The 72089-nt window shown below is 40.6% G+C and overlaps 2 protein-coding genes and 1 long non-coding RNA gene across 6 annotated transcripts; all 3 read left to right on the top strand.

Moving 5' to 3' along the window:
* Nucleotides 1-16706: 16706 nt before the first annotated feature.
* On the top strand, nucleotides 16707-44326 carry tnfaip3.S (TNF alpha induced protein 3 S homeolog). Of its 3 annotated transcripts, XM_041564028.1 has the most exons (10): nucleotides 16707-16798; nucleotides 16895-16980; nucleotides 22931-23232; nucleotides 27109-27299; nucleotides 28018-28165; nucleotides 36652-36822; nucleotides 37624-37804; nucleotides 39462-40333; nucleotides 41734-41921; nucleotides 43048-44326. In XM_041564028.1, the coding sequence occupies exons 3-10, from the start codon at nucleotides 22935-22937 to the stop codon at nucleotides 43342-43344; spliced, it is 2346 nt and encodes a 781-aa protein (XP_041419962.1). In that variant the 5' UTR covers nucleotides 16707-16798; nucleotides 16895-16980; nucleotides 22931-22934; the 3' UTR covers nucleotides 43345-44326.
* Nucleotides 44327-46650: 2324 nt separating this feature from the next.
* LOC108704098 (piggyBac transposable element-derived protein 4-like) lies at nucleotides 46651-48435 on the top strand. Its single transcript, XM_041564098.1, has one exon. It carries the CDS (start codon nucleotides 46651-46653, stop codon nucleotides 48433-48435), a length of 1785 nt encoding a protein of 594 aa, XP_041420032.1.
* Nucleotides 48436-49656: 1221 nt separating this feature from the next.
* Nucleotides 49657-51497, top strand: LOC121394065. Of its 2 annotated transcripts, none has more exons than XR_005961481.1 (3): nucleotides 49657-49933; nucleotides 50341-50420; nucleotides 51457-51497. It is a non-coding gene; the product is annotated as an uncharacterized LOC121394065 (long non-coding RNA). The 2 variants fall into 2 exon arrangements; XR_005961480.1 differs by lacking the exon at nucleotides 51457-51497 and adding an exon at nucleotides 51072-51122.
* The last annotated feature ends 20592 nt before the right edge of the window (nucleotides 51498-72089 follow it).

Here is a 72089-nt window from a genome sequence, read left to right as displayed (position 1 = left end):
TCTTTTTTTTAAATGATTATTCAATTTATATTTTATATGAATGTATCTAGATGATTGCCAGGTATTCCACAAGTAAAACTAAGTTTTTATACAAGAAGTAGTCTTTTAATTACTTTATATAACACGTAAAATACAGGAAATACTTTGGTACATAAAAAAGTTGTCTGGCCTATTATCTTATGAAGCCTGATGCTGAAGGGTCCTGTGGCCTTGATGTCTCTTCCAGCCATCTCTCCTCTCTCCACGATTTCTCCTGGAAGTGTCTCTTTGATCTTCATTCAAATAAGACTTATTTTATACGATTTTAGCATACAGTAGATCATGTTCCACTTAAGCCCACACATTTGTCAGATATATATATATATATATATATATATATATATATATATATATTCATTGGAATCACTTATGGGTATTGATGTGTAATAGCTTATTTGTAGCAGGTATAAGTGAATCTTCATAGGCTTCTTGAAACACTGTCTGCACGGAATGCTGTCCACTTGCCATTTTTTATGCCTATGAAATTTATCAAGCTGAAAAGACCGAATTCTATATATATTTGTCAAGTAACATAAAAAACGCTCCGACAGAATTACCAATATAACATATACGGTATATATATATATATATATATATATATATATATATATATATATATATATACCGTATATGTGAAAACATTCATTATAAACACTGTCCTGCAGGGATAACAAAATTATCAGTAGTCCCCAAATGCCACCTGACACATCTAGAAGTTATATTGGTAAACGTGGTTAATTGACTCTTATGATGTCTAACACTCCCCTCTCCATTGCTAACAACTTCACACTTTTTTTTGTCCCAAGGGTATTCGTTTGTAAAAAAAAACATATTTTATGGATAAAACTAAAGAAAAAGTGTGATCACATGAGAGTAGCTCAACCCAACATACAATATAGATTAAATTGGTTGAATTTACTATTTGCATCTTTTTGTATTTTTTTTGTGCACAGTTTAAATTTGTACCTTATTTTTTTTAACAGTTCATACAAGAAATAATCAGTTTATAATAGAGTGTAATTTACCATCACCTAAAACTGATAACTATGTTTCCTTCCTTCCAGAAAGTGTCTTTCTAAGTGCACAGTTTAAATTATGGAACCCCAATAAATCATTTAACTACAGTATAAATAAAATGATTTAAAATACAATACCCAATCACATGTTCAATCAGAACTGTTCTTCCAATTTCTTTCTATTTGTGTTTGCTAAACTATAGCTGCTCTTGGGTACTACAACTGCAGAATTTAAAATGTAAAGACAAGGCACAGATGGACAGTTTCTTCCAAAAAAAAAAAAAAAGGTTTATTGTAGAGCACGTTAAGATCCACTATTTATTTTCTGTTCCCTTAGCTACTATAGATTATGCTTGGCATTGACAATGAGAAGAGAGTGTCTTGGTGCTTATAAAATATACATATAGTGGAGCTGCACATCTTCTAAGTCAGCTCTGCATTATTAATATTTCATAGGTGTACTGCACTGAGTGAAATCATTGGTCTTTTTAATTACACTTAAGCAACGCGTTGTGCATAGATGTGATTCCAAAAAATGAATATAAAAATAAGAGTTAAATGGGCTGCCTAAAAATAGATAAGTTCAATTAGTAGACTTCCTATTCTGCTCTTAATGGTCTGCAGTTGAAAATGCTATCTGGATGCAAGGTCACTGACCACAGCAACTAAATATACTGACTAATTTGCATTTTTATATTTTTATATTTATAGAGTCCATCTGCTAAATGCAATGATGCTTGAAAGTTTTCTGAACCCTTTAAGATTTTCTATATTTTTATATGTGACTTAAAAAATCACCTCATGTGATTTTCCTAAAAGTAGATGAAGAAAACTTAGTTAAACAAATTAAGCAAGAATTGTATTTGACCATGTATTTATTGAAAAAAAAATGTGATCCAATAATATATGTGCGTGGCAAAAGTAAGTAAATCTTTAGGATTATCATATAATTTGAAGGTAAAATTAGAGTCTGCCGTTTTCAGTCAATTGGATGACAATCAGGTGCAAAATCCACATTTGTGGATATGTTTCATGGCTTGGACATAGGTGGTGTCTGAAGACCACACAAAAAGAGTTGTTAATGCCCATAAAGCTGGAAAACGTTACAAGACTATTTCTAAAGAGTTTGGACTCCACCAATCAACAGTCAGAAACATTGTGTACAAATTGTTACCCTATCCAGAAGTGGTGGACCATAAAAGATAACTCCAACTTCAAGGCGTCTAATAGTCCAAGAGGTTACTAAAGAACCCCGGGTAACTTATGAGCAACTGAAGGCCTGTCTCACATTGGTGAATGTTGAAGTTCATGAGTCCACCATCAGGAGAACACTGAACAGCAATGGTGTGTATGGCTAGGTAGCAAGGAGAAAGTCATTGCTCTCCCCCCAAAAGATTGCTGGTTGTCTACAATTTGCTAAAGATCTTGTGGACAAACCAGAAGGATACTGGAAGAATGTTTTGTGGACTGATAAAGCCAAAATAGAACATTACATGTGGATAAAGAAAAGCACTGTATTCCAGCATAAGAATGTAAAGTTTACCATAGACGTTAAGATCTTTCTTCCTTAACGGCTAATTTTAGTGTGATCGAACAAATCCGTCAAATTATTGTGAGATTAATGGGCACAGAACGATCGTGCATCTATCGATTTTTCTTCCGACATTGGTCAGAAAATTGATTGGGCAGGTTAGAAGATTTTCATCGTTCACAGTGAAATGTATCCATTGTCCAATAGTTTGCAAGGCCAAGCAGGCAGCTACCCACAGTTTTCCTGGCTTCAATTAGACAATATCACTTGAAATTGTCTTTTTAATCAATGGACAATGGACAAATCATACATACTTACAATAATGAAAAGATTTTTTAAAAATACAGTATGTCCACCTTTATTCCATTTGTGAAAGAAGTGTTAGAAGTGCCAGATTGCACTCCCATCTCCAGCGGCGCTGCATCCAAGGTGACGGAGCCCATGACCCACGTGGGGTGTGCCGGCGCAATGACTTTGCGCACTTGGCACGAAAATATAAGGACTTTGAGGTCTTGGGTTCAATGGCTGATTATAGTAATTGGTTCCTGGGTGTTCCTAAATTGTTCCTGATTGTATTCCTGGATTCTTGCCTAAACCTGTTCCAATGGTTCTTTTGCTGCTTGCCAATTGAACTACTGCCTGGAATTGACTATGATTACTCTTGAATACTCTTTAATTACTGTGAACTTGAACTTTGTCCTGAATCTTCCTCATTGGTCCGGACTTCTCCGTTAGGAGTCGATAGGCCCCTGACATTGTAATCTCTCCCATATGCCTTCTGTGTCTCCAGTCTCTGGAAATCCTTCAGCAGCTGTTACTCCTCCTTCAGTGGTTTCATCGCCTGGTGAGCCTCGCATTCCTCCTCTGCCTCACTATAATGGGGATCCTCAAGCCTATGTGCTTCATCCAGTTTGTGTTTCAACCCTCACAGTACTCCTGTGGGCAACACCTCTCTGGGAGAAGAATTCTCCTCTGACCTTCGATGCCAAAGCTTTCCTTCAGGCTTTACGAACTGTGTTTGATCCCCCGGGTCATGTTGCTAATGACCCATCCCGTCTCCTACAAATCCGGCAGGGAAATTTGCAGTGCCATTGAGTTTAAAACCTTGATGGTCGAAACCAACTGGAATAAAGAGGCTTATGGAGCCATCTTCTATCAAGGGTTATCGAGTAGAGATGACCTAGTTTCCAGGGATCTCCCTGAGCAATTGGAAGACCTGATTGCCCTTGCCATCAAGGTAGACACCCGATTCCGGGAGCACCAATCCAATAAGGAGCGTAATAGAAAATTCCTGCCTGTCCTGTCACCACGCTTCCAGAGAGCGCTCCTTCCTGGTCATGTTTCTACTCCTCCTGTCACCTCCCCAGATGAACCTGTGCAGATTGGTCGGATGCACCTCTCCGAACAAGAGAAACTCAGGAGATGGCTGGCTGGACTGTGCCTATATTGTTGTGGTAAACCCCATTTTGCCAAGACTGTCCTGCGAAGCTGGGAAGATCTCCACGCTCAGGTAGAACTGATGAATGTTACCTGGGTTGCATCGAACCTGTTCCCCAAAAGAACTGTCATCGATTTCTTCTGCCTTTTCTTGCTGCAGGAAATTTCATGGATGCCACTTTTGCCAAGTTCCTGAGGATTGATGATTGACTGCTAACTTCTGAGATATTCTCGGAGACTACTGGAGAACTCATTACATCGAGAGAAATCATCCTTTCTTTAATTAAACTGTCCATCAACTCCTGTAGTGCTGGGTCTACCCTGGCTCCATCTACATAACCCTTCTAATGACTGGTCAGCCAACCAGATATCTCATTGGAGCAGTTTTTGCCAGAAGAACTGTCTGCCTGCTAAAAGAAGTGAAAGAAGTTCTCTCCCGTCTGAGAGAAAACTCCCTTTTTGCCAGGCTGGAGAAGTGTGTCTTCGAAGTGCCTAAGACTCTCTTCCTGGGTTACATTATCTCTTGTGAGGGATTTGAGATTGCAATCCAAAACTGGCCTCTCCCCACAAGCACCAAAGCCTTACAAAGATTTGTCAGTTTCGCTAACTACTACCGACAATTTATTCTTCATTCGGAAGGGAGGAAAACCTAATGCCCAGCCCCCTCATGCTTTGGAGGCCTTTCAGTCCCTGAAAGACTATTTTGCCTCTGCTCCTGTCCTTCGACATCCTGACCTTCTACAACCCTTCTTCATTGAAATAGATTCTTCTGACGTCAGGGCTGGAGCTGCCCTCTCTCAAAGATAAGTTGCAGATGGAAAACTACACCCTTGTGCGTACTTCTTGAAGAAGTTTTCTTCTGCTGAGCAAAATTATGACGTTGTGAGCTTCTGGCAATTAAACTTGCACTCAAGGAGTGGCGACACTTCCTGGAGGGAGTCAATCATCCTGTCACCATTTACACCGATCATAAAAACTTGGAATTTATCCAGACTCTCAAGAGACTAAATCCTCGTCAGGCTCGGTGGGCGCTCTTATTGACAAGATTCAATTTTGTCCTTACATATTGCCCCGGCTCCAGAAACCGAAAGGCAGATGCCCTATCCAGAAGCATCGTTCCCGAGGGGTGTATCAGAGAAGATCAAGAACCAATTGTTCCACAATGATTGTTGCTTCCTTGTTCCCTCAACTGGCCAGCCAGATCCTATCTGTCCAGTCCTCCGCTCCTGCTGATACCCCCATAGGCATGGTATACATGTCATCTGAGTTCTGCACAGGCCCGGACTGGAAATCTGTGGGTTCTGGCAAAAGCCAGAGGGGCTGCTATAAGGTGCCATAGAAAGTCAGTATTTAGTGGGCTGGTGGGGGCTGTTTGGTCCTCTATGTGGTCTGATTGGGCCTCTGTGTACCTGAAATGCCAGGGCCTATTTTAATTTTCAGTCCGGACCTGGTTCCGCATACCTATCCTTCAACAAAGCCACTGTTCCAAGCAAGCCGGATATCTGGGTACCCAAAAGACCACAAGCAGATATGTTATTGAATCATTTTTTTTTTTTTTTCAATAAATACATGACCAAATAATAATTTAATAATAATAATAATAATTTAATAATAATAATTTTTATTTCATTTAGTTAACTAGGTTTTCTTCAACGACTTTTAGGACTTGTTCAAAAATCACATCATGTTCATCTAAGAATATATAAAATTTTGAAGTCACAAGCTTTCACACACTGGGGATGTGTGTGTGGGGACTGAGGACTTGTTTGAAGGTGGCCAAGAGGAAGGAGTGGAGCGAGCTCAAGTAAGCTTGGAGTCCTAGGGGCAGGTGGTACGTAGGGGGTACTAAAGGTAAGGAAGTTGGTGGGGGGGTTAGGATGGGGAGGGAGAAGCATCTGGGACCACAACCAGAAGAGGTGGAGGGTGTGGATGTCAAGGGTCCTTGAGAAATTGAAGGAGGATTCCTCAGAGGCCTTGCATGAGATCACCTGGCCTGGCAGTGGGTGGGGCAGCGAGCTGGAAGGCAAATACCTGGACTAAAATACAATGTAAAACAGTTTACATTTGTTATAAAAATATTTTAAATATAATAATAACTTATAAATGTATATGCTTGTTTATTTTGCTGAACAGCCCTATTTATAATTGCTTGAGTCTTCATCTGCAACAGCCATATACATTTTCTTATAAAAAAAAAAAATGCACCACAATATAGTTCTTATTTCAAGTTCTAATTATCTTTAACTAAAATCCAATAGTGTTAAATTATTAGTCTTTCTAGTAGGTGTCCCCCCACATGCCACTCCAATTCATTCGACAAACTACAGCTGTTAATCAGCATTTTTGTAGTTGCATCAGAACACATTAATTAATACTAATTTCTGTATGCCAGTTTTTTTTAAAAGCACTATGTAGTCTGGACTGCTGTTCACATGTTTGGTTTTATCCATTTTTAAAAACCTTGTTAAGCATTCTTTTTCCTTTTGTTAACTTGTATCTTAAGCAGGCAGCACCACGGTCCCACAGACAGGGACAGGAGACAGGCCTCACATCAAACACCTGCAGAGACAGAAGCACGGGCCTATGTAGAAGGGACACATTATGCCAGGATGAATTTACCATGTGGGTTCCCCACTGCAGGGTTTATATTGTTGCAATTGCTTTTACTATTTATTTATTTATTTTCTTGCTATATAAAGTTTCTTTGTTACTAAAAAGTTGAGTATTTTATTTTCCTGGTTAAATTCCCCTGTGGTGTATTCTTCAGTGTCCACTAGGTGGAAGTACTGTGCTGAATACCCAGTTCCCAGTATCTTCACATAGCATAGTTGGCCAGGTGATGTGCGGGCCAGCCTGATACCCAGGGGATCCGACCTCTGAACTGTTGTTTTTCATCTGTCTACACAAATGAGGGACCAGTTAATGAAGGTTTTCTTCTTAATATTCTTAATTCTAGTAATACAATTAATGATGCATGGTTCACACATGAGAAAATTCAAAAGACACCAGAACATGTTAAGATAAACAAAGAACTGGATGGTATTCATCCCAGGGTAGTTAGCAAGCTTATTTCTGTGATTGCCAAACCTCTTACTTAATTTTTCAGGATTCATTGAGGTCTGACATGGTGCAGAGAGACTGGTGAATTGCTAATGTGGTGGCGATATTCAAAAAGGGATCCTGTTCTCAGCCTCAAAACTATAGGACAGTTAGTCTGACATCAGCGGTAGGAAAGCTTTTTGAAGGGTTAATAAAGGATAAGATACTGGACTTCATAGCAAATCTTAATACTTTGAGTTTGTCATATTTGCCAGACTAACTTAATTTCCTTTTATGAAAAGGTGAACATGGACCTCAATTCTGGGATGGCAATGGAAGTGATCTTCTCAGACTTTGCTAAAGCTTTTGATACAGTGCCACAAAAAAGGTTACTGGTTTAATTAAGGAATGTTGGCCTGGAACATAGATACCTGGATAGAGAACTGGCTAAAAGATTAGATTACAAAGATTGTGGTAAATGGAACATTTTCCAATTGGACCAGTGTTGTTAGTGGATTACCGCAGGGCTCTGTACTAGGTCCCTTGCTTTTCAACTTGTTTATTAATGACCTGGAGGTGGGCATTGAAAGTAATGTTTCTATTTTTGCTGATGATACAAAATTGTGCAGAACTAAAGGTTCTATGCAGGATGCTGCCACTTTGCAGAGTGATTTGACTAAGTTGGAAAACTGGGCAGCAAACTGGAAAATGAGGTTTAATGTTGATAAATGCAAGGTTATGCGCTTTGGCAAAAATAATATAAATGCAAGTTATACACTAGATGGCAGTGTTGGGAGTTTCCTTAACTGAAAAGGATCTAGGCATTTTTGTAAATAACAAGTTGTCTAATTCAGGGCAGTGCCATTCTGTGACCACTAAAGCAAATAAAGTACTGACTTGCATTAAAAAAAGGCATCAACTCAAGGGATGAAAACATAATTATGCCTCTTTATAGCACCATGTTAAGGCCTCACCTATAGTATGCAGTGCAGTTTTGGGCTCCAGTCCTTAAGAGGGATATGAATGAGCTAGAGAGAGTACCCTCATAATTTAAGTCTTCCATCCCTCTAACCAGTTTAGTTGCACGTCTCTGCACTCTCTCCAGCTCATTTATATCCCTCCTAACTCTCTCCAGCTCATTTATATCCCTCCTAAGGACTGGAGTCCAAAACTGTTCTCTGGAAAAAAGGCACTTGTGAGGGGACATGGTTACACTTTACAAGTATATTAGAGGACATTATAGACAAATAGTATTCAACCTTTTTTACCAATAAAGAGGATCACCGCACTAGAGGCCACTCCTTCAGGAAAGGCCACCCCCTAAGCTACGTAGGTGGTTCTTCACTCTTGTATTCTACTGTTTAATTTATCATATTTAGATGTCAATTAGTGTTGAACCAATTTGTAGGTTCTAATTGAGCAACCATTGGCTTTTCCTTCCAATAAATTCTTTCCATGGCAACCAAACTGCTAAAAAAATGAATGAACCACACAGACATGTCAAGGAGACAGCACTGGACTGTAGTCACACGTATACCTCACTGTTTATAAGTAGAAAGCTCATACAAAAACTTATGAATTGAACAAGTCTTACCTGGAATAACATGCTGCTATGCAATACAAGTAGGGTTACCCTTTCTCCTTATCTGCAAATATAGATGGGAGAAGACCACTATATGCAATCCCATGGTCACATAATTTAGTCAAAAAAACTCCACCTCCCCCAAGTAGACCTTCTAGGCTGGAAATGAGAACATCCTAAATTTGCTGATCTCAACTTCAATTTACAAGGAGAATGGACCCAAGCACATATTCCTAAACAAATACCTTGCACTCCTGCAACTATGCTGCTGTAAATGTCTAGGAAAGAGACACTCCAATTAGACAAACTTGGGAGGAACCCCAGTGAAATCCCACTAGTTACCACAATTTCTAGCTTTTTTTTTATTATGTTTATTACATTTATGTTTTGAATGCGTGTTATAGGCATTGACATAGCAATACTCATTAAAAGGAGAAAGAATAGCATTTTATACTTGGGGGTGCCAAAAGTTAGGCACCCCCAAGTGACTACGTTTTAATTACTGCTTTTGTAAATAATTGTTACTTACGCTATTGAGAAGCTGAAAAGTATGTAAAACGTGGCATTTTTAGCCCTATTCATTTAGGGGTTATTTTTCGTTTAAGACAAGCTTTACATCATCCCAAAATCTTGTTTATGTGGCATAATGTGGGGCCTGGATGAACATGCCTATGCTACACAATTAGATGGTAAGAAGGGAGGGGGTATGTGAGACCTCTAGGGGGCCCCCAATACCATTGTAGTCTACACCACTGTGGTAAGTGCAGTTCCAGGGTAGGTACAATATAATTCACATGCAAATGTTGAGCCACCAAGGACTAATAGCAAGATATGCTTAAACCAATGTTAACAAACTATGAGTGTATAATCCCGAAAGATACACCAGGGGGCCTATATACCATGCTGTGTAAAAAGAGTTAAACATTACTGGTGATGTTGCTCACGAAAACCATTCAGATCTTTGGTTTTATGAGCAACATTAGCAGTAATGTTTTATTCCACTTTTTATACAGAATGATAAATAGACCCCCAAATGTCTATAGCAAGGAATAAGTGAAAGTTCAGCCTGCAACTTGACTGAATGTTCTGGGAGCTCATATAGCTAAAAATTGGAGCTGTATATCCACATTATGTAATATGAGTTTTTGTCCCTTTTATGATAATAAAATGGCCTACCCCAGTGATTATCAATTGATAGCTTCAGCACCCTCGTTTTAGCCAATGTGATAACTGAAATGTCTGCAAAGATTTGTATCTGGAATTCAGAGATCTAGCCCGAGTTAATACAGCTTTTCTATGTTCAAAATAATGAAAGCAGATGATAATGATGTACCTAGGATGTTTATTAAGAGGAGGTTTGAGGCCTAGTTATCTACTGTATGTCCTCTTTCAAATTTCCAAGCCTCCAGGTCTAGGGTGGGAGGGATACTACTAAAAAGTCCCTTTAGGAATTAATGAATCTCTTGCTGTCCAACTTCCTCTGGGACCTCTCTTATGCACAATTTCTGCCTTCTGGATCTATGATCCTCTCGCACAAGCATTTAAGTTGGGATATTTCATTCACATCCTCAAGATTGGCAAACCTCTGGGCTAAGTTATCTGTAATGAGCTCTAGTATGTCTGTCTAGTATGTCTGTGCGATCTCCTAATTCTCTTAAGTCATTGTACACATCCTTAATTGCAGAGATTTTGCATCTGAGACTGTTTTAGTGAAGTAAGGTCTTATTGAAGCTTCAGGAGTTACAGTTTTTGCACCATGACCAGAGTCAGAGCCAGGTCTGTGTGAACTTGTGCAAGATTTCTATTGAATGTCTAAACTGTTCCTGAGCAGTTCTCATTTTTTCCGCCACTGTAGACAGATTCCGAACAGAAAGCTAGCGTATTGGAGGCTGCATCGAGAGTCACAGCGTTATCTTGACTGTTTGCCGGGCAGTCCCAAGCCAACATGTGAAGGAAAGAGACATGGTCATGCGCTAGTCTTTAGGCTTCCATTTGCCCATTAAAATGTCTGTGAATTCAGCTTATGGAAGTTTGCTTAGCTGCTTCACATAGCTCTTACAGCTAGCATACCTTATATAACCAGTATGCATGTTTTGATATAAAAAGAGTTTGGGCTTCATGTTTGGGTTTTATTTTACAACTTTAAGATCCCAACCCTAAGAGTAAGGCCACACTGGGGAGATTTGCGGCGACCAATCTCCCGAAGAGGACGACTTCGGAAAACAAATCGCCGCGTGTGATTAGAGGCAACGTTTTTTTATTTTAGCCGGCGCAGAGTCAGGGAAGGCGTTTGGGGAGATTGGTCATCACAAAGACGAGGCGATTAGTCGCCAGGCGACCAAATCTCCCCAAAACTCCCAGTGTGGCCTAACACTAAGACCACATTCCATTTGTAACTGTCAATGATTAACTGACACCGAACTCCTGCATGAAGAGAGAATGAAGAGAAACAGATGCTTAAAGAGGGATAGTGAAGATAAAATTGAAACGATGCACAATTTTTAATTGTATTTAGAAAGTTTCTTATTTCAGTATAATGAGGCTTATATTACATTTTTGCAATAGTTCTCCTTTAAGGATTCTAGATATTTTTGTTATGGTGATCTCAATCTTACCCTGAATCCTATTGTTGATCCATCCACATCATGAAGTAACATAATATACACAGGGTTAAAAGTAATGAAAAAAACTTAAATCAGAAATGAATTTTGTTGTTATGAGGAGAGCAAGCAGTCGTAAAATAAGAAATTCAAGTCAAAACTGGTTGCATTGGTGTTTGCATACAAAAATAAGTTACAACTCTCAGTTAATTTCCCAATATTAGCGCCATTTACAGTACAGGTATGGATACCGCTATCTGGAAACCCATTATCCAGAAAGCTCAGAAATACAGAAAGGTAATTTCTCAGATTCCATTTTAAATAAATTATTACAAAATTTCAAAATGATTTCCTTTATATTTGCTAAAGGTAGAAACTAAACTAAAGGTAGAAATTAATCCTTTTTGCAGAAAAAATAATCATATTGGGTTAAGGTTTAAAAGATTTTTTAGCAGACATAAGGTATAGAGATCCAAATTATAGAAAGACCCCTTATCTGGGAAACCCTTGTCCCCAGCATTTTTGATAACAAGTCCCATACCTGTACAACAAACCACAATACTAGAATTTACATGGAGATTAATTGATCTTTTATTATATAAACTGTGCTTGGACAGTGTTGGGCTGATTCAACAGAGCAGAGTCTGAGCATGTTAAAAATAGGAGGAGGTCAAAGAGCGCAACAGCGTAACAGGCAGGCTGAGGAGTGGCAGCAAGAATAGCTGGTGTGCAGCTGCAACTGGCCCATGCAAATCACACAAAGGTATACTGTAGAGCAGTGGTCCCCAACCTTTTTCATCCGTGAACAACATTCAGATGTAAAAAGAGTTGGAGAGCAACACAAGCATGAAAGATGTTCCTGGGATGCCAAATAAGGGCTGTGATTGGCTATTTATAGCCCCTATGTCAACTGGCAGCCTACAGGAGCTTCTGTTTGGCAGTACATCTGTTTTTTCTGCAACTAAAACTTGCCTCCAAGCCAGGAAATAAAAAATAAGCACCTGCTCTGAGGCCACTGAAAGCAACATCCAAGGGGTTGGGGAGCAACATGTTGCTCACGAGCTACTCGTTGGGGATCACTGCTGTAGAGTTTGGCAGAATGGGTGTGTGCAATCACAGAAGAGATAAAAGAATAACAGTTGCATTGAAAAATGGGAGATTAGAAAGGAGAAGAAAAGGAAAATATGGAGAAAGAAGGTACGGGAAAGAATGCAGACAACAGATTAGAGATACTTGGTTGTACCCTAAAGCCAGTATTAACTGCTGCATTTAAACAAGTACAATACTTACCCCCAGCACAGCTTCCACATTTAAACATATCTATATCTCTGATTTAGCTAAGCAAGTCTAAGCTGCAGCCATAAGCAAGCAAACAATACACAACCAGCATGTTCTCAAAAGTAATCCACACTTTTAATTTGATTTGAAGGTCTGTATAAATCAAACCTGACACAGGGCCACTGGAACAGGGACATGTTATACATGCTTACAATCAAACCTGGAGCACTTGCCACCAGACAAACTATGAGCAGGCCAGGAGGGCATATGGATCAAAGACAAACAAGCAATATCAGCCACAGGAACACCATCCCTACCTGATCCAGAAGATGGAACCATGAGGACTACATACAAATAAGGTAATGTGCTTAAGGCCCAAAAACCCATAAAGCCCAGGACGTTTTCCAGTAAGTTCTAATGTTTTACCAAGGCTAAAAAGAAAAACCTGTTTCCGGTGGGAGCAAAAAAAGGAAACCGAAGCAGAAGGACCAGAAGACACCAGATTGGGGGTGGAGTTGAGTTTTTAATAAGAGGCTGAGTGCAGTGACTACAAGAGAAGCCCAATAAGGGCTGTGTGTAGTAACATGCCAGACAACACCAGTCTGCGTGGTTTTATGGAAACAATGGGCTGCTGGAAAAGGCAATTAAATCTGGAGGTTTCTTGTTTGTAAACAATGGCCTGGTTGCTGGAAAATATAGTGAAACCAGTCCGGGGGGGGTTTCTGTTGGAAAACTATAGGCTGCTACAGTGGTGGGAAAATCTGGGGATGAGACTAGAGTCGTATTAAACAGAGAGGCATCATTACTAAAATGTGATTTTTCTCTCATCCTTCCTCGCTAAGTTTTTCTAGGATACACAAGCCAGTTTTAAAACTGAGAATCTGTGGAGAGAGGCGGCAATGCTGGTCCTATTTGGTGGTTGGCAGGCCCTGGAACTTTGTGGGGGCAACTACTTGGAATCCACTTGGCATTGATCCTGCTTTCCGACCTTGTGGGTAAACCAGGCAAAGCCTATTCTAATGGCAATGATTGAGGTGCTCACTGGCACTGGTTTTGCTTCTGGGTCAAGGAGTACACCTACAAGAGAAACCAGAAATGTAACTAGAGGGGGGCGGGCCCTGGTGCGTGACGCGCAGCCGGGCCCCCCGCCCTCCTCCATACGAGATTTTCGGCCCGAATTTTAGTGGCGGCGGGCTGCCGGGGGGCCCTGAGGGGGTGCGGGCCCTGGCCCGCTCGCACCCCCTGATCCCCCGGTAGTTCGGCCACTAGGAGAAGCCCTTAAATGTCTACTATGGCAACTAGGGATGGGCGAATTTTTTCGCATTGTTTTGCCGCGGAAATGACGCCTATAGACTTGTATGGCGTTGCGCTTCAGAAAAAAAATCTGCACGTCAAAAAAAATTCACATCGCGTCAAATATTTTTTGACACCCATAGACTTTAATGGCCGTATGCATAATTTTTCCGGTGACTAATCTTTGCCGAAACAAAAAGCGGGTCAAATTCGCCCATGCCTAATGGCAACTGGTGGTGGGCTGGCCATTTGCAGTGGTGCAAAGTGTGTTATCCCTTAAATGAAAATGCTGACCTATTTTGCAATGATGTGACGGTAATGCGGGCCCCATGTGGTGCTTGGCAAGCCCTGGAACTGTGTGTATCAACCACTGGGAATCCACCTGGCACTGGTTTTGCTTCCGGGTCATGGAGTTTCCCTACAGGAGAAGCATGCCTCCCAACATTTTGGAAATAAAAAAAGGGCCAAAAAAGTTTTTGACTGTGCCCATTTTTGTTGCCACACCCCCTGATTACCATGTTCATTTTACATTAATTAATTTAATTTGGCAGGTTATGAAAGTTTGAACATATTTCTGTGTTTTTTTTTTCAGTTATTACAGTTTTGCTAATGAAGGTGAATTGCCCTTTAAACTGAGTCTAACATTTGCCAAGGGACCTGTTATCTTATATTGTTACAATTGTTTATTTGCTTATGTCAAAATTGTTACAAAAGTATCTTATCTTATCTGCTGCTGTAGCTGTTCTGGGCTCTGCTGAAAGCCAATTAATTTAGAACCCATTGTTTCTTTTTCTGGCTATTCAGTGCAGAGAAAAACATGACTTTCCAGTATATATATGCTGTCAAAAGAGGAACTGTCCCTCTAAAAATGGGACAGTTGGGTGTGCTATAACAACTGGTAGTGGGCCTGCACATTTGCAATGGTGCAAAGTGTGCTATCCTTTAAATTAGAATGATTTGGGGGCCCACATTTTTTATTGGAAAATCCTTTACTAAGAATACAACTCCCCTTTTTTGCAAAACGAATTATGTTGTCTGAGTGGTTATTTTGATTACTGTTTTATGGCAAAATATGGTCATGTGGGTTTTAGCTTTGATTTAAAGAAGGCAAACTACACAATACAGAACTTGAAGCTCTGGGGATGGACCTTCTGAAGGGAGCACTGGGACTGGGCTATCCTGTGTGTATAACATGGAGTGTCTAGGGTAATTCCTATTTATCTATTTACCCAGCGCTGGAATTTAGTGGCCGGTGTACCGAGGCCGCACGGTCCGGACGCCCGCTAGCTTACCCCCCTCCAGTGTGAGCGTGCATGCGCACCTGCACCGGAGCGCTGTCAGAGAGCTGGGGAGCTGTGCTCCCAAAAGACGGCTGGGCGGCATGCCGCCCCTAATATTCCGCTGACCTAGGCGCGGCCCTTTGTGGCATCGCCACAAATGCGAGCCTGTATTTACCTTCCTTCTACTTTTCGTTTTTAATTAGAGTAACATATTTAAACATATTACTAGCAACACTAGTGCTCATTGGGCAATCATGTATGTACATTAGGGATTTATTTATATATTAATAATTTCAAACAAGCAAAATCCATGATTGCCCACCATCCTTCCACCTTTTCCTACCTACCTCAACCACATATCTCTGTTTTCATAAAGGAGACCAGAAATCTCAAAATTTTTGTTTAGCAGCACCTTCATTAATCTATTTTTTTGTGCTTTTCTTTGAGCTTTTGCACCAGTGTTACTGCCAGCTTCTCACTCACCTTCCCCCGTTACAATGACTGAAACTCTGCATCAGGTATGGGGACTTCCCTGCATCCTCTTCTCCGGGGTCATACTCTGGGCCACAAGTTGTTTTTTTTTTACATTCTTTTTTTTTTTTTTCAATGAGCCAGAGAGCGGTCTGGGCCGGACCTGTCCGACCCTGCTCTTCTCTTAGCTCCTTGTATAATGGATTAGCCCATTTCCCTCCAAAGTTAAATATATTTAAAGCAGATCTGTTTTCAGCTACAACTCCCATAACCCCCTGATAGTCTACACATTGAATGAATGGTTGCAACAGTAGATGTGTATGTATGTATGTAATGGTATGTCCTTCCACCCTGCCCGAAAAATGCATGCTGATACAGCTATGGGAAACCTATTATACAGAAAACTCTGAATTATGGAAAGGCCGTCTCCCATAGACTCCATTTTATCCAAATAATCCAAATCTTGAAAAAAAAATTCTCTGTAATAATAAAATAGTACCTTGTACTTAATCCAAACTAATTAATCCTCTGGGTGCCTATTTTTTTCTTTTCTTTTTTTTTAAACCCTCCGCCACGGATTTCCATAGGAAATCTGGTGATGGAGCTGAGGGGTAGGGGGCCGAGGAAGAATGCGGAAGTGACGTAACACCACAGGCCACTGATATCAGCACAAAGGATGCATGATGTCAGCGCGCCAGCGTGTAACATCAGCGCGCTGGCATGTGGGGTGTGTTTAGGTCAGATGCCTAGGACAGCATCGGACCTAAATACAGCCCTGGGTATAATAAGCCATAGGATAGAGCTGGGTTTTATTTGAGCTGTCTTTATGAAAGCAAATTTCATAGATTAAAGCTTGGGATTTCTAAATCTCCTTTAAAGTCATATATCTTTTGTGTAGGCTACTGAGACCTTTGACATTGCAATGTAATTATTGTTTGTATAACATAAGCATCCAAAAAGGAACAATATAACCCAGTAGAAAAGTGGTTTTATCACAACAGACCTTAAAAAAGAATATGAGAAAGATAAAAAAACAGTAGAGAGAAATGAGTGAAAAGAGTGTTGTAATTGAGACATTTTTCTATGCTCCCTCTTGTGGCCAAAAGCCCTTGCAACTTTCGTTTTGTCAACTTCCTGGTGTGCTGGTGTGGAAGTCCCCGGTGGAAATTCCCCTTTGCTTAGGGAGGGAGAATATTTGACTGTAAGCCAGAAAGCTTTGGGGTTAGTTTGCTGTGAGTACTGTTTAGCTAGGGAGTATTTGGTCTTTTGCAGACCGGCTGTCCGGGTTACAGGCTGTCTCATGGAGTTGATATATTTCTTTTCTGTAGATAACCATATCACAGAGGAGTAAGAACAATTAACCTTTCGTGTAGAAGCTAAGATTGAGCAGAACAACAATTTTCATCTATAAAAGGTAAGAAAAGAGTTTTAATCTATAGTACTAATATTGCTTTTACAAGAGACAATCTTAGGGGCTCAAATTATTTGCAGGTGCTGGTGTAGCACTGATGTGAGTTGTAGTTTTTCTTCACCCAGAATGCAAACAATAAATGCTTCTGTGGGTGACTAAGCATTGTTGGCACTTTTTGCTAAACTATATAGTTTTATCAAGAAATAATACATTTATATTTACCTAAAATTAGTTTATAGTTAGACTTTCTTTTTGCTCTGCACCTCTACCTAGGTTTTTTTTATTCTTCTGCTTCCACATTTGTTTTAGTTTATGTTTGGTCACTTTGCTTTTATTCCTTTACTTGTAGGGTTGCCGCCTGCTCTAGCCAGTAAAAATTATGCTTGTTGTCAATGTTATTAATATGGAATAAATACAAAATACAGGAAGGGCTGCTGCATTTTTTTTAAAGATGGCAACCCTAGTCACTTAAGTTGTTACCAGGACCTGTCTATGCATTTCTTATAGGTAACCTGCAAAATTGTTGTCTGGTATCTTTTCCACAAAATATAAAATATATAACAATATCTATTTTTCTGTATGGTATAAATAATATGACTTTCAGTGTGACATGCTTTATGGCTATTTATCTGCATCTACAGCGGTGTTGAATAAATGTAGGCAACCCTATTTGTCAGTGTGACCAGGGGCATAAGTACAAATGTGTTCCCTTATCACTTGGCACCCTGTACACTTACTTGTTACACCCCTACTTATGCTCTGTGTGGGCTTCTGCCTTGTGCATGTGGCTCTGGTGCTTTCTCATGCAAGGCCATAGGCAGCCTTGTGGCCCCTCAAAACTTATATGTTTAAATGAAAACATAACACTAAAAAATACCTTTTCGAGCTCTGTAATATAAAATGGGTAGATCATGGCATTTAAGCACAAGTGTCATAACGGCTGTAACCTGCACAATGTATTATCCTCCTATTTGTGTCTGCAAGTTATAAACCTACTTTGGGTGGATCCTGTTTCTTAATCTTGATTGTAGTGCTTATTATTCTACTACAGTATCAAGCCACTTTGGCGTTCCTTGGCTAATATAAGTGCTAATAGCATTTGTGGTGTACTGCAGCTTTGAGCCTTTGTTTTTGTTTTGAGCTGTGATCTGCAAGGCAATTCTGCCTTAGCCATAGTATTATTTATCTCTATGGACAGCAGTGCCAGAGTGGCAAAGGTTTTTTGAAGTTACTGCTTTTCACCTGAGCCCTGTTGCAATCAAAACACACCCATGTGCTTTAGGCTAATGACGCAACTGGAATTTTCTCTTGGGGATGAAAATATACCTGTGGTAGTGAGTACTGACAGTAAAGGTATCTGCCGGTCATTACATGAATTCGGTACTGTAATACTGTACTGTCTGTACTGTTCTGTTTATCAGTTGTCTAGATATTACTGCTCTGCCATTAATCTAATATTTCAAGCACACATTTAAAAAAAAAAAACACTAAGGTAATGTGTTTCTAATGTGCAGAGTTATTGAGATCTCGACACAGATGATCAAGAAAAATCCTGCACCTTTTAAATACATTGCATTGGAGATTGAATAATAATTTGTCGCTTATGCAAAATCGGTACTATTTGTGGGCAACTAAAATACCTTTCCCTTAAGAAAAATGAGTAATAAAACTTCTTCCATCTTTGCTCATCTAGTTTCATAGTTAGATAAGATAAACACAGTTAATATGGTTGCTATGCTGCCATGGGAATGACCAGGAAAGGAAAATTACAAATTATGATACAATGTACTTTCCTTTTCTGGTCATCCCCAGGCAGCATGCTTAAAACACAATGGTAAATACCTTAGCAATAACAATAAAGGAAGGAAGGAAAAACATATTAATGAATATTGAAAATGTACTGAGATGCAGACAATACAGTCTGTCCAGATAGAACAGAGGCTGCAATACTTCTTGTTAAGGCTAGGGCCAGATGTTAAGCATTCTCTGCAGGCAGAGAATCCCCTAACTGGCAGGGCATATTTCATCAGATTTCAGCAGATTTACAATCCAACTGCTGTGAGTTGTCTTGGATGTGGACTATCCTTTTCTTTACCCTTGTAAAATACAAATACATTTTCAGATTTCCTTAGGTTCTTTGTCTTGCTCTCATGTACACCTCCAAACATCTTCCCTAGGAAAAGGAATTAAAATTATAGGTTTATTGAGATGAAACCTAGTCACGACTTAAAAAGAAATGATGGCACATGTCAACCTCATGAAATACTGTATGGGGTTCCTCTGATGATAATGCCTACTCTCCTGGCTGATGTTAAACCCATCTGGAACACAGTCATCAAAAACCAGAGAGAAATGTCCTCTGCTCAAAAGATGCATGGAACCTGCACTACTAATGGCACAAGTCCTTTTAATTGATGATTGGTAATTCTGAAATAAAATTTTAAAAAAAGACTATTCTGCTCATTTCCTGTCTAGAACAGAAGACAATGGCAGACACTTGAACCTTAAGACTGTAGAAAGAAAAAAAGGGTCAGTCTCTTCATTGGTCCAAAACAAAAATCGATTTACTTGAACGACGGAGTGCTTATTTTAAATTATTCTGAAGTTTTGCCATCACCCATATGCTTGGTCCAGTCACATCAAATGCAAAATCTCACAATATCACATGAATTTACCATCCTTCTATCAAGTATGCATTGTGATATCATTAAATCAAAATTATGCCTTAGTGCGGGAATAGTGTAGAAAGCACTTGAATGCAGCTACCAGCTGTTACTACAGTCATATGAAAAAGTTTGGGAACGCCACTTAATTCTTTGGAGTTTTGTTTATCATTGGCTGAGCTTTCAATGTAGCAACTTCCTTTTAATATATAACATGCCTCATGGAAACAGCAGTATTTCAGCAGTGACATAAAGTCTATTGGATTTACAGAAAATATGCATCATAACAAAATTAGACAGGTGCATACATTTGGGCACCCCAACAGAGATATTACATCAACACTTAGTTGAGCCTCCTTTTGCAAATGTAACAGCCTCTAGACGCCTCCTATAGCCTTAGAGGAGTGTCTGGATTCTGGATGACGGTATTTTTGACCATTCGTCCATACAAAATCTCTCCAGTTCAGTTAAATTTGATGGCTGTCAAGCATGGACAGCCGGCTTGAAATCATCCCATAGATTTTCGATGATAATCAAGTCGGGGGACTGTGATGGCCATTCCAGAATATTGTACTTCTCCCTCTGCAAACATGCCTTTGTAGATTCCCAAGTGTGTTTAGGGTCATTGTCTTGTTGGAATATCCAACCCCTGTGTAACTTCAACTTTGTGACTGATGCTTGAACATTATCCTGAAGAATTTGTTGATATTGGGTTAAATTCATCCAACCCTCTACTTTAACAAGGACCCCAGTCCCTGAACTAGCCTCACAGCATCATGGAATCTCCACCAAATTTGACAATAGGTAGCAGGTGTAACTAAATTTTTGTCTCATCAGTCCAAAGCACTTTGTTCCAACATGACTGTGGCTTGTCTGAGCTTTTGCATACAACAAGCGACTCTGCTTGTGGTGTGAGTGCAGAAAGGGCTTCTTTCTCTCTTTCTCATCACCCAGCCATACAGATGTTTATTGTGCAAATTGCACTGAATTGTAGAACGATGTACAGATACACCATCTGCAGCAAGATGTTCTTGCAGGTCTTTGGAGGTGATATTTGGGTTGTCTGTAACCATTCTCGGAATCCTCTGCATATGCTGCTCCTGTATTTTTCTTGGCCTGCCAGACCTGGGTTTTACAGTTCCTGGAAAATGAACAACATACCACTGTTATATTTTTTGTTGAAAGTGGAGTAACTTATGATGCAGGCTAAGAGGGGTTCCCAAACTTTTTCATATGACTGTATGTAATAAAAAAATAAACATTTCACTTGTATCCTTTCAGTTATACTCTCAACTCCAGTAAAGCTGTACAAAACCCTTATTTCTCATCTTGAGTATTGCAGACCCTACTCCTCGTTGTTCACATCCTCACCAGCTGTTTCCTCACAACTGTGGCTTCTCAAGAGAGACATCTACTACACATTATAGTGTAATAGTGTCTAACAGATCAGATAAAGCATCAAAATAAAATGCAGATAAAGATAATTCATTCATGCTCTGTGCTACTATGAGAAGCAGCTGCAAGTTATCTCAAGAACTTTAAGAGCACGTTTGTTTTTCCACTGTGTATTTATGCCAGCAAAGATAAACTGATCCACTTCATTCCACACCTTGTATGTGTGTGCACTGCCAGGCATGGGATCAGATTTGGATTGAAAATGCATACTTTATTTTATTCTGTATATATACCATGCTCTATTACTCTTACAATATTCCAAATGTGCAAGGACAATGACACACATAGCATTTTGCTTCCTACTAATTGTTGTGGTGCAAATTATTTTGCCATTGTAGGTGCTGAAAATGGTTGCAGTTAAAACATTCAAATCATGTTAACAGGCAAATCTTTGTACATATTTTTTCATTGCCCTAAGATGCAATGTACAGGAAAATGTTAACTGTAAGCCTTGAAACCCACAATTAAATCTTTGCTTTTAAACAGCAGACTATAACTCTGCTCAAATTAGGGTAGCCTAAATGAGGCAGATATCAACCAGGCAAGTTTGAAAATCATGTTGGACAAGAAGTAATTTGGTGAATTGCGTACCTTGTCCAATGGGACTCTGATAGGTCTCCATAGCCTCATTGTTTTTTTTGGCCTTAGCTCACAGTGCCAAATCAGGCCCAGAACATTGAGAAACCTCACCAAACGAGCAAGTCTGACTGTGTATGTCTATTTTTATTGTGAGAGAAACACCACAGCACAGTGTGGTTGGTGTTGATAATGTTAGCTTCTTCACTTCTGGTGACTATGCTCACTGGTGATCATAGCCAACCACCAACCCAACTAAGCTGCCCTTCATTTCCAAAGAAGCATGAAGAAAGGGATAGATCTCAGGCACCCAAACTATATAGTTCAGAAGGGGACAGATGGGCCTACAAAGAGCGTCTACTTGATCAATATAGGTTTAAGTGTTTCATTCTCATTTTGCAAGAGGGCATTGGAAGACATACAATTAATCTAAAGAACTAAACATGAGACACGCAATTTGTTACATTATATTTACTTATAGTAAATTAAGTTTAATTGTAGTTAAGCCTAGCAATGATGAAAACAAAAAATTCAATGGGGATTTTCTGGGGGAAGTTGATACATAGTCATACTATATGCTCGACTAAATCTGGATATTCTTGCTCTGAGAATGTTCAGTTGCACTTTCACTCTTACTACTTGTCACATGTTTTTTTAGCAACAAAGGCAAATTGTATGGTATGTATATCTATTTGTGTATATTTTTATATAACAGTACTGTGTATACAGTGCTGTACATTTTAACAACACATAAATAGTACAAACAGAGGGGCGAATATTCCAGCATATAAATGTAAAAATGTGAGTACTTTATGGAAATGCTCAGTTTTGCTCAGAAATTAGATATCGAAATTATTTTAATTCAGGGAGAGGGAAACTTTTATTACTCCAGCTCTTTAGCAAAACATCTAAGCCTAAAAGGTGAAAAGCTAACAATCCCTGCTTACCTGTCAGAAGTTGTGTGTGTGTGTATGTGTATATATATATATATATATATATATATATATATATATATATATATATATATATATATTAAATAAAATATATAGTACTTCCCCTAAATAGGACTTTCTTATGTGTAATATATCAGTGACATCAGCCCTAAATGACTTTTGTGAAATCCCAGAAACTTATAGTCACTGTTTTGTAATTAGAGGGGAATTCTTCATTGCTTTATGTAAGTAGTAAAAAAAAAAGTATATCCTCAAGGTACACAAATGATAGCAGTTTTTTTATTATTGTTCCTTTACTCTTCACAGCAAGATGGCAAGCCAGCAAGGTCTCCCACAAGATTTGTACATGAGTAACATGCTGAAAGCTGTGAAGATTAGAAAAATGGCTCAAAAGGATATTGTCCGACACAGCAGTGGAATCATCCACCATTTTGAAACTATGCATCGGTATACAATTGAGCTGTTTATGATTTGCCATTTTTGCGTACAATTCCAGAAGATCTTGCAAAAATCTCTTGTTGACAGAGCGATGCAAATAGCCCTTGAATCCCATAAAAAACTTAATGCTTGCAGAGAAGTAAAAAAACTAATCCCCTTAAAGGCTCATGGTAAGTAATATTTATATCTTATCTTTATAAATACTTATCAAACATCTTATGGAATATCTAAATGTAATACTGTTTTTGTTTTCTATGTTGTAGTAAAGCGCCAGTTGTCCAAATTTCATTTTACCATTCCCTGCTTGACTTTTTTTCCTGTGCTATTTAAGTGTCCTCAGGACAACCTCTTTGCAGTTGGAAATGTGCTGTACATAGAAGCATGTTTTGCATTATCTTTTGAGAACGGCAACTCTCAGAAACCCTTTTAGGGGCTGAAAGGATGCATAGAGTTTTAGACTACAGCTGATTTTGTATGGAAGGTGATCTGAACTGTAGAAGTTGTAGATTTTACAAAAAAATATTTTGTACATTTTCTTACTATGCAGCTTTCCATTTTGTTGGTCTGGATATTTTTATCTAAATTGTATTTGGGTACAGGGAAAGGACTTATATGGATGTGTGATTTGCTGGTGTTAAAATGTATACTAACATTATAGCCATTTGAAGTGGATCTGTCATAGACATATTCCCTGTTCCATCTTGATCTTCTGTTCTGTATTGAAAAAATATTCATCAGTGGCCCTGGAAATATGCCTCCTTTGCCCTGATTACAAGTTGTATCACATGTAATCATAGCCTCTGACCAAAATAACCTTGATTTCACCACACAGTGACTCATCAGCAGCTCCTTCACTGTCTGTAGTGCAGTGCAATCATGGTCTGGGGATGGGTGGGGAAGCTCAAGCAGCTACAGAAAAATACAACTGCCTTTTACCTGCCCTAGGCATTCGGGTTGGTGCCAGAGTCTCACCAAACTGTTATTTTGGGTCACTTCGTGGCAACTTGGGCTGAGGTCAGCCAGTCAGTAGTGCTCGCTCCATCTGTGTATCACTTTCACCACCATCATCACAAATATTGAATTTGCCAGTCCTGTCTTGAGTCTAGTTATTAAAATCCATTCCAATGTTGTTTATTTTTTAGGTTTATTAATATGTTCTTGTTTGTGCCCAATTATGATTTTTTTCAATATTTTTTTTAGTTTTAAGGGGTCAGTGGTTCACCTAGAAGTTGAATTTTAGTATGTTTTAGGGCAGAGACACATGTGGAGATTCGGGAGATTTACTCGCCCGACGACAACTCTCCTCTTCTTCAGGCAACAAATCTCCCCAAACTGCCTTCCCTCCGGCTAGAATCGAAATCGCCGGCAGGATGGCACTCGGAGCACTTCGTTTTCTGAAGTCGTCCGAAGCGACTAATCTCCCCAAATCTCCACGTGTGTCTCTGCCCTTAGAGTGGCCATTTCTTTGGTCTTCATTTTTTATAGTTTTTAATATGCCTTTTTTCGTCTGACCCAGCTTTCAAATCAGGGTTTACAGATTATACCACCAGCAGCCCATAAACTATTGACTACAGTTTTGTTGTTTTTAGTATTTATTACTTTTCTTGCTTTTTAGGTCTCTTCTACTCATATTCCTATCTCTCATTGAAATCACTGCCTGGTTGCTAGGGTAAACAAACAGACCTGTTAAACCAGACCTTTAACATCAACCAGAACGCTGTTAAAACTGGAGAGCTGCTGAACAAAAACACTAAATCGTTAAAAACCACAAATAAAAATTAAAGGCCAATTGCAAATTATCTCTGATTACAACTTTCTACGTCATACTAAAAGTTAATTTAAAAGTAAACAGCCCCTTTAATGAACAGGGAGCTCCACTTCCACAGTTCCACAAGTACAATTTATGTTTTCTGTAGTAATTATACTGGCACATTTCAGTTATGTTTTATTAAAATCAGCTGGCACTTTGCCCAGGGCCCAGGTTTTAAATTGGCCCGCATGAAATAGTCAGATCCTCATGTACTTGTCAATATGGAGTTTTTTTTAGACCAATAACATGCATCACACAGAGAAACAATGTGAACAAGAGTGAATCACCCCTCCTCTGATTGAGGAAATAAGTACAACCTAAATGAGGAAGATGATTAATATAAAAAAAATAAAATTTGCTAAAAGTTTATACTTTGCTAAGTATATGCATTCCACAATTGCCTGGCCCTGCCCCTTTGGAAAGTCCAGTCTGGTTAAGTATTGAGAAGGCAAAAAAAAACCCACTGCAATAGATCTTTCACAACTTGTCACATTGCTAAACCCTGGGAAATTCCAGACAACAGGGAATTACAAAATGAATATGAATGAATAAAAAATTACTATCTTTGTTCTAGCTATTATAGTAGGGAAGGGAATTTACCTGGCAGAATTGTGACTTAGATTTGATAGATTTATTCAGCAACATAATTCTTTGCATATTTGCACAGCAGTGCAATTTGTATTTTTGTGTTTACCGGTGTTCAGTTAAAAATCGTGTACATTTTTAATAACTTGTTTCTACATCACATCAAAATGTCATGGATTTTTGTACATTAATTTTGTTTGTAAATTATATGCAAACAATGAATATCTTGTTCAGTATTTCTAATATTTAGATTTGTGTTTATTTCTGTGAAGCCGACCAAGGCTGTGTGTATATGTGATTAAACATGGGTACCCACAATTAAGATGTACCCATGTGTGTCTAACATTGATACCTGCATTTGGTTTGGGGAACCTGACCATTAGCATACCTCCCAGTTGTCCTGTTTTCTGCGGGGCAGTCCTGATTTTGACAGCTCAGCCCACAGTCCCTGATTTTTATTAAAAAGTCCAGAATTTCTCTTTGATCTCCTGCACTGATGCCAGAAAAAGATACAAAGAGGCTTTTAGCAGAGAGCCCAGAACAATTGGCACCTGCACTTCGATACATTTGTAACAATTTAAGATAAGCGAATACAATTGTAACTATTTAAGATAAGTAGGTCTTTTGAGATAACTGAGCATAAAGGGCAATTTCACCTTCATTAGCAAACTGTTATAACACATAAAATATTGCCCTTAAACTCCCCGAAATGTTTTCAAACTTTCATAACTTGCCAAATTTTTTCAAATGGACATGGTAATTAGGGGGAGTGGTGACAAAATGGTCAAACATTTTGCCATGGCAAATATTTTTGTCCCTCTTTCCATTTTTCACATGCTGTGGGGTTTGAATTAGCATGACTATATGACATTTAAACTGAACAATAATATTAATTTTATGTCATAAATTTGACATAAATTTTATGACAGGGTTGTCCTTAGAATGATAACAACAGCAGTCTAGGTACAACAGGATTCATTTGGTAAATACGCCAGATAAGCATATTCTCGGATATGCCCACTTTAAGTTTCTCTGGGCAAATTATTGGATCACAGCACTGGGAATAAGGCTATTAGAATGAGGACAGCTTGAACGAGCTGATGTGGGTCTCACCCCTATGGGATCTTAAAACCTGCCTGATTGATAACTGGACAATTTTTGGCCAGATATTGGTCAAGCACGTCCTTTGGCCTGGCTGTAACTTTGATCAGCCTGTGTATGCTTACCTCTACACACCTTGCTCTAGGTGTGATCTTTGAATAGTTTGGTAAACATCCAGCCTTTTGAACTGTTACAGAGGTGCTCAGAAATCGCATTTGTTTCACATAACCTGTGTTGTATGTGAATTAGGGCCTCATGGGGCCCCTACACCTGCTGGGCCCCCCTGCGGCCATAAAATCTGCTTCTTCTGCAGTTACAGCACTGGCCATGCACATGTGTATGTAAGTTGGATTATAAATAAATGAGCAAATATAATGTTTTTAACTGGGTTCTCGTTATCTAGTGAAATTTATGGTTGTATTTATACAGACATTTATAGGCACAAAGGCGCTCGTCCTACATAACACTCAACAAATATATATATATTAACAAATATACTAAATTGGGTAATCATACTTAATGTGTCTATATATATATTGCTTCTGTATAGGTGATGGTAACTGCCTCATGCATGCCACATCCTTGTATATGTGGGGTGTCCAAGACACTGAATTGGTACTGAGGAAAACCTTGTACAATGTTTTGAGGACAACAGATACTCGCAACTTTAAATTTCGTTGGCAGCTGGAATGTGTCAAATCCATGGAGTTTACTGAAACTGGACTTCGCTATGATACCAAAGTAAGAAACCAAGCCAGTCTGTATTCTTTCCAGATTAAGTAACGTTTTCCAAATACAGCAGGAGCTGTAACTATGGATTCATGCTAGAGTTGAAGTTTACGATTTTATTTTTATACTATATGTGTCAGGTACCTGCCCTCACTTGAAGCAATTTATAAGCAATTTATATTATAAATTATACTTCTAACAAAAAAGCTATATCATGTATCTTTACATGTTACAAAAATACTTAAAGGAGTTGTTCTCCTTTAAATTAACTTTTAGTATTAGTGATATTCTGAGATAATTTGTATTTGGGCTCCATTTTTTATTATTTGTGTTTTTCAAATTATTTAGGTCTTTTTTCAGCTGTTCTTCAGTTTAGAATTTCAGCAGCTATCTGGTTTCTATGGTCCAAATTACTCTAGCAACCATAGTGGTTTGAAGGCAAGACAGGACTATGGATAGAAGAGTGCCTGAATAGATAGAAAATGAATACAAAATAGTAACAATAAAATTGCCACATTACAGACGTAATGGACTACAAGGGTCAGTGATCACCATTTAAAAGCTGGAAAGGGTCATTTGATTGTGGTTATTCTACAAAATACTAAAAGTTAACTTGAAGGACAACTGTTTTTGTATTTGCTAACTATTACAAATAAACTATATTTTGGGATAGACATCTAATTAAGCATTATTTGTAAAATGTGCATACTGAATCTAGTTTTATCCATAGAACTGGGATGAAGAATGGGACCAACTTGTCAAAATGGCATCAACAGAGACATCACAGGGCCAAAATGGTCTCCAGTATAATTGCCTTGAAGAAATACATATATTTGTCCTCTCTAACATCTTACGGAGGCCAGTTATCATTTTGGCTGGTAAATATGCTAGTAATAAAACAAAAATGTGTTTATCCTGTAGTGACTGTGAAGATGTTTAAGCCTATGGAACTTAACCTTTATTCCCCAGCTAGGGATAAGCCCTTTAATGCTAATTTATGAATAAAACACACTGAAACAGAATAGTGGGTGAAAGTCGGCCACAGCTTTATTTATACTGTATATATTTATTTAACTCCCGATCCTTGCCATTTCAAAACGTATCTCGTTAACTGTCAAGTATATGACCTTATATATCTTACCCCCCGAATGCCGGCCACTGTGTGCAGTGGGCATGTGGTGTCGCCTTTTATACTAGGCCGAATACAGGCAAAGGATCAATAACCGCCACGCTGTGACAAGAACACTGAAATCCAACAAATATACATTAAAATGAACAACATCAGACCTCGTCCCCTTTTTTTTTTTTTTTAAAACATAACACAACAATGGAATCATTTATCACTGGGTGGGTGGGCGGGAAGTTGTGTCTGTAGCTGCTATGGGCGCCAAGAGGAAGCTCAGTGGGAGGCGCTGCCTTATAAGGCCGTTCCTGTGAACAAGCGCGCATGCGCACTGCGCGATGACGTCATCCCCCCGTTCTTGCGCTTGCACAACAACGCCAGGCGCCAAGACGCCAGGCGCAAACACGCTGGCGAATTTTCGCCACTGTTTAGAAAGGGGAAATCCCCCTCCCAGTCAGTAGCGCTTTCGCTACTTGCTTCAGCGCTGCTCAGACTGTGAAGATGTTTAAGCCTATGGAACTTAACCTTTATTCCCCAGCTAGGGATAAGCCCTTTAATGCTAATTTATGAATAAAACACACTGAAACAGAATAGTGGGTGAAAGTCGGCCACAGCTTTATTTATACTGTATATATTTATTTAACTCCCGATCCTTGCCATTTCAAAACGTATCTCGTTAACTGTCAAGTATATGACCTTATATATCTTACCCCCCGAATGCCGGCCACTGTGTGCAGTGGGCATGTGGTGTCGCCTTTTATACTAGGCCGAATACAGGCAAAGGATCAATAACCGCCACTAGGAGTTCGTGTAATCCTACACCGAACTCCGACCTCCACCCAGAAGAGAAATGGCTCTCCCTACACCATCGCGCAAGCCCGACAAAAATATATCTAGACCGGCCTCATTAAGGTGAACCCCGTCAGCTAACAAGGGGGTATCCGTTTCCAATTGCCGGTGCCGAACCACCACCCAGCCCTGGCTACGCACAAAACGCGAGATTCTCTGATTAAGCAGGGTGCGGGATCTATCAACCGCAGCAACATTGCGGGCACCCCTCCACGCCAACCGGGGCACCAACTCAGACCAAACTACAACCAAATCCATAAAAAATGGGGGGAAACGAACCATATCGGATTTTATGAGGGAAATAAGCTCAGCTACCCGAACTTGGCACAAATCATTACCCCCAGCGTGAATTACCAGTACCAGCGGGCCATCATAAGCTCGGCTAAAGCGAACCACCTCAGGGAGTACTTGTAGCCACCGCATGCCACTGATGCCTCGCCAAATCACACGTGTGCCGGAAAAACCAAGCTTTTTTCCCCCTGGACGATTCTCCGCACGCAGTGCCGCTCGACAGATGTATGAGTGCCCCACCAGAAGCACCACAGGAGATGATCCGCCTGTAAAGAAAATTCAGTTAGTAAGAAGCTGTGGTTGAATGTATCCAGCATAACATTTCGATTTCCAGCTGCCTATGCACTTCACCTGATCCTCACTCAGGCCCTGAACACTAGCCTCCGTGGCTGCCCCTATTCGAAAGGAATGAGTCCCAAACTCCCTGGAGTTGAGCCCCAACGCAGTCAAGCATTTCTTAAAAATAGTATCAAACTGATATCTAGTCAGAGGTGAACCATCCTCATGAGACAAAAAACACTCACCCTGCTTCCGAACCGCCGCAAATGCGGTCGCAAGCCTTGCTGGGCAAGCTACGTCATCAATTGCCGAAAGAGTCACCCAAGTCCCTTGCCCATAGATGTCCGTTTTAGATTTACGGATTCGGAAGCGGATGAAAGAGTTACCAAGAATAACGTCCTCCGCCTGGAGGCCACCTGGTTTGACCTTACTCATGGGGACCAGCTCGCTGATGCGAAGAGCACCAAAAAATGCCAGGCTAAAAGCAGTTTGAAACAGGGAAATCTCATAAGGGGAACTAACTGCCTGCTGCAGACCCAAAATTAACTGTCGTAGCAGGGCAAAAGAGACGGGCCGGCGGCTCTCCCTGTTAACTACTTCCTTCTTCCACCCTTTAAGCGCCTGGGAAATTACAAAATGTTTCGTCACGTCATGCCAACCCGCCAACTTAAAATAAAAAGCGAGCCCCGACAGACGTCTCTGAGCCACTGCGGCAGAATAGCCCTCTGCCCTCACCTGTAACAAATAATCTATTGTGAGTTGCAGCCTGTCAGCGTCACTGGCTAAGGACCTGCCATGCCCCATTTGTACCCACTCAGTCCAAGCATTACCGTAACCCTTCCATGTCGCTGCCGTAACCGATGCCTGTATCAAACTCATAAATTCGTCTCCACCAGGGGCCACAGGGAAGCTGGGCATTCCGTACCCTCCTCGTCCGCCTCGGGAGCCAGCAGTCGAAACCTGGACCACTGAAAACGAGAAAGAGCATCAGCAATGGAGTTGACCTTCCCTGGAACGTGCCTAGCACGAAACCAAATGTTATGGGCTAAGCACAAATACACCAAATGTCTCAGCAAAGCCAAAACAGGAAGGGAGGAGGAAGATAACCTGTTAATGCAATGCACCACACTCATATTGTCCGTCCAAAAACAAATCTTGCGATTGGCCAGGCCGGGAGCCCAGAGCTCAAGGGCAACTACGATGGGGAATAATTCCAATAAAGTTAGGTTCCTGCAAAGACCAAGCTCGAGCCAGGTGGCTGGCCAAGGACCCGCACACCAGGATTTCCCAAGTACGGCTCCAAAACCAGTCGAACCAGCCGCATCAGTGTATAAGGACACCTCACTGTTTTGGACCTCCTCACCCAATAAGCAAGTATGGCCGTTGTAGATGCCTAGGAAAGAGTGCCAGACACTTAAGTCCTCTCGCAACTGTTTAGTAATGCGAATGTGGTGATAGGGCTTTTCAGCACCACGAGTGGCCAGAGACAGCCTTCGGCAAAACACTCTGCCCATAGGCATAATGCGGCAGGCAAAAACCAATAGCCCCAATAATGATTGCATTTGTTGAAGTGTCACCTTTTTGCAGAGTCGAGCCACCGTGATGGCGTCCTTCAATTTTTGCAATTTGTCTTGTGGCAACCGAAAAACCATCAAATTGGAGTCAATTTCTATGCCCAAAAAAGAAAGAACCGTAGTGGGGCCTTCGGTTTTATCCAAAGCCACTGGTACCCCAAATTTTTGCATGAAAAATTGGAATGCGTTCAACAACGAACCACACACCTTGGAAAATCGGGGCCCCACAAAAAGGAAATCGTCAAGGTAGTGCAGCGCGGAATTGAACCCCGTTTCAGTACGTACTACCCATTCCAAAAATGAGCTGAAAACCTCAAAGTACCTGCAGGAGATTGCGCAGCCCATAGGTAGGCACATATCATAGTAAATAGCATTGTCGAAATGACACCCCAGCAAATGAAAGCAATCATTGTGGACCGGGAGGAGCCGGAAAGCTGATTCTATGTCTGACTTAGCAAGGAGCGCCCCTGAGCCGGCTGCCCTAACCAAGGAGACAGCCCGATCAAAGGAAATATACGACACTGCTGCCGCCGCTTTGCTAATCCCATCATTCACAGATGTACCCTATGGGTAAGACAGGTGGTGTATCAACCGGAATTTTCCGGGTTCCTTCTTAGGTACCACGCCCAAAGGAGACATCCGCAAATTGGGAAAAGGCAAATAGTCAAAAGGGGCGGCTACCCTGCCAAGCTGGACTTCTTTAGCTAGTTTCAGCGCAACTACCCCCGGGTTGTCAACGGCACTCTTCAAGTTTTCAGCAAATGTAGGAAAGGGCGAGTACTGAAAAGGGATGAAAAATCCATAGGTAAAACCAACTCTAAGTAGGGCGGCTTCCTGCTTCTTGGGATAACTGTCTAACCACGGGGACATCCTTCGTACGCTCACTGGGGTCCTCTGGCTTACCGGAGCCAATACGGGTAGTAGGTCTGAATTTCTTAAAGCATCGGAGTGCCGAATGGGCTCCTCCGCAAGTGGAACACTCGTGTTTGAACTTACAAAGGCTGTAGAACCTGCAGTGTCCCTCATTAAACAACCAGCAGGAACCGGGGCGTCTAGTGGCCGCTGCACTGGGTGCCCCAAGGGTATGTTGTGCAGCGGGATATTGAAAGGGTTGTGACCTCTGTGAGGTCATCAACCGAAGCCAAACATCAGTCGCCTTGCTATCCCAACCCAGATCCGGTTTAAGCGCTAACCGCCTCCTGAACTCCTCGTCATATCTCCACCACGCAGCGCCCCCATGTGTCCTGTAGGCCCCATAGATTAAATCCAAGTACACGAAAAGCTCAGAACATTTATTGGGAAATTTTTGGCCCACTACACAGGCCAGCACCGAAAAGGCTTGTAGCCAATTTCCAAAAGTCTTTGCTACTTTTACTTTTCTGTCCTCAGGCTTTTCAAAACGCCTCTCCCGGTCAACTGTGGGCTGATCTGGTGAAATTAAAGACCATATGTCAATATATTCATTGCGCCAAATTTTTTCCCTGATATCAGTGGATATATGGCACCCTAATGGTGTAACACCACAAAAATAGGAGTCTTTCAAAGGACAAGTTAAAGAGGGTTGGGATGCTGCCGAAGCAGTTCCTAGTAAATTACCCATAATGGACCGCAAAGCATTAAGGACTTCCGAATTACCTTTCAGCTGATCCCAAGCACCCAAACAAGCATGCTCACCTGTATGCTGTTGTACGCTGCTTGGCAAAATGCCATCACTTCCAGCCTGTAACAATGGGTTGGGAACCGGTAGAGTAGCCGTTGCTGACTGTGGTGCAGGAACTGTAGTAGCTGCCTTCCTCTTAAGGCGAACAGAGTCTCTCTCCGGGGAGGAGGTGTCTCGTGCGCGGGAGGCGGATGAGCTGTGGTCACTGTACCCCGGACCGTAGCGCCTATGCCTGGAGGCTCCCCTATTGTCCAAAAACCTATCTGGGGACCTATCAGCACTATAATGACGTTTACACCCGCCAGAACCTTGTGATGCAAGATCCCTAACCGCTACTGACCCTCCCATACCATGTGATCCCCGCCTGTCTAGCCTGTACTGGCTTGAAACCCTATGTGCAGGGAGTGAGGCCGGAAGCCGGGAGCCGGGATGGTATAAGGGAGAAGGGTTAAATAGGGGTGGAGGAGATTGATGAATCACAGGTGTGAGTACAGGCTGAGGCCTAATGGCCTGTGATGGTGCCGTATCAAAATTGGGCAGCTCTCTTTCCTCAGAGCTGTATGCCATGGAATCATGAAGCTCCTCAACTAAATTAGCCCCTGGGCCCCCCATCACTGTGCGAACCCCAGTTGGTAGGCCACCACATGGCCGGGGGGAGGGGGGGATCACGGAAGGCGATGGGGAACGACTTTGCATATGCCCTTGACCACAACTAACATGACCTGGGGAGTGTAAACGTGACTGCAATCCAGCTACGGTTGGTTCTGCAGATGCATGAACTTGTGCAGTCACCTGTAACTGTGGGGCTGTTACTGCCGGTGTAGAAGTTACCACCGGTACTAAGGCTGGCTGAGCTCTCTTACGAGCTGTAGGGGGACTGGGGCTTAATCTAGTGGGTGGGCGAGAACGGCGAACAGGGCGAGCCCTGGTGCCTCTTACCCCTTCTCTCCCAGATCTGCCTGCTGCCTTATCTTTTCCAGTGTAGAGGAGGTTCTGCAACCACTCTGTACCCTCTTGTGCCATCCTAGCCTGGATCTGCTGCAGAAGTGCGTCCTCCATTTCAGAAGTTGTGTCTGTAGCTGCTATGGGCGCCAAGAGGAAGCTCAGTGGGAGGCGCTGCCTTATAAGGCCGTTCCTGTGAACAAGCGCGCATGCGCACTGCGCGATGACGTCACCCCCCCGTTCTTGCGCCTGCGCAACAACGCCAGGCGCCAAGACGCCAGGCGCAAACACGCTGGCGAATTTTCGCCACTGTTTAGAAAGGGGAAATCCCCCTCCCAGTCAGTAGCGCTTTCGCTACTTGCTTCAGCGCTGCTCAAAAATTTTACTAATTTTTCACCCAGGTAATGCTCATATGGGGGAATGTAATAAAAGTCGCAAAGAGCAAACCAATTTGCACAAAAAAGAATAAAAATTAGCATTTTGCAGATTTTAATTGCGAATTTTAGTTGCGCATTGGCCACTTTTAAGTGCTTAAAGGTGTCTTTTATTACACCGCGCACTGGCGCAAACTATGAAATTCACAAACATTGTTCCACTGTTGTATGTGGTCGCTAAACAGTTTCCAGGTTCGCAAAAGTTATATGAAATCTGCAAAATAAATATTTGTTCACACGAATATTTTTTCATTACTGACTTTTATTACATTCCCCAAATAGTGTTTTAAGAAACTGTTTTGTTTCTTGATATTTATGGGCAGATTTATCAAAATGTGATTTTAGAGCTTAATAAGTAAAAAGTCACCAACGTTTTATTCATTCCTATGGGATTTCGAGAATTTCAACTCCCCATCTGATTCATACGGTTCTAAAAACTCACATTTTGATAAATCGGCCCTTATTGTTCAAGTGCACTTTGCAATTGGTCCTTTTGTGTGTGTTTTTTTCAATTAATGTTGATAATAACTTTTTGAGTTTTATGTATTATTATATTCTTTAATTGCCTTTAGCAATTTGATCAAAATAGTCAATATGTCCTAAAATTAAGTATGTAAAATCCAAACTGTTTTCAACATACATGCAAAAGAAAAAGCTGCCTTGTTCTGAATAGCCCAGGATCAAGAAGTTTAAAAGTCCTTGTAACATAGCTGCAATATAAAGTTCTCAAAAATAAACAAACCAATGCAACATAGTACTTATATAAAAACAGATATGACTAACCATATAAGGGAAATGTTTAAAAAAAAACAGTGATTGTACCAGACCAATACAGCATAATCAAAATAGGATATACTCAGTAGCGTCACTAGAGGGGGGCGGGCCCTGGTGCGTGACGCGCAGCCGGGCCCCACCCCCCTCCGTATGGCCGCATTTTCAGTGGCGCACGGGCTGCCGGGGGGGCCCTGAGGGGGTGCGGGCCCTGGCCCGCTCGCACCCCCTGCTCCCCCTGTAGTTCCGCCACTGGATATACTTATTAAATACACAATTGCACAATTACACCTGCTGATTGGTTGCTATGGCTTATAGGTCCTGGGCAAACTTAGGCTTCTAACAAAAAAATCATGTTTCCCATAAGGCAAACACATATATCAGATATCAGAAAAATAATTTATTTTATGCTAGATTTGGAATGTCGTCCATTTTGTTCTTATCTTACATACAGAGATTATTGTGCCATTTTGGGCTCATTATATTACACTGAAATCAAACATGGGGTGTAGTGCAGCAGGGTTTAATGTCCCTTTAAGGTACATTTTAGTAGTTTATAGAATGTCTAATTTCTAGCAGCATTTCAATTGACCTTCAGTTTTTTTTCGATTTTATAGTTTATGAATTATTTGCCTTCTTCTTCTGACTCTTTTCAACTTCCAAAAGGGGTCACAGGGGCCCCATGTAAAACGAAAAAAAACTTTTCAAGACTACATATTTACTGTTATGGATACTATTTATTACCAGTCTCTCTTATTCATATTCCAGTCTCTCATTCAAATGATGGCATGGTTGCTAGGATAATTTGAGCCCTAGCAACCAAATTGGAAAAATAGCAAACTTGCATATTTGCACAGCAGTGCAATTTGTATTTTTGTGTTTACCGGTGTTCAGTTAAAAATCGTGTACATCACATCAAAATGTCATGGATTTTTGTACATTAATTTTGTTTGTAAATTATATGCAAACAATGAATATCTTGTTCAGTATTTCTAATATTTCGATTTGTGTTTGGAAAAATAGCAAACTGTAGCTAAATAACTCAAAAAACACAAAAATTAAAACCAATTGCAAATTGTCTCAGAATATCACACTGCATCATACCAAAAATGTATTTAACGGTAAACAACCCCTTTTTTTTTTTAAATAGAAAGTTTCAGTTTTTTTAGCACATTACCCATTGTCCTCTGTTATCTGTATTGCTTTAAAAAAAGAAAATCGGTGCAGCAATCCAAAATCTGAATAAAACCCTTTATCAGGTAAATGGTAAATATCTTAAAATGACCTGGTTAAAATCATTAAAATCATTTTAACAACTGAGGTACATGTGTCCTTACTCCTGCAAAGTACACTGTACTGGTACATACATGTCCCAAAAGACTCTTTTTTTCCTAAAAGTCAATGTCATGTTAAAAATATTCTGTACCTCATTTATTAACAGATAATGTAATGAGAAGTTTGGAATCTGGCTCCAGTTTTTCTCCTCTTAATGTTAGTGGAATTTACCTACCTCTTCACTGGCCAGCAAAGGAATGCTACAAATACCCTGTTGTTCTTGGATATGACAGTCAGCACTTTGCACCCCTTGTGACTATGAAGGACAGTGGGCCAGGTATATTACATATTACATGTAACAATGTTATTGTAGTACAGGTATGGGATAAGTTATCCAGAAACCCATTATCCAGAAAGCTCCGAATTACAGAATGGCTGTCTCCCATAGGCTCCATTTTATCCAAATAATCCAAAATTTTTAAAATGATTTCCTTTTTCTCTGTAATAATAAAACAGTAGCTAGTACTTTATTATTGGAAGCAAAATCAGTTTATTGGGTTTATTAAATGTTTACCTGATTTTCTAGTAGGTATGAAGATCTAAATTACAAAAATAACTGTTATCCAGAAAACCCCAGGTCCAGAGCATTCTGGATAACAGGTTACATACCTGTATAATTCTTATAAAATGCAAGTCATCTTATATCATATGTCCAGCTTGGTATCAACATTTGAGGATTGTGAAGATGACCGCTTTTAACTCTTGTAAAAGTAATCATAGAGTGCTAAGGATGCAAATGTGTGAGCATGCGTAGGAGAACAGATAGAGCATGTGGGTCTGTAATTACGCCACTGAAAAAGTCTGTAAAGCTATTCAGTTTTATGTATGTATGTATGTATGCATGTAATATTAGTTTTCATGTTCATGTACAGAAGGTGGTGATGCAATAGCTCTTTCCTAATGATCCTGCAGCAGAAAAATAAATATGGTGACTCCTATTGATTTACATAAATGCAGACATGTAGGAGGGGCCACAGGGCCGGGGACTAGACTTTAATAATTGAAAAATTGTCCCCGTTTAACTTGATGTAACTCAATTTATTCTATTTTTTTAAATTCATATTTAAAAAAAAAACAGAGATTCGGGCAGTTCCACTTGTTGTTAGTGACGACGAAAACTTTGAAGATATGAAAGTCCATTTTTTAACTGATCATGAAGAGAAGTCAAAAGAAAAGCTGATAAAAGAATATTTATCGGTCTTGGAAATCCCTGTACAGTGCTGGGAAAATGGAACAACCCATTTAATAAAAACTGCCAGGTAAGTTATACTGAAGTTATACTGAAGTACACACTGAAAATGCCATAATATGCAAGAACAGATGATAAAGCCGTAGCTGGTTCATTTTCCTGTGTTAGGAATAATTCAGCAGTCTTTCTTATAAGCCTTTTTTTCTGAATTCACTGTACATTAGAGTCCTACAGCGGGTCGGGTACCCGCGGGTTACCCGCAAAAACCTGCGGTACCCTGTGGGTTGCGGGTAGGAGTTCCGGGTGCGGGTATAGATGTGGGTTGTCGGTTCTGTGGGTTTGCAGGTCGCGGGTCGTGCCGCGGGTCTTCTCAATATCGATTTTTACTCCTTTTTTCTGATCACGCCTACTCCTGATGACGTCACTTTCGGGTTTACAATGACCGCACTTCCTGTTTTACTCCTTTTTTTCTGATCACGCCTACTTCCAATGATGTCACTTCCAGTTTACAATGACAGCACTTCCTGATTCTTGATGGTCAGCGGGTCGCTGGTCCGGGTTGCGGATAAGGTACTTGCTGGTCGGGTAGCGTGTCCAAGCGGTTAAGAATGCGGGTAGCGGGTCCGGGTTGTGAATTGCAGGTTGTGGGTATGGGTTGGGTACAGGTTCCAAAAAAAGGACCCTCGCAGGACTCTAGTGTACAGCACCTTTTTACCCATGATCCACATTCAAATGTTAAAAGTTGGAGAGCAACACAAAGCATGCAAAAATGTCCTGGGGGTGACAAATATGGGCTGTAATTGGTTATTGGTTGCACCTATGTGGACTTGCAGTCTTCAGGAGGTTCTGTTTAGCAGTACACATGGTTTTTATGCAACTAAAGTTTGCCTCCAAGCCTGGAATTCAAAAAGAAGCACCTGCTCTGAGGCCACTGGGAGCAACATCCAAGGGGTTGGTGAGCAACATGTTGCTCACGAGCCACTGGTTTTGGTGGTCACTGCTGTTCAGCAACCCATGCCGTTTTAGTAAAAACAGTACAGTCCATCCATACCTTTTCTGAGCAAATATTTAACTGGATTTGTAGACTAGTACAAATTAGAAGATCACTTCAGATGTGTCTGTTTGCTATGGGTAAATGCACTGTTTATGTTAATAAATCAGCCTCAGTGGGGCTCATTTATAAACTTCGCATAGAGCAGAATGATTCGCACATTGAAAGTATTTGCCCTGGTCATGGTTATATTTAAAAAGCTTGATGAGTGGTGTACTTAATGTACAAACAGAATTGCTTTTAAAATATGGCGAAAAATGCAAATTGTGAGCACTCTGCGTCTGAGTTACGCCACAACTTTGGTGGTGGAGAAAATATTGCAAAACAGTTTCGTAAATTATGAATTTAAATACTGTCAACACTATTTTCGCGCACAACAACGTCGCACACTGGGTGCATTCAGGCAAACACCTGTCTCATTTGCGAGCCATTTGCGAAAATGTATTCACAATGGGCACAGCAGTGCAATATTTTAGTGTTCAGGAAAAAGCATTGAGGATACATATGCGCTGCATGAGCTTTATAGATGACTCCCAGTGTCTCCACTCGCAAGAACAATTTAGTTTCTGGGGGTTTGAATCTACGCATTGTACAATTTATATCTTGGATTTCGGTCGCTTGTATGTTTGTTCATTTTAAAGGGTGGTCCCTATTGACCTTTTGTTTTTGTTTGAAGGCTAGATGAAGATAACTTACCTAAGGAATTACATTTAGTGGATGATTTTGTGGAACTAGTCCAGCATGAATATACGAGATGGCAAGAAACTGATCAAAACAAAAGTAGAAGAACCAGACTTGAAACTCTCCTTCCCCAGCTTTCTCTTGTGGAAGTGAAATGCGAAACACCCAATTGTCCTTTCTACGTGTCTGTGAACACGCAGCCTTACTGCCATGAGTGCTACCAACACAACCAAAGGGTGACTAACAGACAGAAGCAAAAGAGCGAATCTGTTGAACATAGTTCAGAATATATGGTTCCCTTTGAACAAATAGTAAGTGGTGAGTCAGTGACTGGACATGTCTCTACCCTTGCTACTGCTCCCAGTCTTTTCCTCTACAGTGAAACTACAGCAATGAAATGCAAAACCCCAGACTGCCCCTTTACGTTAAATATACAGCTTAATGGACTTTGTGAACATTGCTACAAGGCAAAACATCACTTCCCTGTTAATGCTGTGGGAATGTCAAGCAGCACAGATATAAAGTGTAATTTATGTTTTCAGGACACCAATAGAACTTTTAATGGCATTTGCAGTGCTTGCTTCAAAAGGACTACAGAGCATTTCACCAAATCAAGTGTCCCTCTTAAGGCGAATGAGACAGCGGATCCTGTTGATCTTTCTAGGAGTCTCATACCTCTGTCAGACCTGGAGGGAGGCCATTGTGATTCCCAAGAATGCATTCCTTCTTCCCAGTCTTTGGTGCTGTATAATATAGAGAAAAAGACCGAAAACCGGAAATGTAGAAAAACAGGATGCCCCTTTTTTGGCACAGTACAAAATGAAGGATTTTGTACTTTGTGTTTTTATGCATTTCAAGAAAACAATGGTAAGTCTTTTATTAATATTTCATAGTAATGTTGTATTATTTATTTCCGTGGGTAATTTTGAGCATTTACATGTTATACTTTCAGACATCTTTTAACAGTTTTCCCTTTAGGGTACTGGCATCCTAAAAATAGACCTATTGCTATGTACTTGGACTTCTATAAGGTCAACAAACAAGGGGCCTATTTATTAAGCCTCAAATTTTTCTAGTTGACTTAAGAGGAAAATTCCACATTTTTAGAGGGAATTTAACAAAATTTTAAATTTATTATGCTCTAAAACTGCTAAAAACTGTCAAAGTCATATAAATGTTAATGGCAGATATACCTTTCAGAATTGGAAGATGTTTTTTGCTTTCATGATTTTCAAGGGTTTTAGGCTGTTTGACGCTGTTTGACGCTGTTATTTTTTTACTCTTGAGACAGTAAGTAAAGGCTGAATAGGTTGTAAAACATACTTTTTAGAAATGCTGATGTGACCACATAAGATGCCTAACTTTTTGACAGATATAGCAATATGTTTTGTTTTTTTTTAAATTATTTGTTTTCCTCTTTTTTTAACTCTCTTCTATTCATATCCCAGTCTCTCATTTAAACCAATGCTTGGTTGCTACTGTAAATTGTATCCTAGTAACCTGAAATAATAAAAAAAGAAGACCAGTTGAGAATTTTTTCAGAATAGCTCTGCATTATACTTAAAGTTGTTTTAAAGGTTAATAAAGGTACAAAACTTGCAGGGGAGAATGAAGTTCCTTCATAGGAATATGGCCTATACAAATAGTCAAAACTCTTCTTTTATTTAATATTTTACCATTTTAGATTTAAATTTTTAATACGCCATTTCACAGTTTATGATAAGATGCAATATCTGTGTATTAGGCTTAGTATTTTTATACATGCCATGGAACTCCAAATTCTAATATCCTCATACTTTACAATAGGCGGTACATAATTAAATATATTATCCTTTTTGTATACAGCAATTGCATATTCCATGGTGCTTTAAAGAGTTAATTAATATCGCCCCCACATCATGCACTTACAATGTAAGGTCCTTACTACTAGTATTATAATACACACGTTTCAGTGAGTCATGTGACAGAATTTACATCCCTAAGCACTGATTATAGCTGATGACATCACTAAGTACTGTTTAAAAGCAAATCATTTACAGGATATTCGTGGTTCTTATGTATTTTAATATAATAGATACTATGCAAATAATTGAGCTAGAGCTGGGGCATGCACAGTAGTGATTTTTAAAATATATTCACATTGGACAATGCTTATTTTGGCAAATACTGCCATATTGGAAGTAGTTTATTGAATTGGATCTTCCTTCCTATTTATAAATACTCATATACTGGAAAAAAATTCTTAACTTTTTAAATTATTTTTAAAGCCAGCACAAGAAGATCACCAAAACTCCTTCCACTTGTCAACCAATCCAGTGCGACTACCTTTAATAACTTGCCTTGTTGCTTAGGACGGGAATGCAGCAGCTTGGGGAGTACACTATTTGAAGGATACTGTCAAAAATGCTTTCTTGTAGCCCAAAGACGACATCAGGCATGCAGTGGAGAAACAGAGGTAAGGGAAATTGTACTTTTCTGTACTAAAAATATTCATTACTAGTTAGTTATTGTATTGTTGCAAATTTTTGCCCCTTGACGTGTTTTTGTAAAGAGTCCAACAACAAAAGATAAATCTATTGAGAATCACCCCTGGTTCCACAGTAAATTATTAGAGATTCAAAGAGTTGGGTGTGCTTCCATCCGTACAATACCATTCAAAAATATATATATATTTGGGCTCTTTGGTACAAAATATCACAGTTGACTTTCCAAAAATACAAAAAGAAAAAATATGGAGTGCTCCCTCTCAATTGGTTCATTAAAAGCACATGTGGCTGCAGTAGAATGATTCTACAGCAGCCACGTGTGCTATTAATGAATTAATATACAGTGTTTTTACTTTTTGAGAGGGAGCACTCCATATTTTTTCTTTTTGTATTTTTGGAAAGAGACTGTGGTATTTTGTGCCAAAGAGCGCAAATAACTCGGGGAGGTAATACCAACAGATGCACATATGGCAGATAAATAAGTTTCATTAAATGTTATTTATTTTAATACATTTATGGTAAAAATTGTCCCTTCTCCATAAGCTCATGCTATTTAACTAACTTCTAAAAAAAAGTATACTTTATTTTTTACACAAACATACTTAATTCCACATATTGAAAGGAATATATGATAGTCTAGAAAAATGATAATGCTAAGAAACTCAGAGCTTTCAAATAAGCTTATGCCAAAAAGGAGATATTTTAAATCTTGGCCCAGCTTAGAAATACAATTGTATATTTGGAAATTTTTACCTAGGAGAAACTGCAGGGTAAGGAGTTATCCTCCAGTTGGTGGTAGAAAAGAGGTAGCAGACTGACTGTCATCAAAAACAACCGATTAGAGGTTTTCTTTTTAACTGCAGATCAGAATATCATACCTTTCTTGGCTATCAGAGCTAGAGAAGTTTATCCCCAAAACCACGTAGCATTTTCAAGAATGAAATTCAAGTAAGGCAGATATCCTGAGGTCTCCATATTAATTAATCTCTTTTAGGCCCGTGACTGCTTTTAGTATCATATATTGAGTAAGGGTAGGAGGCTGTATTTAAATCAGTTCTAAATAATTCTAACTAAGTTGAGCTATTTTCCTTTCAGATATCTGGACAAAACAGAAGAAAAAAGCACAGTACTTCTGGCACTCAGGTGAAGCTTTGTGCCAGAAACATCTGCAGCAACTGTTTAATATGCAGATCTGATGAAATCTGTGATCAGTGTAGACCCAAGCCTGGCTCTCATAGGATAACTGTAGAAAACTCTCCCAAGCAGCGCTGCTGTGCACCAGGCTGTGATCACTATGGTAATAACAAGTGTAAAGGTTTTTGCAATGAATGTTTCCAATTTAAACATACTTATTGGGAAGGGCTGGAAAGGACTGGCTCAAATGACATGTAAACCCCACATTCTCCTACCTTATATGTAAGTTGAGCACATCTCCCCCATCTGGACTGCAAAATACCTCTCTGTTTACCAGCGCTATCACATTCTCCTAAAACAAATAGCAAGTGGATAAGAGGAGAAGAAGGAATCCTAAGTGATTAAGTGGATGCTGTTAATCTTTTAATAACCGGAGTGGTAGGTTTTCAAGGATTCACTGTTAATTTTATTTTGTGGAGGGTTTACACGTCCTTTTTAAAGACTGAATACTACAAAGATGTGCCATCCACAACACTTTTCACTAACAATGCAAGACACTGGTTGCAAACTTTAAAGTAAACAATGGTGACTTTAGCTTCAATATTTTTTTAATTTATGTAAATACATGATTGTAGATTATAAAGTGAAATTAATTATATTTTAATTTTTCAAAGCATTCTTTTAAATTTGTTCTTAAAGAATGTTTTATTTTTTTATCATTATTATTCATTAGCTGTCTATTGTCATTTTTTTATATATATATATATATATATATTAATGTTTGTTGCGACTATCAGATGGTATTCATCAGGATTTCTTAGTTTGAGATAATACTAAGCAAAAACAAATCTCATAACCATATTTCACCATCATTTACTTGTGGTCCTTCCAACCATACAAATGTGCTTAAGTTTACAAAGGGTTATGTAAGATATATAATAAAACTGATAAGAAAAGTTTCAGCGTGTCTTTCTATGCAAACTTCAACAGCACTTTAATACTATTAACAATGATTTATGTGGGATATTTGCCTGAAGGATATTAGATAATGAGATGCCAAGTGACTGCTATAATGATGGTGAAACAGAATTGGCACACTTCATAACTTGGCATATTTTTGAAGATTCACAAAGCAAAGTAAATATGACACATTCAACTTTCATTGCAAATTGATTTTGGTGAAATTTTATCAAATTTGGTATTTAATTTTTTAATAAATATTCTACACTGTGAAAAACAACCAGCCTATTGGGTTTATTTAATGTTTAAATGAATTTCTAGTAGACTTAACCCTTTAAGTGCCAAGAACGTAGCTCCTACGTTCTGGCTTAAAAAGGCTCTAAGTGCCAGACACGTAGGAGCTACGTTCTTTACTAGAAGCGCCGTCTCTCTGCACTTCAGCCGCAAAGGAAGTGCAGAGAGGCGCTCCGGGCAGCATAACCCCCTAGGCAACGAGCATACTTGCCTGTCTTGCTGCTCCTGCCCTGCGATCGCTCCCACGGCGGCCTCCAACAGCAGCGACGTCATCAGAAGAGGTCTGCCGTGGGAGCATGTCGCAGGAGTCGCCAGAAGGCGATTTTGCAGCAAGACAGGGGCGCTCCTGGTGCCTAAACCCCCTAGGCAACGAGCAGACTCACCGCTCTTCTTCTGGTGCCCTGCGATCGCTCCCACGGCGCTCCTCCAGCAGCGTGACGTCATCAGGAGAGGACTGCTGTGGGAGCATGTCGCAGGAGTCGCCAGAAGGAAATTTTGAGCAAATACAAGGGGGCTCATGATGCATACACCCCCTAGGCAACGAGCACGCTCACCAAATCATTCCTCCTGCCCTTTGATTGCTCCCACGGCGCTCCTCCAGCAGTGTGACATCATCAGAAGAGGACTGCTGTGGGAGCATGTCGCAGGAGTTATTAGAAGATGATTTAGCAGCTGCTGATAGGCTGCTCCAGTTCCCTGAACCCCCCTAGGCAAAAAATATTCTGGCTAAATCCAGCCCAGTGATCACCCCCAAGATGACCCTCCTGCTCCAGTGATGTCATCAAGGGATGCCAGCTACAGGAGTATAAAACTGCAGTCCCCAAACACCTCCCCCTCACTGTGTTGGTCGTGGATTTTCGAGGAGCCTTCCTGCTGTCTGCTGTGGTCCCCCGGTGTCGTGTGCCAGCGTGATCTGACTTGCCTGAACCAGGTACACCTGTTACACACCTGTTACACACACTTGATTGTACATTTTTGCATAATCTGACTTTTTTTTGCAGTGTTTCATTTTTTTCCAGTTAGTTGAGCACACACACACATACCCTGATACACATATACAGTAGTATTTTGCACACTAATCCGTGGTTGTCACTGTTGATCACTGTTTTTTTTGTATTTTATTGCTTTTCCAGTGGCTTTATAATTTGTATTGCTATTCATTTGCTGTGTTTTACTATTTTCTTGCTTATTCGTGATTGTTTTTGATTGTATTTACTGAATTTGTGTTTTTTTTGTTTCCATTACTTTTATTTCACTCCTTTTGCCCTTTTCAACAATTTTTATAGCATTTTAGTTTGTGGTGTTTGCTGGCTTTCGATTGTTTTCCATCTTGATTATTGTTCATCTTGATTGGTTTCTTTTATTATTTACTGAATTGTGCCTTCTTTGTTCTTTATTACCTTTTATTGCTAGCATTTGTTATAGTACATTTTTTGTCCCAGTTTCGGGTATTTTATTAAAATTTTAGTTGTGTGTTGCTGATCATTTTGATCATCTTTGGTTGTTCTCAATCTTTATTGTAGTTATTGAATTTTCATCTCTATTACTTTTTACTGCTTGCGTTAGGTTTATTACGCTAGTGGTTAGGTGTCCTTAACTTGAATCATTTCATAGTGTGACTAGTGATCAGATTGAATTTGTTAGGTGTTTTATTTGCTGTTATTGTTATAATTGCTATAGAATAGTGAGGTTTATGTTCTAGAAAGATCCAGGGAGTTGCAGGGAGTTCAAGAGTTCATTTTTTTTCTTTGCCAGATTTGTTTATATTGAGTTTTTTTTTTTTTTCTTTCTCAAGTCTCTGCCTTGGTGAGTAGTTTCTGTGTTTGCAAAGCTGTTAGTGGTAAATCACACCGCATAATCACTTTCTGTTTTATTGAATTTTTCATTGATTTTATTGAGTTGGTCATATAGTTATATTACTGTTCATTATTGCTGTTTCTGTTCATAGTTTGTAAAACCTGTCCATATTGTTGTGTAACTAGTGATCAGGTAATAATCACTGTTCAATCTGTTGATTTTTGATTGAAGTTGTTGGTTGATAGGTGTTTTATTAGCTGTTTATTGTAAGTACTATAAATTAGTGTGGTTTCTGTTCCTAGAACGTTCTAGGGAGTTTAGAGGTTGACCTTTTTTTCTTTGCCAGATTTGTTTATATTAAGTTTTTTTTTCTTCTATAGTCTCTGCCTTGGTGAGTAGAGTAGGCTGTCAGCCTTTTTTTTTTTTTTTTTTTTGACTGCAGATCCCATTTCTGATTACTTTGTTTACTGTACTGTATTTCACTGATTGTAAGCTATAGATTTTGTTGGCAACATGGCCAAAAGGTTTTTTTCAGCTGAAGAGGCAGCTGCTCTGTGCATGGCATCTAGCTCAGAGGAGTTTAGTGACTCTGACTCTGATTCTGAGTATGTGCCATCAGATAGTGACTCGTCTACTGACGAGTCACCAGGTGGGAGTAGCAGCACCGTTACTGCCCTTGAGGAGGCCATGGAGCTTGAGCAGGATTTGGATGATCAGGTTGATCAGGGTGTTGAGGATGAGGGAGAGGGCGATAGGGCTGATGCTGCAGCTGGAGGAGAGCCTGCGTGGGGGCCTCCTGGTAATTTTCATCCTGAAATCCCCCCATTTACTGCAGTCTCAGGTGTAAAGGTGGACACCAGAAATTTCGAACCAATTGATTATTTCCAATTATTTTTGACGGAGGCCATCCTACAGGATATGGTCCTCTATACGAATTTGTATGCCGAGCAACATCTTGCCCAAAATCCCCTACCCAGATATGCTCGAGCACATGCGTGGCATCCCACAGATGTTAACGAGATCAAGAGGTTTGTGGGCCTCACTTTAGCAATGGGTCTCGTAAAAGCTCATTCTTTGGAGTCCTACTGGGATACAACTACAGTGTTGTCTATCCCTGTTTTTTCAGCCACGATGCCCAGAAACCGGTATCAGCTACTGCTCCGGTTTCTTCATTTCAACAACAATGCCACTGCTGTACCCCCTAATGAGCCGGGACATGACAGGCTACATAAATTGAGGCCCCTTATAGATAGCCTGTCACAGCGCTTTGGAGAAGTGTACACCCCCTCCAAAAATATTTGTATAGATGAATCACTTCTCCTCTTCAAAGGGCGCATAAAATTCCGGCAGTACATCCCAAGCAAACGTGCCCGCTATGGGATCAAATTTTATAAGCTCTGCGAAAGCAGCTCGGGGTACACCAGTTTTTTTATGATTTACGAGGGCAAGGACTCCCAATTGGACCCCCCTGGTTGTCCCCTTGACCTGACTGTCAGTGGCAAAATTGTATGGGAGCTCATCACTCCACTTCTGGGCCGAGGTTACCACTTATATGTGGATAACTTTTATACAAGCATCCTCCTATTCAGAACCCTTTATTGCTTGGACACCCTAGCCTGTGGCACTGTAAATCGTAACCGAAAAGGTTTGCCCAGGGATCTGATAACCAAAAAATTGAGTCGTGGAGAAATTTATGCCCTGCGAAATGATGAGCTCCTTGCCATCCAATACCGCGACACAAGAAATGTATTCATGCTGACGACAATCCACGACGCGTCAGTAATTGCAGAACAGAGAGTTGGCAGGCCCCCTAAAAACAAACCTCTCTGTTGCAAAGAATACAGTAAGAACATGGGTGGTGTTGATAGAACCGATCAAGTCCAACATTACTACAACGCCACCCGGAAAACAAGGGCCTGGTACAAAAAAGTTGGTATTTATTTGATTCAAGTGGCCCTTCGAAATTCCTATGTTGTGTATAAAGCAGCAGTACCAGGCCCCAAATTGTCATATTATAAGTACCAGCTGCAGATAATCCCTGCCCTGTTGTTTGGTGGTGTAGAGGAGGTAGTGCCCGAGATGCCTGCTAGTGACAATGTCGCCCGATTGCTTGGGAAGCACTTTATCGACACTCTTCCACCCACTCCTGGCAAGCAATTTGCACAAAAAGCTTGCAAAGTGTGCCGCAAAAGGGGTATCAGACGAGATACACGGTACTATTGCCCAAAGTGCCCTCGCAACCCTGGGTTATGTTTCAAACCATGTTTTGAAATATACCATACGCAGCTACACTATTGAAATATAAATTGTTGTGTGCACTGATTGGCTATACTGTATAACAAGAATTGGTATCCCCTTTGGAAATTGTATATTGTATGCATTTGGTTTATATGTGTTCAGGGCAATAGTAGGATTTTTCTTTTGTTTTTAGTTTGGTGTTTTTTTCCCTGCTGCACTGGGAGGTGTAGTTATTTGAGGTGTAGGTGAAGGACAAGGGCGCCTAAAAATGTGTGGTGCGTGATGACTCTTGAGATAATTTCATCTTGCCTGCTGATGATTTCGTCTCTCTGATGCCACATATGTTTCTTTACTGATACCTCATAAGCTCACATTTCAGTGCAGTTGCTAACGCTGTATTTCTGAGCAACATATTAAAGTTTTACTAGTATATTAGGTTTCCCTAGAATCTTGGTTAGTAGGGGCTTCAGCTTTTTTTGTAAAGTAATCTTGGCACATTCAGGGTTTGCAGTTCTGCAAATAAAGTTATGGTTTACTGGCAGATGTAGACAGATGGCGTTTCAAACTTTTAGGATAGGTTTAGGGCAGAGACACATGGTCAGATTCGGGGAGATTAGTCGCCCGGCGACAAATCTCCTCTTCTTTGGGGCGACTAAAATCCCCAAACTGCCTTCCCCTGCCTTCCCACCGGCTAGAATGTAAATCGCCGAGGGGATGACACTTGGAGTGCTTTGTTTTCCGAAGTCACCCGAAGTTGCCTCTTGAGGAAACTTCGGAAAATGAAGCGCTCCGAGTGCCATCCCGCCGTGGATTTAAATTCTAGTCTAGGGAAGGCAGGGGAAGGTAGTTTGGGGAGATTAGTCGACCCAAAGAAGAGGAGATTTGTTTGCGGGTGACTAATCTCCCCGAATATGACCATGCGTCTCTGCCCTAAACCTATCCTAAAAGTTTGAAATGCCATCTGTCCACATCTGCAGAGTTTTGTTTAGGCTAGGTTTAGGGCAGAGACACATGGTCAGATTAGGGGAGATTAGTTGCCCGGCGACAAATCTCCTTCTTTGGGGTGACTAATCTCCCCAAACTGCCTTCCCACCGGCTAGAATGTAAATCGCAGACGGGATGACACTTGGAGTGCTTTGTTTTCCGAAGTCACCCGAAGTTGCCTCATGAGGAAACTTCGGACGACTTCGGAAAATGAAGCGCTCAGAGTGCCATCCCGCCGTGGATTTAAATTCTAGTCTAGGGAAGGCAGTTTGGGGAGATTAGTCACCCCAAAGAAGAGGAGATTTGTCGCCGGGCAACTAATCTCCCTGAATCTGACCAAGTGTCTCTGCCTTTAGGGTCAGCTTCTTATATAGCCATTATATTCTTTACTTTACCACTTTTGTTGTGGTGGTGTAGCCTACGGAGGTTGGTTGTTTTCCATAAATGTGCAGATTTAGTGTTCTAAAAGTACCTTCCCCCCCCCTAAAAAAAAAGCGAAGAAAAAACAGCACTGCCGATGACATGAGTACGGATGAAACAAAAGGTCCAAAGAAGCTCCACTAAACTGATATAGGTAAGTAACTTTTTATTACTCGTCTTTGGGGAAATTGGAGAGAAATCAAATGATGAATCTGTAACCGTGTAATTCTGTGAAGAATAGCCTTCAGAAGTTTGTATATACAATGGCAAGGACAGCACTTCTACAAAACTAAAGGTGTGTATGTTCAGTACTATACAATTTGTGGGGTATTTCACAGGTAATGGGGGAAAATCTGCAAGATGTCATCTTGAGCGCACAACCCCAAATTTAGCTATTGCCTCAGTTTTAGGGTGTTTGGTTTCTGCCTCTTTAGATGCACCCATATATGTGGGGTATCTTTTTGTTCAGTAGAAGTTGAAGACTGAGATTTAGTAGGTTTTTTTAGTTGCCATGGCAATTTTGGCGGGAAATCTAACTTTGGAACTTTTTTTTTTTTTCAGGTCAAACCGCATTTCTACGGAGAACTACGCCCACAGATCTGCATGTTGGAAGCAAGGAAGGCGCCACTGAGTAACTGCAGGTGTGCACTTTCAAGGCATATATAGTTTGGGGGGTATTTTAGATGTAAGGTGTGTTTAGACTGAAAAACTGTAAGGTGTGCACAACCCAAAATATAGCTATTGTACCAGTTTAGGGTGTTTGGAGACTGGGTCGTTAGGTGCAACCATACATGTGGGGTATCATTTTATTCAGAAGAAGTTCTACATTGATGTTAAGTAGGTTTCTTTTAGTTGTCATGGCAATACTGGGGAGAAATCTGATTTTGGATGATTTTTTCTTTATTTCCCGCCAAACTTCAAATTCTATGGAGAACTCTGTCCACAGTTCTGCATGTAGGAAAGTAAGGATGGCGATACTTAATAGCTGCAGGTGTGCACTTTCAAGGAATATATAGTTTGTGGGGGTATTTCACAGGTAAGGGGGTGTTTAGACTAAAGAAATGCAAGGTGTGCACTTCGAGCGCAGCCCCAAATCTTCCATCTGAAATTGCCTTTGTGTATTGACCTTGTTTTGGGGTGTTTAGAGGCCGCACCTCTAAGTGCACCCATGCATGTGTGGTATCGTTTTGTTCAGGACAAGTTGCAGATTGATATTTGGTAGGTTTTTTGTAGTTTTCATGGGAATTTTGGGGAGAAATCTAACTTTGTCTCAAATTTTTTCTTTATTTTAGGCTAAACTGCAAGCTACTACGGGGTGTTGCGACCACAATTCTCCACGTACGAAGGAAAGGATGACGCCGCTGAATAGCTGCAGGTGTGCACTTTTTAGGAATATATGGTTTGTGGGGGGTATTTCACAGGTAAGTGGGTGTTTAGGCTGGGAAACTCCAAGGTGTGCACTTCGAGCGCAGCCCCAAATCTTCCAGCTGAAATTGCCTTTGTGTATTGACCTTGTTTTGGGGTGTTTAGAGGCCGCACCTCTAAGTGCACCCATGCATGTGTGGTATCGTTTTGTTCAGGACAAGTTGCAGATTGATATTTGGTAGGTTTTTTGTAGTTTTCATGGGAATTTTGGGGAGAAATCTAACTTTGTCTCAATTTTTTTCTTTATTTTAGGCTAAACCGCAAGCTACTACGGGGTGCTGTGACCACAATTCTCCACGTACGAAGGAAAGGATGACGCCGCTGAATAGCTGCAGGTGTGCACTTTTTAGGAATATATGGTTTGTGGGGGGTATTTCACAGGTAAGTGGGTGTTTAGGCTGGGAAACTCCAAGGTGTGCACTTCGAGCGCAGCCCCAAATCTTCCAGCTGAAATTGCCTTTGTGTATTGACCTTGTTTTGGGGTGTTTAGAGGCCGCACCTCTAAGTGCACCCATGCATGTGTGGTATCGTTTTGTTCAGGACAAGTTGCAGATTGATATTTGGTAGGTTTTTTGTAGTTTTCATGGGAATTTTGGGGAGAAATCTAACTTTGTCTCAAATTTTTTCTTTATTTTAGGCTAAACTGCAAGCTACTACGGGGTGTTGCGACCACAATTCTCCACGTACGAAGGAAAGGATGACGCCGCTGAATAGCTGCAGGTGTGCACTTTTTAGGAATATATGGTTTGTGGGGGGTATTTCACAGGTAAGTGGGTGTTTAGGCTGGGAAACTCCAAGGTGTGCACTTCGAGCGCAGCCCCAAATCTTCCAGCTGAAATTGCCTTTGTGTATTGACCTTGTTTTGGGGTGTTTAGAGGCCGCACCTCTAAGTGCACCCATGCATGTGTGGTATCGTTTTGTTCAGGACAAGTTGCAGATTGATATTTGGTAGGTTTTTTGTAGTTTTCATGGGAATTTTGGGGAGAAATCTAACTTTGTCTCAATTTTTTTCTTTATTTTAGGCTAAACCGCAAGCTACTACGGGGTGCTGTGACCACAATTCTCCACGTACGAAGGAAAGGATGACGCCGCTGAATAGCTGCAGGTGTGCACTTTTTAGGAATATATGGTTTGTGGGGGGTATTTCACAGGTAAGTGGGTGTTTAGGCTGGGAAACTCCAAGGTGTGCACTTCGAGCGCAGCCCCAAATCTTCCAGCTGAAATTGCCTTTGTGTATTGACCTTGTTTTGGGGTGTTTAGAGGCCGCACCTCTAAGTGCACCCATGCATGTGTGGTATCGTTTTGTTCAGGACAAGTTGCAGATTGATATTTGGTAGGTTTTTTGTAGTTTTCATGGGAATTTTGGGGAGAAATCTAACTTTGTCTCAATTTTTTTCTTTATTTTAGGCTAAACCGCAAGCTACTACGGGGTGCTGCGACCACAATTCTCCACGTACGAAGGAAAGGATGACGCCGCTGAATAGCTGCAGGTGTGCACTTTTTAGGAATATATGGTTTGTGGGGGGTATTTCACAGGTAAGTGGGTGTTTAGGCTAGGAAACTCCAAGGTGTGCACTTCGAGCGCAGCCCCAAATCTTCCAGCTGAAATTGCCTTTGTGTATTGACCTTGTTTTGGGGTGTTTAGAGGCCGCACCTCTAAGTGCACCCATGCATGTGTGGTATCGTTTTGTTCAGGACAAGTTGCAGATTGATATTTGGTAGGTTTTTTGTAGTTTTCATGGGAATTTTGGGGAGAAATCTAACTTTGTCTCGATTTTTTTCTTTATTTTAGGCTAAACCGCAAGCTACTACGGGGTGCTGCGACCACAATTCTCCACGTACGAAGGAAAGGATGACGCCGCTGAATAGCTGCAGGTGTGCACTTTTTAGGAATATATGGTTTGTGGGGGGTATTTCACAGGTAAGTGGGTGTTTAGGCTAGGAAACTCCAAGGTGTGCACTTCGAGCGCAGCCCCAAATCTTCCAGCTGAAATTGCCTTTGTGTATTGACCTTGTTTTGGGGTGTTTAGAGGCCGCACCTCTAAGTGCACCCATGCATGTGTGGTATCGTTTTGTTCAGGACAAGTTGCAGATTGATATTTGGTAGGTTTTTTGTAGTTTTCATGGGAATTTTGGGGAGAAATCTAACTTTGTCTCAATTTTTTTCTTTATTTTAGGCTAAACCGCAAGCTACTACGGGGTGCTGCGACCACAATTCTCCACGTACGAAGGAAAGGATGACGCCGCTGAATAGCTGCAGGTGTGCACTTTTTAGGAATATATGGTTTGTGGGGGGTATTTCACAGGTAAGTGGGTGTTTAGGCTGGGAAACTCCAAGGTGTGCACTTCGAGCGCAGCCCCAAATCTTCCAGCTGAAATTGCCTTTGTGTATTGACCTTGTTTTGGGGTGTTTAGAGGCCGCACCTCTAAGTGCACCCATGCATGTGTGGTATCGTTTTGTTCAGGACAAGTTGCAGATTGATATTTGGTAGGTTTTTTGTAGTTTTCATGGGAATTTTGGGGAGAAATCTAACTTTGTCTCAAATTTTTTCTTTATTTTAGGCTAAACCGCAAGCTACTACGGGGTGCTGCGACCACAATTCTCCACGTACGAAGGAAAGGATGATGCCGCTGAATAGCTGCAGGTGTGCACTTTTTAGGAATATATGGTTTGTGGGGGGTATTTCACAGGTAAGTGGGTGTTTAGGCTGGGAAACTCCAAGGTGTGCACTTCGAGCGCAGCCCCAAATCTTCCAGCTGAAATTGCCTTTGTGTATTGACCTTGTTTTGGGGTGTTTAGAGGCCGCGCCTCTAAGTGCACCCCTGCATGTGTGGTATCGTTTTGTTCAGGACAAGTTGCAGATTGATATTTGGTAGGGTTTTTGTAGTTTTCATGGGAATTTTGGGGAGAAATCTAACTTTGTCTCAATTTTTTTCTTTATTTTAGGCTAAACCGCAAGCTACTACGGGGTGCTGCGACCACAATTCTCCACATATAAAGAAAAGGATGACGCCGCTGAATAGCTGCAGATGTTTACTTTTTAGGAATATATAGTTCGTGGGGGGTATTTCACAGGTGGGGGGTGTTTAGGCTGGGAAACTCCAAGGTGTGCACTTAGAACGCAGCCCCAAATTTTCCAGCTGAAATTGCCTTTGTGTATTGGCCCTGTTTTGGGGTGTTTGGAGGCCGCGTCTCTAGGTGCACCCCTGCATGTGTGGTATTGTTTTGTTCGGGACAATTTTTTCTTTCATATCTGGCTTCATTGAAAATTTTTATTGGATATTTTTTTCTCAAATGGAATTTTGACCTTGTGACTGTGTTAGTGTTTCAGAAAAAAATTAAAAACTTGAAAAGTATTGTTGAGTTTTATGGTGGTTTGTGTGACGGCGACTACATTTACAGAAAAAACTACACCACGTCTAAAAACCTAGAAGTATGCTGTTTCTAAAAATACCAAACTTATGGGGGTATTTAACGTCTATCATTAGATACACCACGTTAACAGAGAGGTACACAGAGAGGTTTTGTTTTGAGGTAAAATTGTACAAAATGCGGTTTCATTATTGGGGTGTCCTGTGGACAAGAAAAGTGGGATACCAATATGTATTTGGTATCGTTGGATTCAGCAGAATCAGGGCTTTTACAAACAGTAATGTTTTTATCAGCATACGTAATATATCTTGGAAAAAAGACACAAAATGTAAGTACTTTTTTCTTTATTTCACTTTTTTTTTACATATTTCACTCAAAATTTTTGTTACATCTCCAGAATAAGTAAAAAAATTTTTTACAGCGTTCAAGCCAAGATCGTTACAAAAAAAACAATATATAATTTGCCATATTTCGTGTAGGTTTTCTTGTCAAAAAACCTAACTAAATGCAATGAGTTCAAAATGTCTGAAAACTGCTTGGCAGTAGACGTTCACTTATGGAACATATCGGCTGGCAGTTAAAGGGTTAAGGCATGAAGACCCAAATTACAGAAAGATCCCATTATCCGGAAAACCCCAGGTCCCGAGCATTCTGGATAATAGGTCCCATACCTGTATTCAAAATGTGCAGTGTTTTAATAGACTTATTCAAAGAATAATTACATTATTTTACACAGTCCTTAACAATAAACATTTCCCCCCCCCCCAAAATTCTGGATTTGTTCTAGAAAAGAAAAGCAGGGATATGGTAGAAAGTTATCAAGGGGCTTGCTCGATATATTTCAGAAAGAACATATACACTATTAAGAATTATCACAGCTGTATATTTTGCTGAAAGTAAAAAAACTTCCAGCATTTACACTTTGGAGTGTTAAAGCAAACACTGTGATGCTGGCATGTCTTCAAGGTAAACTGATTTTGGTGAAATTTGATCAAATTTGGCATAATCCTTCTATATATATTCCCTACCCTTCTAATATTCTATATTGTGAGAAACAGTCTGCAGTATCCAAAATGTACAGTGATTTAATAGACTTGTATTGGTCCAAATGGTTAAGTTCCTCTATTGTCTGAAAATCCCCACATGGTTAGAAATCCCCTGCTGTGGCCAGCTAAGTGTTGGACCTAAATTGGATATGAGAGGGGGAGTGAGTGCTTTGTCCCTATTGAAATGAGCCCTGGCAGATTCCAGATTTGGCAAGAATGTATCATTGTTGCATAATATCTTTAGAAAGCTGAGCTGCCATGTGCCCAGTGTTTTTCCATTTTCACGGGAGTGCATGGGCTTGAGCAAGATGAAACTGCCCAAGAGATGGTGAGGCCCTTGGAGGCATTGGGGTATGGTGCCCCAAACATTGAGAGTTCGACCATAGAGGGTCTAGAGTTCGGAGGCAGCAGAGAGAGTGTAATTTGAGCAATTTAAATTAGCCTCCGGTGGCTAATCAGTAGCCCTTAAAAGCCAGATCTCACGATCTCTGACTGAAAGAGACAGAGAGAGGTCTGACAACCAAACATATAGAAGTCTATGTACACATACACACATAGTTACCTGCTCAGAGGTCTTTAATTTGCCACTGTTATAATTTTGCTGTATTGTTATTGCTGCTGGAAGATATTTTTGTTGTTTTTGGGAGAAAACTGTCTTTATTTTGCAACCTGTTGCTGCTGGCTGAAATAAAAGCCATTTTTATTTGAGACTTTTGTGGGCACATTTACTAAGGGTTGAAGTGAATTCTAAGTGAATTTTCCAAAACTTTGATTTTCAAAGTAATTTTTTGGTACTTCGACCATCGAATAGGCCAAATTAGACTTCGATTCGATTTGGAAAAACTTTGAATATTCGACCATTCGAAAATCGAAGTACTGTCTCTTTAAAAAACTTCGACACTTCGCCACCTTAAACCTGCCGGATTGCTATGTTAGCCTATGGGGACCAACTATAACCTATAGCCAACATTTGGCTAAGTTTTTAGAAGTCAAAGTTTTGTTTTTTCAAATCAATTGATCGATTAAATCGTTCGAATTGAAGGATTTACTCAATCGATCGAACGATTTTACTTCGATCGAATATAGCCATATTCGATCAAAAAAAGTTTTTTTCACTTTGAAATTTGACCCGTAGTAAATGTGACCCTTACTCTGTAGGAACCTGCCATAGGGTCCTATTTTCTTGGGGTGCAAGAAAATAAATAAATACAAGTGGCCCCTAATGTAAAAGAGATACAGTAGCAGACTGTGTATTCAGGAGTTGCTGTATCAGTGTTTTAGGGCAGAGACACACACTCGGGGAAATTAGTCACCTGGAACAAATCACCTCTTCTTCGGGGTGACTAATCTCCCCAAACTGCCTTCCCACCAGTAAGAATGTAAATCGCCGGCGGGATGGCACTTGGAGTGCTTCGTTTTCCGAAGTCGCCCGAAGTTTTCTTCGGAAAACGAAGCACTCCGGGTGCCATGCCGCCAGCGATTTACAGGGGAGGCAGTTCAGGGAGATTAGTCGCCCTGAAGAAGAGGATATTTGTCTCTGGGCGACTAATCTCCCCGAATCTGAGCTTGTGTATCTGCCCTTAGAGGGCACTTTTTAAAGAGCAGTGCATGACATCAGCCCTAGTCTACTAAACAAAAAAGCACCCTCAACTTATAAATTTCACATTATTTCAGTTTCAGTGTCTAAGATTTAGACAAGTGTTTGCAAAAATATAATAATTAGAAAGGTTACAAATCATCCAAAATCCTTTGTGGTGGGTATTATTTGAATCTTAAAGGGATTTTGTCATGATTTTTATGGTGTATTTTTTATTTTTAATTTACACTGTTTACACTGCAAATAATTCACTCTACCATTTAAAATGTAATTCTTAGCCCAACAAGTGTATTATTTTTAGTTGTGATATTAGTGTGTAAGCAGCTATTTTGAATGTTATGGCAGGGGACAGGGTGTTGCGAGTGGCCTAGGATCGCTTTGAATTGAAATCCATCCCTGTGAGGAGTGAGGAGAATGAAGCTCAGCTACTATTACAAACGGAGGATGTGTCACAACTAAGTCAAGTTATTGTTATGGGTGACTTCAATTATTTAGATATTGACTTGAGTAATAGGGCTGCCAAGCCAGAAAAAGCTAGCAGGTTTGTAAATATAAGACAAAAAAAAAAGCTTTTTAATTCAAGTGGTTGAAGAAACTACAAGAAATGATTCTCTTTTGGACGTGGTAGGGACTAGTGATGATAACATTGTCTCCTTCGAGATTACCATCAAAGAATAGGAAGGAGTAGCAAACGGCAGACTCTGCTACAAATGCTTTGTTATTTTCACAACATTTCAGATCACACAGATGAATTGTACATGTGAACCATACATCTTCTTACATCAATGCACATAGTAATACTCCCCCCTTCTGTAACTAATTAAGTTCAATTTTCAATTCAGCTCATTAGTGCTACTGCAAAGTTCCTTCTGATAATAGTCCATTTAGTCATATGTGCACAGTGTCCGAAAAACAGTCTTTATATGAAAAAAAATTACTCTCAATGATAGTCTTTGAATAGTATGACCAGAGGCAAATGGTTACGGACCATGCATGGTAACATTTCTTGGGATATGTGTCTCCTTTTTTTGGCGTTTTATCCTTGAAAGCAAGTAAGTTGCCTGTAAAACGTAGTCCCTGTGTAAAATGTGTAATTAAGCAGTAGAATTCCTAATGAATCAGATAAAAGTTGCATTTAAAGGGACAAGTATGCTACACCACATGGAATTTCCCAACAGACATTTAAAGGGACAAGTATGCTACACCACATGGAATTTCCCAACAGACCAACCTTAGGGGTTGTCGCCATCTGCTGGCTTAACTGTAATGTTGCCAAACTGTTTACACATGAAATATAAAATATATTTCACCTCCTTACACCCCCCTCTTGTAAATCATACACGTCCTTGTGTCTATAAGTCACCACCATTCACCACCCACATTTAACCTTGCAGCACCAAGCTCACTTCTTTATTACCTCTTATCACATTTCTCATTTCATATATTTCTATCATATAACTTTACTTTTCCATTATTATCACAATAGCATTTTACATCCAAACTCTATGTATCATTATCTCCTTTCACAAAATCTTTGGCTGTCTCAACCTGCCATAGCACAATGGCTGCTGCAAAAGAACATTTAAACATCATATCACTATAACCTTACTGTATCTGTAAATAAAACAAATTTAATTTCTTTGTAAATTATTTACTTAACATCTGCTTTTGAGTGGCCAGTCGGTTGACTATGGTATAATGGCTTGCTGTGGGAAGAAAATAACACTATTATTCATATAAGCTTTCGTTTTTCAGTGTTTTCCTCCATACCCCCTCTCAGTTTCTGGAATATCACAGTTCTCCTTATAGGGATCTGTGCACAGTAAAAGAGAAGAGGTAGACTTGGATGGGAATGGCCTTCCAACTAAAAAAGGCTTAAAGTGACAAGTCTCATTAACTATTTACATCCAGGAGGGGTCCCTAGAATCCCTCGAGCACCCACTGCCAACTGCAGTAGGAACAGGGCCAAGGCCACCATGGCCAACTCTGGATCTTGGTCACAGTCAGTCACTGACAGGCATCCTCATACCATCTGCTGGAAGCTGAACTTAGACTCTGCATAGGAGATATAGTACGGCGGATGGGGTTTCTCCACCCAGATCCCATCCAGGTCATAAATGTCTATACTAAAGTACCTTACCTGAGCCCTTTTGCACCCCTTAGTGCACCCCACCACCACTACTTTGTGAGGGTTTTTACCCTTTCCTGGGCACTCTATTTTCTCAGTCGGTGAAAGGGAGTGAATGGAGCTGATCTTTTCAGTAGTGATGATGTCTGTCTCCACCCACTCCTCAAAATAGTCTCTAATTTGATCATACACCCGCTACAGGGCATATGGTTTATAATAGCCCCACGGCTTGAACGGCTGTAGTGTAATGGTCTGCTGGTCATTGGATATTGTGTAGAAGTAAAAGAGAAATGAGGAGAGCACTCAATAAGCATAAAAATGCTGTGGTTATTTGTTTAATGCCGACCACCAGTACACTGTGTACTGGTGGTCGGCATTTAACAAGTAACCACAGCATTTTTATGCTTATTGAGTGCTCTCCTCATTTCTCTTTTACTAAAAGTATACATATCAGGAAAGTGGTGACCTGTATGAGGAAAGTTGCACTATTATCTTGAACCGAGTGAGCAGTGCGTTTTTGGACACTTCAGTATATTGTGCAGAAGATCAGTCTCCTTGTCCAGCATCCAGAAGTCCCTCGTCAGCAGTGGTGACCTCAACTGGCACAACTCCTCTGTTTGTTCCTCGGGCACTGGCTCTCTCCACTTGGCAAACTTGTGTGGCTCCTCGGAGCTGGTGGCAGTCTTTGTCAAAATGGCAGGAACATGGGACACCACAGTGATCCTTTAGCCCACTGACACCCCCCCCCCTGCCTCTGCTGCTTCTCAACCTCATCTTGCTTTTACAGTCCTGGCCCCACTGGATAGTACCTGGAGTAGTATATAAGGATGTTTATTGTAAGACATCAACGCCACAAATACCTTTATGTGTTCAGGCAACTCAATATCTGTCTTCCCTCCTTTAATTCTCTAGCAGTTCTCTGCTCTCTTCTGCCAAACCTCCATGCTCAGATCTTCTCCATCCTATTCCCAGCCATTCTGAATCTTTATAAGCCCTCTTCTAAACCATTTTATTTATGCTATGTGGGGTTGAGGTTTGCGCAGACACTAAATTGTATTTGTTAAAGCTGCACCACTGGTTTTTGTGGATCCACCTGTCCACTATGTTCAAATGTGAATATTTTAGGGTAGAGTGCGCTAGTTAATGCTGAAGAGGTAATTCCCAGGAACCTAGATAGAGAGACAGATATATAGGGGCAAATTCACTAAGAATCGAAGTTGCGCCAGGCGCAACTTCGCCGCTCTTCGCCGCACTTCGCCAGGCGAATTTTCGCCAGCGCTCCGCAAATTCACTAAAATGCGAAGTTGCACACAGGGGTAGCGTAAGTTTGCGAAGTTGCGCTAGCGTTGTTTCGCTATATAAAGCGAAGTTGCGCTAGCGAAGGCTAATTTGCATACGGCGCGAAATTCAAATTTCAATGGAGGAACACGTATCTGCACTACAAATGCCTACAAAACCTTCAAATCTGCCAATAAAATTTTTATTTTGCCCTACACGTGCCCACTGTCTAGGTAAGTTGCCATGAGTCAGGAAAAGTAGGGGGGAGGAAGGGGAGCCCCAAAAAATTTTTAATCTTTTTCAGCCTATCAGCCATCATGTAGAAAACACGCCAGCGTTTTTTGGGACTTAGAAAAATTTTTTGACTTTTTTTGAAACAATCCCTATCTACTCTATTGCGCTTCGCCAGGTCTGAGGTGGCGAAGGAAGTCTAGCGTAAAAGGTAGCGTTCGCTACACTGCGCAAGTTAGTGAATTTGCGTAGTTTCGTCACTAGCGAAAATTCGCCTGGCGTAAGGTTGCGAAGTAACACTAGCGAAACTACGCCAGCGTTCGTTAGTGAATTTGCGCAGTAGTGAAAATGGCCAACGCTAGCGAAAAAACGCTAGCGTTCGGCGCTTCGCGCTTTAGTGAATTTGCCCCATAGAGTAGTACGCCTGGAATAGATAGCTTAAATCACTTTCTATGGAACTACTCACATATTTGATGTTTTAAATGCGTGTATATCGTCTCCGATGTAATCCTGAAATACAGAGGCTTAAAATGGTGTTATATCGTCAGAGCCGCAGATGTCGGCCCTGCGAGATGTTTTGCACTTACCAGATGGTAGTGAAGAGAGAGCTTGGGATTTAGCGTGTGCTCCTAGAGGTGCCGTGTCATCAGATGTTGCGCTCCCTTGTTGGCGGACAAGAAGCAGTGTCACCTATTCGGTGCGGCTGCTGGATCAGATGATTGCGGCGTCTCTGCACATATGTTGGCGTTCGTATCGATCTCGTGGCTCGTCTCTCTCTGCTTTATCAACTCAACGGTCCGGTATATTGGAGAACAAACTTTTCAGCAAAGGTTTAAGGATCAATTTAAGATAAATTTTATTTAGTTAATTTCAAGCCCAACACGTTTCATATCTCCTGATACTTCCTCAGGGGCATCACACGTGTATCTTCACGTCATAGATTAAATAGAGGTTTAAACACATTAGCCTAATTGGCAATTAGCTAATTTGTGACAATCCCATATGGTTAAAAACGATCACAATTAATTTATGTTCAATAAATACATTAAAACTAACAATGAAATATAATTAATTAATACATGATTAAGAGGGTAAAGATGAATCAAATTCATAAAAGACTTATTCCGTTAAAGATGAATCAAATTCATAAAAGACTTATTCCTTAAACCTTTGCTGAAAAGTTTGTTCTCCAATATACCGGACCGTTGAGTTGATAAAGCAGAGAGAGACGAGCCACGAGATCGATACGAACGCCAACATATGTGCAGAGACGCCGCAATCATCTGATCCAGCAGCCGCTCCGAATAGGTGACACTGCTTCTTGTCCGCCGACAAGGGAGCGCAACATCTGATGAGACGGCACCTCTAGGAGCACACGCTAAATCCCAAGCTCTCTCTTCACTACCACCTGGTAAGTGCAAAACATCTCGCAGGGCCGACATCTGCGGCTCTGACGATATAACACCATTTGAAGCCTCTGTATTTCAGGATTACATCGGAGACGATATACACGCATTTAAAACATCAAATATGTGAGTAGTTCCATAGAAAGTGATTTAAGATATCTATTCCAGGCGTACTACTCTATATATCTGTCTCTCTATCTAGGTTCCTGGGAATTACCTCTTCAGCATTAACTAGCGCACTCTTCTAAACCATCTCCACATTAGCACTAGCTGAATTATTGTTAACATACTGAAGTACTCTACTAATATCCATACTCTGCAGAATCGACATTTCCAATATCAGTATTCTCAGTCAAAGATATAATAACTTGTGAACTACTGAAACTCATTTCACCATATGACACTTAAGCTGGCCATAGATTTTGAGATCTTTAAAAGATCAGATCCTGATCATGAGACCACGATCTTCTCAGGTACGAATTTACCATCAACTAAAAAGACCAATTTGCCAGGAAAACAAAGGGGAGCTGCCTGCTTGGCCCTGCAAACATAGATAGATTGCACTGGGGCCGACAAAGATTTTTTGACCTGGCCGATCAATTTCCTGACAGATGTCGGCCGAAAAATCGTAAGATGTACGATCGTTCGAATCCCACTAACCGCACGATAATTTCGAAGGATCGGTCGGGCTTCCCTAAAATCGGTCGTTCGGCAAGAAGTATCGTTGCGTCTTTGGGGAGCTTAAAGGGCAGATTTATTAACATTCGAATTCTGTATTGTATGAAATTTGAATAAACTCACTGGGCAGGGAGGGGGCCCCACAGGGCACTACGGTTGGCCCACACCAGTGAGGAGGAGAAGGGGGCCATGGCAAGGAGGGGGCCCATAGGAGGCATGAGGAGGAGGAGGCCAGAGGAGCTCAAAGGACAAAGAAGGATGACAATGGGGATGAGGGACCCATCACTAAAATGGGCCCCAGCTTTTCGAGTGATTAGAATGCAGCACTGGTGAAAGTGAAAGTAGTGAGGAGGAGGAGGGAGCCAGGATAGGAAGGGGGTCCCGCAGGGAGGGGGTCCCGCAGGAAGGGGGTCCCACAGGGCAGGGAGGGTGGCCAGTAATGACAGGGAGGGTGGCCAGTAGCGAGGAGGGGGCCAGGGTAGGAAGGGAGTCCCACAGGGCAGGGAGGGTGGCTAGTAGTGAGGAGAAGGCCATGGTAGGAATGGGGTCCCACCGAGCAAGGAGGGTGGCCAGTAGTGAGGAGGAGGCCAGGGTAGGAAGGGGTTCCCACAGGGCACGGAGGGGGTCCCACAGGGCAGGGAGGGTGGTCAGTAATGAGGTGGAGACCAGGGTAGGAACAGGGTCCCACCAAGCAAGTAGGGTGGCCAGAAGTGAGGAGGAGGAGGCCAGGGTAGGAACGGGGGGTCCCACTGAGCAAGGAGGATGACCAGTGGTGAAGAGGAGTAGGCCAGGGTAGGAATGGGGTCCCACAGGGCACAGAGGGGGGCCCATGCCAGTGAAGAGGAGGAGGGGGACACAGCAAGGAGGGGGGTCCATAGGAGGAGCTCAAAGAAGAAAGGAGGATGACAATGGGGATGAGGGACCCATCACTAAAATGGGCCCCTGCTTTTCTAGTGATTAGAATGCAGCACTGGTGAAAGTCCTTGCACAATGGGATGTGCTGTTTGGAAGTCAGTCATATTGCATAAATGCTGCCAGGCACCAACAAATCTGCCAGCAGGTAGCAGACAAAATCAATGCTCTAAGCATTGTACGCAGAGATTGGCAGACTGTGTACAAGCACTTCAGTGAACTGAAGCGATGGATTAAGGTAAAGTTAGCCACCAGGAGGAGGGCCTCTCCCTCCACTCGCGCCGGCTTCTAGATGCAATTGGCAAAAACGCTTGTAACAGCTTAGAAGGTAAATACCACGACACAGACTGGAGAAGTAAGTACATTTTGTAAAAAATATCTTACTCCTTTTTTTTCCCCACGTCCCCATTATTTGCATAAATGTGTAATTTCACCTTTAGCATTTTACTCCTTTGGGAAACTGTTGCTCCTGTTTTGCACTTCAGCAGTTACTTGCACTTTTCTTTACAATATTGCTATTTGTGTATGTACTAGTTACTTACCTGCCGCTGTAACATCTACAAAATGGCAAGAATTTTTTATTAACCATTTTCCCACTATAGCACAAATGTTTATAAACTGCATTAACTTCAATCTGCAAAAGTGAAGTGTCAAGCAACACATGTAGAGCCTACACCTTGTTGTATTTAGTTAGAGCAGCTCTATTGTCTACTACATTATCTCCTGTTCCAGGGCTGCCATCAGAAATCACGGGGCCCCGCACAACAAAATTTTCTGGGCCCCCCTTCGCCACCCCTCCCTCACCCATCAGTATGAAGGTCACAAGAGCGTTAAAATGCTAAGGGGCAGATTTATCAAGGGTCAAATTTCGAATTTGAAAAACTTTGAAATCAAAAAGTCAACCGAAATGGATTAAAAAAAAAGGTTTTTTTGGCTGAATAGGTTGTTTTCGATCGAATAGGTGCATTTAGGATCGAATTTGAATTGTGCGAATTGAAGTAATAGTGCATTCAAATTGTTGATTCAAGGTTTTTCAAAAAAAAAAAAAAAACTTTGATTTTTCAAAGTCCACCAATTGACTCCAAGTAGGTTGTAAGAGGCCCCCATAGGCTAAAATAGCAATTTGGCAGGTTTTAGATGGCAAATGGCCTCTTTTAGATGGCAAAAGTCAAATTTTTAAAGAGACAGTATATTATAAATTGTATGATTCAAGGTTTTTCAAAAAAAAAAAAAAAACTTAGATTTTTCAAAGTCCACCAATTGACTCCAAGTAGGTTGTAAGAGGCCCCCATAAGTTTTAGATGGCAAATGGCCTCTTTTAGATGGCAAAAGTCAAATTTTTAAAGAGACAGTACATTATAAATTTCAAAATTTGAATTTTCAAATTTTTTTTAAATTCAAATAAAATTTGGACTATTCCCAAGTCGAAGTACACAAAAATTAGCTCAAAATTAGATTTTTTTTCATTTGAATTTTCACTTCGACCTTTGACAAAACTGCCCCTAAGTGCCCGCTTACAATTTAAAAAAAAAATAACTTTGGTGCCCAGGGCCGCCTACAAGTTTTGGTGGTCAGGGCCCTCTACGAGTTAAAGAAAAAAAAACATTGGTGTCCAGGGCCCCTACAAGTTTTTCTAAAATAAAAAACAATTGGCCAGGGCCCCTACAAGTTTAAAGATTGTTCCAGAGTTGCACGCATCCATCTTCCGCGTCCTCTGTAAGCTGAATGAGAGATCTGTATTTCTGCCCATGCGCAGTTGGAGCAGTTTGCCAATATGCCAATATAACAGAAATTGCGATCTCTCAGTCAGCTTACAGAGGACGCGGAAGATGGATGCGTGTATGTATGGAGTATGGGGCATTTCCCCGGGGAAGCAGGTTAGTTTGCCTGGTCGGAGGATGGAAGAGGGTCTACCTCGGGCAGGGGCGTAACTACAGAGGAAGCAGACCCTGCGGCTGCAGGGGGGCCCAGGAGGTACAGGGGGCCCCATGAGGCTCTCATTGATGAGCAATTTGAACATATATTGGTAAAACAGGACAAACACTCGATATTTTTGGGGCCCTAAAATTAATTTGCTGTGGGGCCCAGCAACATCTAGTTACGCCACTGGTGTGGAGTACGGGTTTTTTCCCCACAGGTTGAATTGTCCTTTAAATGTTAAGCAGAAGCTGTAGCTTTTAAAATTAATGATTTTTTAGAATTGTTCCTTATTTAAATTTCATTTATGCCCTTAAAACAATCAACAGTCCTTTATCCCAAAAAAATACCCCATATTTTTCCAAGCTACAGATTGATGTTAAATTTTGACTCCAATGTAGTCATGTTTTTGCCATCCCCCCCCTCCAAACATGTAAACAAACACCCCAATTTCACTTTGAATATTAGCTTTGGCAACCTTATGCACCTCACAACCATGCAGTCAGTTTTTCACCAGCAGGATCTTTGGATGAGACGATTGATGACTCAAATGGATGGTCATTTGTCACTTGTTTTGTGGATGGTCAAATTGATTCCAAGACCTGGTGGTAGTGTTGGCCCAGCCTTACCAACCACAGGGCTCTGCTAATGGGCAGGTACCTGTTCCTTCTCCTCCTCCTCCACCCCCTAATGCTCCACAACAGCGGAGAGGAAGGGGGCATTGAAGGGGACAAGGTCCTGTCCAGGGGGATAAAAGAAAACTTTCCTTAGCTCCAGTCTGTGTCTGTCACTTTCCAAGTTACAGTGGCGTATTTGCCTATTTTCTCCTGGCCACAAACGTTGCCCTTATCATGCTTCAGGTAAGATTTTGTCTGCTACCCAGCAGTAGGCCTGACTCCCAAACAAAATGTCCCATTGTTTCTACCATGTTGCATTCTTGTCACTAAGGGGTGCCATTATGACATGTGGAAACTCACTTAAAAACATCTAAAAGTGCATTTGCCCTAACATTTATAAACTTTGGTGTTTTCATCTCCAAGGTGTGCCATATCTAACATCCATTGGCGCCATTTCTAATAACATCTGGAAAAGCACTTAAAAACATCTAAAAGTGCATTTGCTCTAACATATTTCTATGGTGATGCTGTAGTGTTGGCCAACAACACACATTCACTTGTTACATGTAGGGGTAAATTAATTAGAATCATTGTAAGCATATGACTACAATTTTCATTGTGTATTTATCACTAATGCAGTGTTGCTATGATAATCAAGCTCTGTATGTACTGTATGTGTTTTACATGTTATGTGCATTCATGTATCAATAAGTTATGCTCATGCAACTGTCAACATTTTCAAGTGAAAAAAGTGTACCTTGTGCTTTGTACTTACAAGTATTGTTGGCTACCTATGGCCTATTTTAGCTACCCAGCGCTCATAATATGGGCTAATGCCTACTACCTCCTCCACCTCCAGCATGTGCTAAAGAGCAAGTAACAAGTGTATGATATGCCTTAAAGACACAAAGTGTTGGTTATTACTTTGCACTTTCAAGTATTGTTGGCTACCTATGGCCTACTTTGGCTACCCAGCACTCATAATATGGGCTAATGCCTACTACCTCCTCCACTTCCAGCCTGTGCTACTTAAAGAGCAAGTCATAGGTGTATGTTATGCCTTAAAGGCACAAAGCGTTGGGTTTTACTTTGCACTTACTGTACTAAGTATTGTTGGCTACCTATGGCCTACTTTAGCTACCCAGCACTCATAATATGGGATTCTGCCTACTTCTTCCAACTCCTCCTCCTCCTTGCTAGTTAAAGAGCAAGTCACATGTGTATGTTATGCCTTAAAGGCACAAAACGATTTTAACTGTGCACTGTTTCTTTTTTACTTTTTGCAAAGGGGCTTTCCAAAAATCTAATATGGATAATGTCATTTGAAACATACAGAACTGGTACATAATTTTTCAGGGTATATACCAAACCCCCTTTTTTGCAGAGTTAACACTTCAGTTCCAAGGGGGACATGAGAAGAAGGGATTCCTGTGGATTAAACAAGAAAACAGATTATCACAAATATTACTTTTTAACTAGCCACACAAAAGCCTGTCATTGCTAAACAAACACTGTAAATACTTTCTGAAGTTGAGATTCCAAATCATCCAAATAGCTGTGACTTTAATACTTCCATCCATTTCTGTCCAGGTGGTGAGTAGTGTAGAGGCTGCAGAGTCATACAAATAAAATGTTAATATTTTTGCAACATCTTTTTTATTAGCAGAGTAAGTGGTAAATAACTGAATGTAGGAGTTAGTGGAAGCTGTCATGGTGTGGCAAAACAATCAGTCAGTCATGTCAGTCATGTGATGTCCCGTATCTGTCTGTCATGTCCCGTCTCTGTATCCTCTGTGAGCACCAACATTACAAAGTAGCTTAATTTGTGTGTGCTAAGGTGGCCATACACAGGCTGATAAAAGCTGCCGACAGACCAAGTCGGCAGCTTATTGGCACATGTATGGGGCCCGATCGATATCTGGCCGAAAGTGTATGGCCACCTTTAGAGAACAATAACACAATAGGAGGCCAGAAACCTGAAATGACAAGCAGAGATAATGGCTAGGCTTTAATATGTGTAACATATGTTCAATGTGTTATTATCCCTTCTAACAATTTACTTATAGCTTAAGATGTTGCAGCCAAATATTCACTGCTAGGGGCACACCAGCACATCACCATCAGCAGGCTCTTCAAAAGTAAGAAAATAAAACAAAAAGTGTGTTTATTTTCCATTTATCCATTCAAAACAATGTAATGTCACATCAATCATATAACGCATGTTAATGGAGAAGGATTATATACAAATACTTTATCTTATATCCTTAGATTTATTACTAAACATCATTACAATGGGGGATCTTTAAAGGGCAAGTGACAACATTCCCAGCAGAATAACATGATTTGAAAGGTAAGAGAAAAGATTGCGAAGCTTCACAAACACAAAAATTGGATTTAGGAATAAGGGCCCAACAAAATATGTGTCTTTTTTTGCCTGCGCAAACCCTTGATGCTAGAAATTAACTATTTGAGTGGTTTGTTAAACTTACAACTATAGTTTGCATTGATGAGCTTCTCACACAATCTTCTTCCCTGTGGTTGGTTATCCCTCCATCTCCCAACATACCCCTCAATCTCAGGTTCCAGATCATCATCAATATCTGCTGCAAGGCCATGCTGCACTGCCACATTGTGCAACATGGCACAGACAATGATGATGCCTGAAACCTTCCTGGGGGAATAAAGCAGAGCACCCCCAGTGACTGAGAGGCATTGGAAGCACGATTTGAGCACCACTCGATAATATTGTGTGCATTCTGATGGGCATGATTGTACCTATGTTGGGCAGCTGTTTGGGCAAACCTCACAAGGGTCATCAACCAAGGCAGAACCCCATATCCTGCATTTCCTAGAAAGTTAAAAGAAAAACATATTTAGTAATTAGGTGTAAAGGTTGTCTGTATGCTAACGTACTTGACATCTTTCGTGAAAATTACTTTCTATGACTTCTGGGAGGTACTACTCTTTTATTGTTAAGTCCTGCTTCCAGTTGCCTGTGTTGACTATTAGCTAGCTGTAGTTATGTCCATTGAGTAATGCTAACAGCACTCAGACCAAATGTTCCATCTTGCCCTTTACTTTAATTCACAAACCAGTCTTAAGCATTTAATTAATTACATGTTTGGTAGGGGACATGCCCCCTCCCTTCCTTATTAGTTAATTGATAAACATGCATGTGCAAACTTGTAAGTGTCTCCTCTTAACATACATCAAAGTGATTAGGGCATAAACCTGGAGAATGGCAAAACAGCTCAGCGGTACATCTTTACAACCTCATCATCAGGCAACTGGTCAAGAGAAAGGATTAGCCTCCTGAAGTGATGAGGCTGCCTGATCCTAGCAGGAACAAAAGAGGCATATCGGTCCTGGTGCTGCTATTACACTTTTTGTAACTGTTGCAGCCTTTCCTGGCCAGCAATAATTCCTATGGCAACCAATGGTGGAAGGTTATAAGCCATGTCAACTCCTAACACTCTCTTTCAAACTAAAATAGCATCACATGAGGCTTTTATTTGTAATCCAGTGTTTCCCAGCATTCCATGTAGCCTTTAACCATTTATTGAATCATAAGGATAGATACGAATTTTCGTAGTGTGACAGGGAACTCGGCAGGTCAAAACAGCCAAAAAATGGTTTGGGGAAAAAATTGGAGAGAAAATTGATACATTTAGAATTGCTTGATTTCAAATTCGAATAAAAAATAATACATTTTAATTCAAATTATAACAAAAAACTCACTTGACCAATGATAAATCTGCCCATAAGATTGCCCAGGTGCAGTAAACCATAGCAACCAATAAGATATTTGCTTTTAAACAGATGACCAGTAAATGCTGCCTACTGATTGTTATGGGTTACTGAACCCAGGGGCACTATTGGAAATCATGGGGCCCCCGTACAACAAAATTTTCAGGGCTCCTGGGCCCCACCCACCTGGCCCCCAAGCCCCACCCAGATCACACCTACTCCACATCACAGTTAAAAGACCACACAGACATCAGCGCTAAAAATGGTTATAACACACAAGTTAAAAAAACTGTGGCACCAGGGCCCCCTATAAAAGTTTTTTTTTTAAAAAATTGGTGGTCAGGGCCCCACTAAAAGTTTAAAAAAAAATTGGCGCCAGGACCTCCCATAAAAGTTTTGTTAAAAAAACATTGGCGCCAGGGCCCCCCAGGGTCTATAGAGTATTAAAATAATACATTGGTGGCCGGGGTTTAAAAAAAATAAAAAAAAACACACACATTGGTGTTCAGTAGAACTGAACTCCTGGCTTCAGGACTTCAAGTTTGGCTCCTTTTGTGACTTCTGGTCTTTTTGCTGCTTCAGAACTTCAACTTCAGCTCGCTTCGGGTGTTTTCGCCGCTTCGTTGCTTCGGTACTTCAACTTCAACTCAGGTCTTATTGCGGCATTTGATTCAAAATTGATACAGTTTCACTAACACTACTAATCAGACTATTGTGATGAAAGTGTAACTTCAGTTGGCATAATTTCCTGCATTTGGGGCGAGAGTGACATGTGTACCAGTATTTTTTGTTGCAACCACCTCCTGGAGGTGGCCATAGCACCAGGTTCCCGCAGTAGACTTCATCAAGAGATGCAGCTGCACTTCGTTTGGAACAGAAAACAGAAGGAAGCAGTGCCGAGCACAACTATACATCAATGCAAGGAGTACATGTTGATAAATGCAATTTTGTACACAACCGATTGCAGTTGCAGTGTTTTAATCTTTAAGTAAATTATTAAAACATTCTAACAAAATTAAGGTTGAATATATGTTTCCTGTAGGTATGATACATATTACGGTAATGATTTAGTCAGTTCTGATTTTTTTCACCTTTAACTTTGCTGACATCTAATGGATGAATACTTTATGGGTTGATTTATTAAAATTCAGTATGACTTTATAGTAATAGTAAAATAGTACTAATTCTAAAAATGTGACATATGAAAAATGAAATGTGATTTATTTTTTTCCTTATAGGAATTGCTCAGTGTAAAAATAAAAACTGAGTAAAAAGATAGGCTGGGCAAAATAAAAAATGTTTCTAATATAGTTAGTTAGCCAAAAATGTAATCTATAAAGGCTGGAGTGACCAGATGTCTAACATAATCCAACTTCCTGCTTTGCAGCTCTCTTATTGGTTACCAGTCAGTAACCAATCAGTGACTTGAGGGGGGCCATATGGGTCATAATCTCTATGTAGGCATTATATAGGATGCAGTACAGGGGACAAATAAAATCTATGGATAGGGATGGGCGAATTTTTTCGCCTTGTTTCACCGAAAAAATGATACCCATAGACTTGTACAGCGTCGTGTGTCAAAATAAAAAGATGCGCGGCAAAAAATTTTTGACGCCCATAGACTTTAATGGGAGTCTGCAACATTTCGCCAGCGGCGAATATTTGGCGAAACAAAACGGGTCAAATTCGTCCATCCCATTTGTGTATCTATTACTACAATACATGGTACTTACCTCAATTACAATACTTACCTTCATTTATTTAAGGATTTTTCTCAATAAGGCACCATTCTCCAGCAGCACAACTGGTGAACATCACCGAGCTACACGATGAGCATTATGATTATGATGATTATTGTATTTTACATCTTTTTTTTTTTTTTTAAAAGGTTTTTATTTTACATTTTACAACAATAAACCAACAAACATTATATCATGCATGGTTTAATCTTATTG

Source organism: Xenopus laevis, chromosome 5S, assembly GCF_017654675.1.
Source record: "Xenopus laevis strain J_2021 chromosome 5S, Xenopus_laevis_v10.1, whole genome shotgun sequence".
NCBI classification, from domain to species: Eukaryota; Metazoa; Chordata; class Amphibia; order Anura; family Pipidae; genus Xenopus; species Xenopus laevis.
Note: the sequence above shows the minus strand (reverse complement) of the source record. Positions and strands in the feature narration are given on the sequence as shown.

Coding starts and splice junctions, on each gene's coding strand:
- tnfaip3.S (XM_041564028.1), top strand. CDS start 22,935: ATGGCAAGCCAGCAAGGTCTCCCACAAGATTTGTACATGAGTAACATG. Junction 36,823..37,623: donor TATGAAGGACAGTGGGCCAG/GTATATTACATA, acceptor AAAAAAAAACAG/AGATTCGGGCAGTTCCACTT. Junction 40,334..41,733: donor TGCATTTCAAGAAAACAATG/GTAAGTCTTTTA, acceptor TTATTTTTAAAG/CCAGCACAAGAAGATCACCA.
- LOC108704098 (XM_041564098.1), top strand. CDS start 46,651: ATGGCCAAAAGGTTTTTTTCAGCTGAAGAGGCAGCTGCTCTGTGCATG.